General features: G+C 35.4%; 1 protein-coding gene across 1 annotated transcript; it reads left to right on the forward strand.

Moving 5' to 3' along the window:
• The first annotated feature begins 7591 nt into the window (after positions 1-7591).
• LOC134856508 (uncharacterized) lies at positions 7592-28068 on the forward strand. The gene is made up of 4 exons (XM_063872777.1): positions 7592-7703; positions 10427-10507; positions 11477-11779; positions 26367-28068. Exon 4 carries the CDS (start codon positions 26602-26604, stop codon positions 28066-28068), a length of 1467 nt encoding a protein of 488 aa, XP_063728847.1. The 5' UTR covers positions 7592-7703; positions 10427-10507; positions 11477-11779; positions 26367-26601.
• The last annotated feature ends 44021 nt before the right edge of the window (positions 28069-72089 follow it).

Raw genomic sequence — 72089 nt, forward strand, 5'->3', positions numbered from 1 at the left:
GCAGACCTGCTAATAATTTAATTTTAGAAAAAAAACAACTCAAAACGAAATGATAATAGAATTAGCTTAGTTCCACGTCTCAATCAGTCTAATCAAGCCGAGTCAAAAGTAAACACAAAATTCAAAAAAAATAAAACACTATGAACCATAACTCTGCATCGCAAAGCGAAAAAGCAGACAACGACAGCAACAAAACGTATTCGTGCGGCAAATAATCTTAACCACTATATGAGCTGCATGAAGTACAGCCATAAATTTTGTTTAATAAGAGATATGTTTTGAATAATATACAACTACCTGTACTATAACTAAACAAAAATAGTCCACAAGAAAATTTTATCTGTCTGAATCTTCAAGTCTGCGGTAGCTTTTCTTAGAAAAAGTTTGTTTAAATTTTATAAGTTTATTAATATAAAAAAAACAAAAAAAAAGCAAAATAAAAATTAAGTCTTTAGTTTCGTGAATAATCTTTGCTCTAGAGGGCTACAATTGTTTTGTTTTTCTAAACCTATAAAAATTCGAGCTTCAGTTTTTATATTGATAAAAATCACGATCCTTAATAACTTTCTTGAATCTTTAACCATCTAAAAAGCTTTAATTATATTTTTATTTTGCTTAAATCATCTAAAATACTTTAATTTTATTTTAAAAAAACGTTATCTTATCATCAAGGTTTCTCTATAATATTACGTTTCAATCCCTAAGTTCAATTACGTAAATGAAATCATCAAGACTTCTCCGTGGATCCTTAATCTCTACTCTTTTTTCTTAAGTCTGATACTTATTTTTTTAAAACGTGTTTCATCAAAACTTTCCTTGGATCTAATGAAGTTTGCCTTCAAATTCAAGTCATCCCTCAAAACTAAATGTCTACGACCTAAAACGTTGATTGAACTTCGAACTCTTCGAAACGACCCGGGACTAACTGATTATTTTTCTCAAAAAACTTACAATTTTAATTAAGCTAAACAGGGAAGAACTTCGGTTATTCATCCTTCACTTGAATTCCACTTTTTATATGACCCAGGCTTGTAAAAACTCTCAGAACTAGTAAGCTCTATAATAGTTTCTGAAGATCTACGTGTGTTCTAATCAAACCTGAATTTTATGGGTTGGATTTCTATTGTGCAACCCTTGATCTCATATCGACCCCTATTTAGGTGAGATTAAATTTAAATACCCATTTAACTACTCAAATATAGAAAACGCCACATACGTTAGAGAGTCGTGGAAATCAATATATCGAGTTGATCTACTCTCTCCCCAATCCATCTTGCCATTACCAATTGACCCGATCAATTGAATAACGTTCACAAAAAGAGTAAGAGCTAACAGTTCGGGAAAAGGACAATCAACACCTGGATTTTGCATGAATAATTTTAACACTTAAGTCAAAGTCTTTTTAGCAAACGAACAAACAAAACCTCTACACATTTGTTCAATTCAACAGTCGTTACGATGTCAACAAAAAAATGCAATAAAAAAGATGAGCATAATATCCCTCATCCATCCGTGAACCCCATATTGATTTTAGAAAAGTTGTAGACAAATTGGAACAAGCAGAAATTACCCTAAAACTAGAAGAAACAGAGAGAAAAATTGAAAGTACCAAATTTTTCAAACATCCAAACAACCACCTCAAAACAAACAATATACAAGATTCAAAAGGTGAATAAGCAAAAAAAACCTTCAAACACTACACATATACAAGAAAATCCCAGGTTTTAAACAAAAACACTCAATCGAAAAATTGTTAAAACGATTCGGAAACAGCATTACCGATTGTAGCCGACAAAAACAATTAGATAAATGAAACCAACAACAAAGCACAAAGTTCCAGATAAGACTTTTTACTAATGCAGGAAAAATAACCAAAACTTACCAATCAGTTTCATACGAAGTAACAAAGCTTCAGCAAAATTGGTTTTATCCATTTATAATTACAAAAGATTACAATCTCGATAGAAATAATTTTCCAGGAAATTCTTCTGGTGAAAGAAATTCATATTTTTATACAGAAAAAAATATAGCCATTCTAATAGCCGCAAAGCTAAAAATTAGAAACAATTTTTCAAGATCAAAATCAAACAACGGTAATTGTTCTAGATACAGAATTAATCGATCATACTCAAATAATCGAAACAGAAACTGCTCTATTGACCGTTACTGAAATGAATCAAAGAAATGCAAGAGAAATTACTCAAATGACTATTCGAAAAAACTCAAATAGTAATTAAAATATCAAAAGTTATAATTCAGGATCACCAGAAAAATCCGATAATTAAGGAATAAAAAATATTGCTATCAAAATAGATTATCAACGAACTTTTCAAAATCACCATATTAGAATATTTTTCAAAAACCAAGCAGAAAAATTCGAAATTAAAGACTTCTTAGACCAAAACCTCAACAACAAATCAATCACGTACAAACTACAACCGAAACAACTCCTAGCCCACCAGGAATTGAAAGTACTAAACCATATATAAGGTGATAGCACAGATGATGAAAATGAAACCCAAAGCACGCAAACGATCAAAATTTTAAAAATTAAACACGATTATTAGAACCCCGTTCACTCAGACCATTGTCAAGTTGACAATTTCGAAAATAGTCGTGATGAAATAAAAAAAAATTAAATTACAGAAATAAAACATATTCCAGAACATGTTGAAAAACCAAATCTGCCAAAATGCATCTTACAAATTTCTTCTACAAAAAGAAAGAAATGAGACAATACCATTTCTTTTAAAAAGTCCTAGAAACAGCTCAGACTTTTAACCACCAGATCTAAAAACAGATTTCTTAAGCAAATCAAGCGCAGAATTAAACATCATAAATATATACATGGAAAGAAATTCATATTTTTATACAGAAAAAAATATAGCCATTCTAATAGCCGCAAAGCTAAAAATTAGAAACAATTTTTCAAGATCAAACTCAAACAACGGTAATTGTTCTAGATACAGAATTAATCGATCATACTCAAATAATCGAAACAGAAACTGCTCTATTGACCGTTACTGAAATGAATCAAAGAAATGCAAGAGAAATTACTCAAATGACTATTCGAAAAAACTCAAATAGTAATTAAAATATCAAAAGTTATAATTCAGGATCACCAGAAAAATCCGATAATTAAGGAATAAAAAATATTGCTATCAAAATAGATTATCAACGAACTTTTCAAAATCACCATATTAGAATATTTTTCAAAAACCAAGCAGAAAAAGTCGAAATTAAAGACTTCTTAGACCAAAACCTCAACAACAAATCAATCACGTACAAACTACAACCGAAACAACTCCTAGCCCACCAGGAATTGAAAGTACTAAACCATATATAAGGTGATAGCACAGATGATGAAAATGAAACCCAAAGCACGCAAACGATCAAAATTTTAAAAATTAAACACGATTATTAGAACCCCGTTCACTCAGACCATTGTCAAGTTGACAATTTCGAAAATAGTCGTGATGAAATAAAAAAAAATTAAATTACAGAAATAAAACATATTCCAGAACATGTTGAAAAACCAAATCTGCCAAAATGCATCTTACAAATTTCTTCCACAAAAAGAAAGAAATGAGACAATACCATTTCTTTTAAAAAGTCCTAGAAACAGCTCAGACTTTTAACCACCAGATCTAAAAACAGATTTCTTAAGCAAATCAAGCGCAGAATTAAACATCATAAATATATACATGGAAAGAAATTCATATTTTTATACAGAAAAAAATATAGCCATTCTAATAGCCGCAAAGCTAAAAATTAGAAACAATTTTTCAAGATCAAACTCAAACAACGGTAATTGTTCTAGATACAGAATTAATCGATCATACTCAAATAATCGAAACAGAAACTGCTCTATTGACCGTTACTGAAATGAATCAAAGAAATGCAAGAGAAATTACTCAAATGACTATTCGAAAAAACTCAAATAGTAATTAAAATATCAAAAGTTATAATTCAGGATCACCAGAAAAATCCGATAATTAAGGAATAAAAAATATTGCTATCAAAATAGATTATCAACGAACTTTTCAAAATCACCATATTAGAATATTTTTCAAAAACCAAGCAGAAAAAGTCGAAATTAAAGACTTCTTAGACCAAAACCTCAACAACAAATCAATCACGTACAAACTACAACCGAAACAACTCCTAGCCCACCAGGAATTGAAAGTACTAAACCATATATAAGGTGATAGCACAGATGATGAAAATGAAACCCAAAGCACGCAAACGATCAAAATTTTAAAAATTAAACACGATTATTAGAACCCCGTTCACTCAGACCATTGTCAAGTTGACAATTTCGAAAATAGTCGTGATGAAATAAAAAAAAATTAAATTACAGAAATAAAACATATTCCAGAACATGTTGAAAAACCAAATCTGCCAAAATGCATCTTACAAATTTCTTCCACAAAAAGAAAGAAATGAGACAATACCATTTCTTTTAAAAAGTCCTAGAAACAGCTCAGACTTTTAACCACCAGATCTAAAAACAGATTTCTTAAGCAAATCAAGCGCAGAATTAAACATCATAAATATATACATGGAAAGAAATTCATATTTTTATACAGAAAAAAATATAGCCATTCTAATAGCCGCAAAGCTAAAAATTAGAAACAATTTTTCAAGATCAAACTCAAACAACGGTAATTGTTCTAGATACAGAATTAATCGATCATACTCAAATAATCGAAACAGAAACTGCTCTATTGACCGTTACTGAAATGAATCAAAGAAATGCAAGAGAAATTACTCAAATGACTATTCGAAAAAACTCAAATAGTAATTAAAATATCAAAAGTTATAATTCAGGATCACCAGAAAAATCCGATAATTAAGGAATAAAAAATATTGCTATCAAAATAGATTATCAACGAACTTTTCAAAATCACCATATTAGAATATTTTTCAAAAACCAAGCAGAAAAAGTCGAAATTAAAGACTTCTTAGACCAAAACCTCAACAACAAATCAATCACGTACAAACTACAACCGAAACAACTCCTAGCCCACCAGGAATTGAAAGTACTAAACCATATATAAGGTGATAGCACAGATGATGAAAATGAAACCCAAAGCACGCAAACGATCAAAATTTTAAAAATTAAACACGATTATTAGAACCCCGTTCACTCAGACCATTGTCAAGTTGACAATTTCGAAAATAGTCGTGATGAAATAAAAAAAAATTAAATTACAGAAATAAAACATATTCCAGAACATGTTGAAAAACCAAATCTGCCAAAATGCATCTTACAAATTTCTTCTACAAAAAGAAAGAAATGAGACAATACCATTTCTTTTAAAAAGTCCTAGAAACAGCTCAGACTTTTAACCACCAGATCTAAAAACAGATTTCTTAAGCAAATCAAGCGCAGAATTAAACATCATAAATATATACATGGAAAGAAATTCTTTCATCCCACTCGAACATGAAACTTCAAGGTACATCAACTATTTTAGCTACAGCGCAAGAAACAATTTTAAAAATAATGGTAAAATTTAACTAAACGATTGAAAGCATGGAACCAAAAAATTTCTTATAAATCCATTCGAAGATATCTATATTTTTTCAGATATCAAACATAATCTAGTAGGAATACGACTTACTACTAAAAATAATTATTCAACAATTACCAACAATTATTCTATTAGATAGCAAGTTACAAATCAAAGATAAATATAAACAAAAACAAAATGGTTCACTTATAAAGATTACACAAACAACCTTCAGTTTTTTCGAAGTTTCATCACATAAATAACAAACAATCATGTCATGGCAAAAATCTAAGTTTCAACTGATCAAATATTGTTGACTTGTTATGATTCTGGAATGATTGAACAATTACTCAAATTCGACACATCTGGACATCTAAAAGCGCTGAAAAGCTTGTTGCAATAATCAATTTTTAGTTTTAATGACAGTGTTTAGTGACATGATATACTTTTTTGCAAATTTTTCAATCAAAATTACACTCTTGTAAAGCGTCAGCTAAATTCATTCAAAATGAAGGTCAAAAACTGGATCAGTTTAGTTTGTCATACATCAAACAAATTTTTCCTGTCCTTTCTTTTGAATCAAAAATTGACCAGATTTTAAAGTTTAATTTTGGTTTGAAATAATGCATTGTACCTTGTTCCGTAAAAAAGCCGGTAAAACAATAATTTTTTTCGTTGTTTGCTATAAGTAAAAGGAACTTAAATAAAATCATGTTACACATTTTTCTTTGACAATTTTATCCTGTTATCCTAAATTACTACGGTAATAGTTGGTTCAGCAGAAAATAAACAGTGAAAATTCTATAACGTGCAAAAACATGCGTGAACAAAAAAAATCCACTTAACTGATGTTTTTCATCAGAATTCGGGATGTTTTTGCTGCTATTCGGTTGAAGATAAAATTGAGTAGTGGGTTATTAGTGGGACAATGCTTGATTTTGAGGCAGTTTGTAAAGGTTAACAGTTCTTTTTTTTTGAAAAAAAATAATTGTTGTCTGAATTACTGAGAATAACTTTTCTTGAAAATTAATGAATAAAAAAATGCCTCAACATGGTTGAAAAAATAAGGTCATTATTTTAAGAAATTTATTTAGGTCAAAAATGCCCGAAGATTTTGGTAACTAGCAGTTGGTTTTTGTTTCAGAACCTGACGAAAAATTGTTTAACAGATTGTAGAATCCTAACCACAACAAATTTATTAAACTTTTGGCACATTTAATACATGACGGGACGCTTACTGAAAGTTTTAAAAAATAATATTTGTGGTCTGTCAATCTGAGTTTTATTTGAGATAAGTTCTAAAATCTTTACCGAATTTTTACCTCGTTCCATTTGAATTTTGAGATTTTAGTAGAATACTTCGGCTAATCACATTTTTTTACTTTTTAAAAATTCTCAATGATAAAAACTAGAAAAAAATTGTAGCTTAGAATTAAAATGGTACTATGTTTTTTTTTCTTTTTCTCATCTGTGCACATCCAAGAGCTTAGTTGGTTGCGCAAAATTTGCTTTTAATCTTGTTTAAAACTGTAAAATCAAACATAATTAACTGCAAATCTGCAAACTGCACCCTGAAGATTTTCTTCGTGATTGGAACTGCAAATCTGCAAGCGGCAATTCTGGTGGCAAATTAGTCGTTTGTGTTTTTTAAGTTGTGTCATTTTTTTCTGTTCAATTTTCTGTTGTTTCAACTGCTACTTGCCCACACACACAAAACAAGCCGATAAGTTCATGTTATGTAGCAGTAAAAGCTGTTGATTGACTAATTCTATAACAGCAAATGTTGTATTATGTTGTAAGTTTTGACTTATGTACGTACGTATTGTTACTGCATTTTTAGTCCCGTTGTTTTTGAAAGACCAGAAAAAGAATTATAAAAAAACAAGAGAAATGAGAGTTGCTGAGGGTTTCTTACGTAGTCTACTTTTTAAAATCACTCTTCTAGTTTCTGCTGGTATAGAATAGCTGCTTTTTGCTCAAAAATACAACAAAGCTAAGAATCAGAAAAAAATTCATATACTGTTACTTTTATTTAATTCATTTTTCGTTTACGTGATTTTTTACAGAAAACATCTATCAACTACTGCATTGTTAAAATTCTCTGTTTTGCGCGTTGATTATTTGAATTATCGTCATTTGGACTACTTCTAGAATAGTAAATATCGATCGATTCGACAACATTCAGAGGTAAACATTAGTGTTTTTGTTTCAACTCAACGTTATTTTCTATACAGGATTCTCTCTATTCTTTTCTTCCTACTTTTTTGCATTTATAAATATTATGATTGCTTTGCTCTCTCTCCTTTTTTACACAAAACAAAACTCAAGCTACTTCAAGCTCACTTATTACAAAACAAAAATTTCAAAAACCCTTGATTAACAAAAAAAAACAAAAAAGACGTTTTTAGGAACTTTTTGGAAAACTTCTACTAAAAAATCTCGTTTTTTTTTCGATGAGCTTTTCCCCCTCAAAACTAATATAGACTGATGCCCATGGTGCTTTTAGAAAAACTCCGAGCTCGGTCAGCCAACAATGGACATCTCAAAATAGTATAAAGGGGGACTCTTTGGGTCGGCAGGGGGTCGAACTCCTGAGGAAGAGGACAGCGTCCGCCCCCCCCCCCCCGTTATATCTTCTACTGGTTTAACTAATCGAAAAAAATTATGACAAATTAATACGCTACGAGCACAGTAGACGCCAAAAATGAAAGAAAAAAAAGATGAAAAAAAAACAACTCCTGTAAAGACATCGGTAAGAATTGAAAAAACCATCACCTAGTTTCTTACGATATATAAAGTTTCATTTTCTGGAACTTTATTTGACTTTTCTATGCTCTAAGAAAACATTCTATACTTTTTACTTTTAACTTTTGAAAATTTTGATTATCTATTCTAGATTGCTCTCTCCAGTTAAAACATTTTTAAAACTTAAATCATACAACTTTTCTTACTTCCATATTGATTCGATGTTTTTTTTACCAAACAAGGAATGATTAACACTAGAACTTAAAAAAGTTACAGTTCTTGTTTAAACAACTCATGAGATCTTAAGCACTCCGATAAATCGTCAAAAAATTTTTTACAATAGCACTGCTCACATCATTCATAGTGTTGACTGACTAATCTTAACAATAAGATATTTCAATTTTTAATAGTTAATCATCTTTTTGAAGATCTTCAGTTTTCAATTAAGTTTTCTGATTTCTTGAGATAGTCACTACGAAATGTTATTTTTGAAATTGTATGCGCAAAATACCTTATTCTGATCAAACGATTGAAAAACTGGTAAAAAAGCTGTATCTTTGAAAACTCAATTCTGAATGCTTGACGTCAACCAGAAAACAATATGTCCGTTTTGATTTTTCTTCACCTGAAAAACAATCACCCACGACTTTTTATCACTACTTTAAACTTTTTTCAATCAACTTTTGGCATATTTCAAGGTGTGTGGAAATATTTCACTAAAAATTTGCGTTTTTCAAACCTCCAAGTCTTAAAGTTTATTTTTGTTTATTGGATTTTTTTTCTTAAATTTAGTTTTATTTTATTGAGATTCGGTAACCAAATAGACACAAAAAAAGTTGCTCGCTTGTAGTGTAGCAGATGTTAACGAAGTTAAATTGCATCAGAAGATCGCAGAAATTATTTTTGAAGTCTCCTTTTTGCTACTTCTAAAAGTATAGAAGAAAAAACTGAAATTTTTATCATTTAAAACATTCCAACCCTTTCTTTTTCTTTTGTGGAGAAATTTTTTACAGTAAACAAGGCTGTCAAACTTATGCTGAGCAACTTCTAACCAAAACTGAACTGCATTCGCTTCAATATAAGGTAAATTCAAAAAAATACGAACAAAAATAGATCAAAGCAACGGCAAAAGTAGCAGTCTTGATAAGTTTTGAAGCAGAAAACAACAAAGAAGGAGAACAGAAAACAACAATAAAGAACACACACATTTTTGTAATTGAATCTACAAGAAGAAATTTTTTTAGCCAGGTTCTGTTGAAAACCATAATTAACAATTGTAGTAATCAAACCAAAACTAAAGCTTGTTGCTGCTGTCTTCGGCAAAATGGTCCAAGGTGCATACAGAGAGTAATTTTCCCTCAAATCAGGCCCTAACAGCAGTAGCGTGGTTAACCCGTGAGCAAAAAAGGCATTGAAATAAATTTCTACTAATGTTTCCGTTTCTGATGATAAAGAAAATGGAGCTTAAAGACGTCATGATTTTTGACAATCGGATAAACCCAAATTGAAACTTTTTTAATTCATAAGAGACAACCTGCAACAGTTGGCTGCGGGTCGGATTCGATCTGCACCCTGGAGATGAGTCTCACGCAATAACCACTCAGCCACGGACGCGTAGAGAACAATTTTTATAAAATTTTCTGTGCTACAGATTGTGATTATAGCAAAAAAATTAAAAATTTTGTCGATCGAACATTTTTATTTGCAGGTCGATTTAGAAAAAACAGGTTCGTACAAGAAAGAACACTACGCTTTGCAAGCTCATCAAGCAAAAACTGATTTACTTAGAACAAAATGTGTTCCTTCACAGCAAATTTCGAAATTTCACCTGAAATTCAAGGGGGTAACCAATGGAAGTTCCGGCTCAAACCAAACTAAAATAAAGTTAGTTTTTACGGTTTAAGTTCAAATACAAGGTTTAATCAAAAACAACGCAGAGTTACTGGTATTGGCAGGTGCAATATATCCCAACGAGTAACCTATAGGTGCGTTCCAAAAAAAATAACGCAGAGGGCTATTTATTAGGGCTTATGTCAACAATCGTTAGTTGTATATCGCTGAATAGGTTTAGTTTACACTTTTTATAATGATCACTACGTTACTTGCTTTCTTAATTTTTAACATGGTCATAGAATTATCAACAAAAGTAATTACTTGTTTTTTAGTTCATAATGACGTCAGACAAAAAGACAGTGGGAGAAGTGAATGCAGAAATGAAAAAAATCTTGAAGCCCGACGACTTAAAAGTAAGTTTTTAAAATATTCACTAAGCAGACCCAAAAATAAAAAACTGGGTTTTAAATTTTTTAAATGAAAAAAAGAACTGCAACAAAAAGATCATACTTATTAATAATTCTGGAATTCATAAACCCGATTGGAAATTTTAAGCTTAAGTGGTACAGGAAATTGATTTTTTCCATGGCCCTGATCAAACTACTAGGAAGCATGGTACTTTAGAATTTTACAATTTCATGCAAAGATTGATGCAAAAAAAAGATGGACACGGCACTCAAATGCGTTTTAGTAGTTTCAAAAAATTGATGAATGTCTGAATGCAGTTAATTGCCGTAAATTGTTATAAATTTTTTAAGTTATTTTTAAATTGTTATATATTTGTAAAAAATAATCTTTTTCTGTTTTAAAGCTTGACGAAAAAGGTTTTTTGACTATGATTATGTTGATTTTTTTACATTATTGCAGCGAAAACAGGACATCAACCTAGTCAGTTTTTGAAATAACAAACTCATGAAAAACCCTTCAAAAACCTTAGAAAAATTCAAAAACCTAAATATCAGAAAAAGCCAGTTGCAATAACACGTTTAGAGTTACAAATCAGTGCTGTTTTTGTCAAAACTGGTTTAGCTGAAGAACAAAAAAAAACTTTTTTTCGCGTTTAACTGTTCAAATCAAAAGCTTTGAAAATGATTGAAACTTATTTAAAGTTTGGTATTTTTTATCATTGTGTTTTTTTTAATTTATCATTTTTCACAGTTTTAAAGGATTTTTTTTTCACTTTCGTTTTTGAGTAAATAGCTATCTGTCACTTCAATTCAGATAGATTTTACTATCTGTGTCAATCACTATCTGGGTCTCCAATTCTTTATCATGTTTTTGTTTTTGAGTATCAGGTTTTTGTTTTTGTTTTAGAGGTTATGATGGTAGCTAACAATTAAATTGATACTAAAGAGTATTATCACTTACTTGCTTCAATTTAGGGTGACATGGAGATTATGCTGTCCTCTAATTATGACTGGGCGGCCATGTTGACTCCCGTCCCACTCTCTGTCTTTCTGTTTGGCCAGTTGGTTTTGGTCAGCCTAGATCGAGGCTTTTCCCTGGTGACAGATGATACGGGCAGGTCGCAATTCAAGGTCACAAGTAATCCCCAGTCACTGCAGGAGTCGATGATGCACTTAGCAAATGAAGGCTGGGAGAGTTTCAATTGTGCGAGCAAGAACATGAATGCTATCCGTTTGTTGTCAAAACAAGTGCCAATCTACATAAGGGACACTGTCAAGGTATGCTTTATTATTGCTAATTTGTAAAGTTTCAAGAAAAAGTAATTTCTTGTCCTTCATAAAACTGGTAACAGACAATCCTAATAAAAAACATCGAAAGTTATCAAAAAGGAACCCAAAAAGTATACTCGGACGGAAAAAGATGCAACAATACAGTTTGAAAATTCTAGAAGCAGATGTGAAATACCCACACAAATAAATTTTCCGACTTTCGACGTTTTTCTTTTTCCATTTCCATCTTGATCTTGACATTGATCGTGCTAGTTGGAAAATTTAAAACAATTTGACCAAGTATGATTCTGTATATAACCCTACATGAACCCAAACTGACCTTTCATGACCGTCGCAACTTGCTTTTGTTTTAGTTTTACCACTTTATTTCAAATAATTATGTTCGCATAAATAACTTGTTTCACTTTTGGTTTAGTTCGCATGAATAAAGCGCGATTCCAGTCATTGGTTTAATGAGTAAGCAGCTATTCAAAAAAGCTCATAGAAACTAGAATCAGATATAAACTATATTTATTATTGGTTATAAATTGGATATTTTATCTCTATAAAATATTTAATGTTAACCAATCACGATCCATATGACTAGCAACCTACTTTTTGTAAGTGCTGAAATTACTTGTAATTTCAGCACCAGAGAGATTTGAATTTAACTTAGAAATTAGTTACCTCTCCAAGAGAACTTTAGCAATCGCAACAAGCCAGTATACTCTAGATCTATTGAGCCTAGCAGAGACTAGTTAAACACCCTGAGACTAGTAGATATAAGAGTAAGATTAGGATCGGTATTAGACTAAGAAGTTGCACGAATCTATCCGGCCGAAAATAAGATAGCGTGACGAGCAGACGGTGTACCCTATCCGAAATTACTCTATGAGTTACACCTCGAACCTAACTCATGTGGTGCGACCATGAGTCTCGATCAAGACCTTAAAAACAAATTAGCTTAGAACTAACAGATAGATTAGAATTAGACAAAAACATTTTCGAAAATGTTACATGATAATAATCTAATTGAAATGTCTCTACGACTCAAGAGATCAGAACCGCTATTCCGCACAATACTAGAACTACCAGGCATTGGAAGAAGGCCTCGGACAAAAGACGATCTACGACTACGAAAAAACTTACCATTAAGTTTCATGGTCGTACGGCAAAAGCCAGACCAAACTTTTATATTTAGAATTTTACGAGCCAGAAATTTAGATTTTCATTTGCAAACATAGAAACCTTGAAGAAAAATCGTCACTGATTAATACAGGCGCTAAATCCCATTTACTATTGTACAATAACGATTTAAAAAAACAACTCAAATCGTTTCCTCTAAATCTTCAGTAAAATTTGAAAAGGATATCTTAAAAATTTATTTATTGAAAATAAAAAATATAAAATTGTTGACATGATCATAAATTGTTAGTATATATAAATCATCCTGGCATCCTTAGCTTCATCACCTAAACATAACAGCAATCATTAAACCACTAATATCATCAAAAACTAAATTTTTCTATCAGTTAAATTTAAAGGCTCATCCAAATTTTTACCTCTATTTCATTTCAAATTGTTTAATTTCAAACTAGATCATCAAACTTTCCTTGAATCTCCTTTAAAAAATTAAATTAGGTGCATTTTATACCATAAAAAATTATAACCTGATCATCAAGGCCTATCCTTGGATCAAATAGAACAATTTTGTTCTCCCCCACCCAATAAATAAAGTGTCTAACGACCTCAAACGTCGATTCACTACCCAACCCTTTCAAAGACCCATGACTAATAGAAATTTTTCAATCACACTAACCAATCAAATTAAGCTAGGCAGTGATGAACTTCGGTTAGTTCATCCTTCACATAATCCCCCCTCTTACCTGACCCAGGCTAAATCTTAAATCTTAGTAAGTATTAAAATAGTATCTGACGAACTACCTGTGTTCTAATTATAGCTGAACCTTGTGGATCGCTTTACTATTCTCCAACCCTTGAACACAATAACTAACCCTAAGTAAGATTAAGTAAGTTAACATCTTAACTTAGAATACCCACGAGAAAGTAACAATCTTTCTTCGGAATCGATACATACTGTTCTCTCCAACATTTTATAAAAGACCCAAGTTGGGCTAACCAAAAAATCGTAAGGACTAACAGTCTAAGATATTAAAATCACTAATTACAATCTTGCACCCTTCATCCTAAACCTTATGTCACTGAAAAATTTAGGAAAAAACCAAACAATCGTACTACACAATTGTGAAATAAATAACGAAGCATACGATCTTGTAATTACACCGCACAAACAAACAATCGGATATATTCGCCCAAAACGTCAAATAATAAAAAGAAAAATTTTAAGTAAACAAAGACAAATCATACGAAAAAGACTTTCAAAGCGTAGAATCGCAGTCTCTGAATCAGAAGTCAGCAATTTAGATGCACTCTACAAACTAAAAGAAACAGTAATTAAAAACTACCCAGTTCACGACCAATTTTATTTTTCCGATTCAGAAGCCACATCACACTCATCAAAATAAGGAAAAAGAAGAATAAAAAAGATATACAAAAATAAACCAGTACGTTTATACAATTGGAATCAACCAATCAGACACATCGAGCATTACGCACTGACGGTTATAAAACGAAAAAATGAGCCAAAGTCCAAGTGATGACAGTCCAGACGAAAACTCTGTTTCTCCTTTTATTATAAGTTCACTCACTGAAGATGGAGGACAAAGACAATTTTGTACTAATATAATTGCAAATGTATTCGAACAAGGAGTTAGCCCATGTAAAGCAGAATTCCCAGAAGTGTAAAAATCAAAAGACAAATTATCGATCATTATTTGAAAGGAATATGTAACCTAACACAACCATATGGAATCTACACCATAGAACTCAGCACAGAAAGTAGATATCATAGCAAACACGTTATTCAAACAGATCATGTCGACATAGAATTTTCAAAAGTATTCACAGAATACATTAAAAATATACAGCACCAAAATTCACAACGAGCAAACTCAGTATTCAACAATGATGTTTTTCACTAATATATAGTTATGTATCTATACTAGAAAATATAGGAACTGAAAGCACATCACCGGTTCAAACATCAAGACACACAAATGTCAGAAATGAAATTGCCGCATTCTCAGCATTTTTAAACACAATTCGTGAAAACTTTTCGGGCAATGAAATTTCACCAAATGTCAAACATGATTTACAAAAAATCTTAGCATGGTTCATTATTGATTATTTTGCACAAAAAGTTGATTTAATTGCACAAGCAAGAAAAAATTTCAGACCTCAAAGTTTCAATGAATACACTGTCATTGCAGAACAATCAGACTATATTTTGGTCCCCGAATGGTCTCATCCATTATTTCTGAACATACCAATAGACATCTCAAGTCAAGCAATCAGTACAATTTCTATTCACAAAGACTATGTAAAGGTATTTCCACTTACAATAGATGCAACACCTTTAAACTATAATTCATTTTTACCTGATAGAAGACGAAGAAATAGTTTAAATTCAACTCTTGTACAACAAAAAAACTTAAATGGAACTAGAAATTTTACACAACAAGATTTTCAAACACCATCACATTTTATAAATGAAGAAATAGTTGAAACAATTGTAACAACTACACAGCAAAGTATTTCACCAATACATCCAAACCTTACAACGCCAAAACCAAAGATTTCAATATTACCTCAAGTAACATTGCAATCTACGGTTAAACCCTCGGTTGCTCCAAAATATTCACATATGGATTACCAAACATTTCGACCAATGACGAAACTACCACAAAAACAAAGAATATTCACCAGAATTAATTTTGCAGAACACAATTATAACTACGTAAATAGATCAGAAACATCTTAACCTCCTCGTACAAACCCGCATAATCGTTCATTTTCAGAACGACAAAATTTCCAACAACAAACATCAATTTTCGTAAATTTTAATAATAACCCAAGAAATCCAACAGACCCAAATGAAAACTACCCATTTTTTCAACAGAATAAAAATACTAAAAAGCCATACCAAAACAAACAAAAAACACCTTACTATACACCTAATTGTCTATCATCAGATGATGACGATTTTTATGACCAAAACCATCAACAAAATTTTCAAAACCAAAGACTCCACTATTATTACGTAGATCAACCAGATATTTTTGAACCATATACACGAGAACAACATATGCGACAACCTAGACCAAATCATGCATCTCAAAATAATAATTTTTACCCACAAAACCCAGAAAATACTGATTATTATCAACCAACACAAATGCAAAATGAAATACCACTACCATATTATTTGCAACAACATGAAATAACAACAAATCAACTGACAATTTTTTTTCACAAAAGCCAAATGCCGCAGAATCACTACAGATGACTATGAATCCATACCTCCTGGGTGGATCATCAAAAACATCAAATAAACCACTGATGGTATTCACAGGCACAGACCCAAAATTGGATACATAGACGCACAGCGTTAATCCAAACAACACTTGATGGCGCAGCTCAGAAATGGTTTTCAGTTTTATCAATAGACATAAAAACAGATTAGAAAAGATTTACACAAGAATTTTCAAAAATGTTTGATTCTGAAAGAAATAAACAACATCAAAGAGTTTTATGTAACGAAATTCGTAGACTACCAAATTAAACAATCAAAAAATTGGCAGTTAGAATCGAACAATAGTTCGAAAAGCATATTCATTGAATACTCATGATTATAAAAACACGGAAATGACAGAAATTTTAATGATGACTCTGACACCCCAATTAAGAAAAATAGCTATTAAAAAGGAAGCATCACATCCCTCATCAATTCGAAAACCGGATTTAGATTTCAGAAAACTAGTTGACAATTTAGAACAAGCAGAAATCACAATGAAACTTGAAGAAACAGAAAATCTCAAACTACAAAACTTTAATAGAATCGAAACAAATACTACACATGTAAACAACATACTAGATTCAGACGTAGACCTAACTGAAAAAGTTACTGAAATTTTGAACATATATGAGAAAAATTCCAATTTCAAAGGTAAACCATCTTTCAAGAAATGGTGTAATTATTGCCGAAGATACGGACGCAGCATTGCCGATTGTAGACAAAAACAACAGGACAATCAAAATAAACCGCAAAAGTACAAAGACCCAAATAAATCATTCTACCAATACATGAAAAAGGATCAAAATTTACCAAAGAAAAATATACATAGTAATAACAGCTCTGGTAAACCACTCCCAAATAATTCAAATTGCTCAAGAAACCAATCACCCTATAACTCTAGTTATAGACGTAGACCACCAGAACAACAAAATTCTCGAAATTTCTCACAAAAAAGATATAGTCGATCAAATAGCCAAAATAACCAGTATAGAAACAAGTATTCACGATCAAATTCAAACAGAACAGAATTTTTTGATACCAATTCCCATTCCAATTCTAAGAATAGACACTATTGAAACGATAGATTACGTAATTTATTATACAATAGAAATAGAAACTACTCGAATAATAGAAATAGAAGTTATTCAAACAATAGAAATCAACGTCACCAAATCAATAGATCAAGAAACAACTCCTACACAAGATCTAATTATCAAGGAAACGATAACAATTACTATAATAGGTCACGAAACAACTCACAAAATAGGAATCCTAATTATAACAATCGAAGAAATTATTCTCAATCCCCTTATAAAAACAACAATCGTTACCCTGATTCCCAACACAAATATAGAAGCAACACACCGAAACATCAGCGACAAATTAATCAGGTACAAGCAACTGAAGAAACAACTTCAGATCCACTTCAGATCCCCTGGTATTGACAACAAAGAAAGTACCGAACTACAATTAAACCACTTTAATTAAGAATCAACAGACAGCGAAAATGATACAAATAACACTATCTCAGTTAATATGATCACAGTCGAAAACGACTACGAACACATTGTATACGAACAACCCTTTAGTTCACACATATACGAAAATCAATCGTAACTTCTTCAAGACTACTATAGTAGACCCATTAGAAACGATGTACCAGTTGAACAAAATGTGAATGAAATCAACACAGTAGTAAATAATGAAAAACAAGGCTTAAGTACAAATCACATTTACCAAAATATACAAAAAGAACAGTCAAAAGATAAGTTTGGACAATCCCATTTCTCTTAGAAAGACCAAAAAGTAAAGTACATCAACCACCCGATCTCGAAATAGATTTTTTAATTGATTCAGGAGCAAAATCAAATATTATTAACATCCCTAATTGGAATGAAATCAAATCGTTACATCCAATCCTAACACCTATAAAGACAGCCAGTAAATTAGCAACAGCACAAGGCTCAACATTAAAAAACTATGAAAAAATCCAACTTTTCCTTGTTCCCACTAGAACAATGGAACAAAATAAAGTACTAAATAAACCATTTAAACAAACATTTCACATTACAGACATAAAACACAACATCATTGGCATACCATTTATAACTAAGTATATTCCCACAAAAAAAAACACTTTAAATAGCAAACTTCATATGAAAGATAAATACACAAGAACAAAAAACACATCTTTAACATTCTTTCAAAGATTAAACAAACAACCACCATTTTTCTCCAAATTTTATCCTATTTACAATCAGGAACGAAAATACTTGAAACCACTATCAGGAAATGTAAATGACTTTTCAACCAAACAAGTCCACCAGTACAAAAAAGACCAAAACAAACAACATCTCTTTATGTCAGACCTTGAACTTAAACCCATCCATAAATTTTTCCGAATCACAATTTCATCAATAAAATATATGAAACATTCAAACTCAGATATTATTTCATTACACGTATATAACAATTCACCATACCAGATAACACTACCCGTAGGACTCCTAGGACACTGTGAAACAAAAGCTACAACTTCACCCACAAATGAAGTAGCATATCGAGTCAATAATATACTACAATTACTAGATATATGTCAATCCACAATTCTTGATGAAGACTTATCAAAAAACAACATAATAAGCAACAAAAAAAGAAACACTGACTACTTCACAAAAACACCATATTTTAAATCAACGTTTAAAATATCACATTATACGGAAGAACAACAAAAGTTTCCAACAATGTTTCATTTTGAACATTCTCAAATAACACAAAAAGAAATCGACAAATTAGCCGAACTATTATTAAAATTTCCAACAGTTTATGCAACATCAAAATTCGATGTTGAAAAATTTAGTTCACCACTACATTTACCTTTAAAACCTGACGCAGTTTTCAAAAAGCAAAGAGCAAGTAAAGTACCGATACATTTACAAGATAAAGTAAACAGCCTACTCGACATTTTAGAACAATATGAAATTATATCACCAGTAAACAAAGAAGAACAAGCAAAAGGTACCACCTTTATCAACCCAGTTATCGTCTAAGCTAAAGGAGAACCATTAAAAATCATTCTAGATGCTAGATACCTCAATTCACTTATTATCAAATCTAAATGTAATTGGCCCATTGAACCTATTCAAGTAATTCTAACAAAAATAAATGGTAAATGTTTCACAACCGCAGATATGAATAGTGCATACAATCAAATGCCACTAGATGAACAATCACGACGATTAACAAAATTCGTTATTGGAAATCAACAAAACGAATTCAATAAATTATTCTACGGAGTTTCCGTAGGACTAGCAGCTTTTTCAGCTTTTATGAGTAAAATTTTTAAAACACTTAATTAAAAAAAATGCAATCATTTACTTAGATGATGTTTTCATACAGTCACAAACGAAAGACGAAATGTTTATAATTTTAGAACAATATCATAAAATACTCAAAAATGAAAACATGAAAGCAGCCCCAGACAAATCACATTTTTTCCTAACACGCGTAAAATTTCTTGGCCACATTATCGAAGAAACACTATAACTCCATTGAAATCACGGATACATGCAATTCATAAACTTCAACCACCCACAAATAAAAAGAAAATATAAGAATTCCTTGGAATGTTAAATTTCTTAAGTAAATATGTATACAAAATGCAATTATAGTTAAGACCTTTCTATAACAACCTAAGACCGCAAAATAACTTCGAATGGACTACCGAACATCAAACAAGATTCGAAGAAATTAAAAAATTGTTTACAGAACAAATATCAAATACAACCCCAGATCCAAATTAATCATTTTACGCAATGTGTGATGCTTCAAATTTTGGCATCGGCGCAGCATTGCTATAATCAAACAGTAGAACAAACAAAAAGAATCTTATATCAGCAAATTCTTGCTTATTTACACAAACTGAACTACGACTCTCTACTCTCATGAGAGAATGCACTGCTATAATATACACACTTACCGAATATGAATTTCTAATACTTGGATCAAAACATCCAACAGTTCTATTTACAGATCGCAAACCTATAATATTTCTTTTCACACAGAAATCAAACCCAAACCAGAGAGTTTACAGATTTCAATTAATTTTAATAAAATTCTCAAACTTACGTATATTTTGGACGGCAGGAAAAAATCTTGCACTACTAGATACATTAAGTAGAAATACACCACCTGAACTACTTACACGAAAAACTACAGTTGAAATACCACAAAATATTAAACTCTATCTTGCAAAAAATGAAACATCACCAAGATTAGAATGCAAATACGCAGTACAAAGTGAAATAAATCAGTCACAAATAAATAACTTACAACTTTTTCCACTCTATTTAGATAGTCAAAATAACCACTATGAAGTAGATCTATTAGTAACATCCACATTCAAAACAATTCTTTATTCACATTGGATAAAAAATAATACTCAACAAAAAACAATCAAACAACAACCACACAAAAAAGACACCTTTCCATTGATAGAAAAATAAAATTTAAATGATAAAATAAATTTATCAGGACCACCAATAGATGATTCAAAATACACATTAAAAAAAAGTTTTTGATCTCCATGACCCACTCGACACAATTCCATTATCAAAACTAGAAGTTGAAAATGTTTTTCTATCACCAACAGAAAAAATTACACTACAGTTATTACAAAAATATCAAAAACCTTGATCGCGTAATTCGACAACTCAAATCATGGATAAATATAAAACGAAACGAACAAAAGCTGATACAACAATATTAGGAAATAAAACACTCCTCAGATACTTTAGAAAATATACTAATACAACTTTTAATGAAATTACAGATCTTTTAGATTATCAAACAACCAATTTTAAAGTACCCTGTCTCCCCCTCAGCATGATGCTGATAGCATTTAACATATCCCATACACAACATACAAAAGGACACTCAGTATCAGAGAAGACATATTCAAATTTTACACAAAATTTTTTCTTCCCAAATGCACCAATTTGGATTAAAGTATTATGCAACGATTGCGTAATATGTCAATTAAATAAACCTTATCCAAATCAAAAATAAATAGCAACAAAACAAGATTTTAAAGGACAAAGACTATATTTCAATCATAGAATTTCATTCGACACAAAAGGACCATTTTCACCATCCTTCGAAGGAAATTCGTATATTATGGTAATGGTTGATGCATTTACACACTACGTAGCACTCAACCCAGTACCACATTGTAATGCTCATAAAAATGCACAAGGTTATTGTCAACCAAACAAAGATTAAATTTGTTATAACTTACCCTTACACACAGATGATGAAGACCACTTTCATCATCCACAAATTTCGAAATAAGCTTCCGGTACACATACCGTATGGATTTTAAAAAGAGATAAAAAACACAATGAAATCTACCGAAAAGTAAAAAAAAATTAACAAAGACAAAATATAAATTGCCAAATTAATTCACGCCTCATGCCAGCCACAGACTTAAAAATTGGATTTTTTGTTTTAATACCTAATTTTAATACACAACAAGGAATCTCCAAAAAATTACAAATACTTCGAAAAGGACCCTACCAAATAATTGATAAACCAACTGAAGTAACATACAAACTTACTGATTTAAATAAAAAAGAAGTAGCACAACACCGTAACAACTTATTACCTTATTACCCAAAAGAATACGCACTCCGCGAATTAACTCAATTATATTCTTTCACAGGTTTAGACATTGTTCAAAATAACCCCACAAATACAACAAAATCAAAACGTTAATACCACAAAAAATATAAAAACAATTCAACAGCAAAATGTAGACCCTCAAAGATCAAACACACCAGAACCAAAAATGCCTCAAAAAGAAAGAAAAATAGAAAACTAACAGAAAAAATTTTTATCACAGGATCAACAACAAAAATCCGAGCATAGAGAATCATCACATCTTAGAAGTCAACCACCGAAAAACTATAACACATTCATCCCACAGTCTAAAATATTAACGAAAGTTGAACTTCAGAAACAACTTTAGTTTAGATTACCGCAATCATTCTTTTTAATTACTTCAAACCTTCAAATTTCTGTAAAAACATGCTGAAAATAACCTCGATCATTTCTTTAAATTCAGCTAACAGGAATCGTTCAAATTGTCACCTTTATATCTCTAACACAAATTTATTTAGCCGATAAAAATTAATCTCCAGGCATATCTATAACTATAAATTTACATCCTCCAGGTCAAAAATAAATAACTTACTAAAATTTGACATTTAAAAAAAACACTGGATTTGTTAGTAACACACTATGATTGTGAAGAAAACGAACAAAAAACACAACACAAATACGTTTTAAATCAAGTCACACAATGCGGATCCGAACCACAAGCCATAGAAACAACAAATATAGTAGCCACACTATACTCAAAAGCCCGATCAACAACATTAACAGGATACAATATTACAGCAACATTTTCCGAAAAGAAAGTACATTGCTCGCAAGTATCAAACGGAAATAAAAACCGACTAGACCACGAATCTTTCTATCAAAGTAATATAGAAAGATTACTACATCTTAGCCCTCAAGACTGTAAGAATGAACTTAGACGATTAAACTTAACACAAAATGACGGAATGAATAGAAAACTTGTAAAGTTTTCCCAGACTTAGCACATCAGGCAGAACTTGAAAAACACCAAGGTCCCATTAGACTAGACAAAAATTTCCGCTTTCATGGAACACACGGAAGATTGACATACGATCTACATGATAAACACTGGATACCACATATAGGTATCAATGATCCCTCAAAATGCAAAGCAGATACAAAATATAAAGGATATCAAGAAATAATGTTTTTTGACTGGAAAATACAACTTGAAAAAGTACAAGTAACACGAGATTTAAAAGACGACACAATTCTTTACCAAGGCATTCGACTTTCTTGCAAAAATGACCAAGGATATTGCGATCCTACAACACGCACACAAGCAACCATTGTATGGTTTCCTGAAGAAAAATGCACAGTTTTTCAAGTCGCAAAAATACACGCTAGAATGATTAAATTTCATCAAAACTATTTTATTGAATCAATCTCATTTGAAGAAGTCAATCCCGATTAAATCAGAAATAATAACAACAAATTTAGAAACCTCCACAATATAGAAAATAAACTAACACGATTTCAAACATACCCGGAAACAGAACTAGCATGTAAATATAAAAAACCAATTTACAAAACACAATACTCAGAACTCCTTGTTGAATACAAACATGGTTTCGACATGAATACAGGACATCTTATTGTAGACCCTATGGCCACATCTTATTCACTTATCGACGGAAACCCTTATGTCTCAGTAAAATTTCAGAAAAACATAGGAAGAATAGGTGGAAAATTAAAACCACAAGACGCCGATAGTATAGTACACGGTTACAAGAACTATCACTCATGAACCGCACATATCTTGGTGCAATTCACTTTGATATACATTTAGACATGAAACTAGATTACATAATAAGCAAAATTTTTCAAGAAATGTCACGCTCAGAAATAGAAACACTACACCAATTATGTGAACTTGAAAGAACACAAACTCTACAGTCACTAGCACTAGCAGTTTTCAAAATACCAAATGCACAATAATTGTTATCCGGAAAAAGATCAAATTTCATTGATTATGAATGAAATATTTTATGTTATTACACTTGTACCAAAAAAGTATCACCTTTATAAGTTTTTGAAGATAAAATATGCTACAAAAGAATCCCCATATTCTACAAAAATAAAGTATATTTTGTTGATACACTCTCAAGACGAACATTTTTTTGGGACACAGCAGTACCATGTGGATCAGAAGGCAGCCACAACGTTTTACAATTAAATCCCGACGAAGATAAATACTATCTACTAACACCATACCCAACATTAATGCCACCATTAAAAAAGTTTTTACCTGAAAGCATTCGAGCTATAGCCCGCAATCCAAATATCGATTTAAAATTGATAGATATATATTCTTAATCCGATATACAGCATCACATTAGAACACAACAGTTTCAAAACTACTAAGACAAATGGACACTATACAACGACAATCAATAGACCAAAATTTACGAAAATTTGTAGAAACAGCAGGATTTTCAGACATTTACGCACAAGATTACAGCGGATATTTTAAAGAAATTAAATAATACATATTTTTAAACGGTGAAAAATATCGACCACAAGATTTATCACCGATCAATAATTTTAGTTTTGTAAATCTCAAAAACGAAGTTTAAGTTTTTCTAAAATGGCCATATTACATCTTAGAAAGATTGATTATCTTTACGCAATGTTTAATTTTATTGGATTTCTTTTCTCATTACTAAAAGGAATCTATAACACATGCGCAATACATACACAAGTAAACCAACAAGCCAGCGTAGCACGCATATTATTTGCAGGATTTTTTGGAATATTTTCATCATCAATAAATAAAATCCTCCTAGATGCACAAATTAAAGAATATAATACAAAACTATCAACAAATCCCAACACATACGATGACTCAAATAATATTACAAACGCATTACCTACGGCACCCCATTTGCCAAATCTACATCATAATCATCCATTATTATTAGTCTCACGAAATTTTCGAAACTTAGCAATCACAAACCCCCCAAACTTAAGACCCAGCTACATACAAAGCCCCATCCAACATATAGTGACACAACGCCCACCAATTGACGACACATACAAACAAATCATTGAACAGCCCCATACCACCACTTTTCAGTCTCAAAATAATCATTTTTCAGCCAACGATGAGCAGACAAGTTGGATCACTCCACCGATTAAGCTCCCACCCAGCCAACCTCCAAAATCCACTCCCTATTATCCCACTTTTTGCTTTTCCGCCACCTGATTCACCACAAGCTAATACATCATCAGGCATGAATTCTGACACTTACTCAGATATCACAATTGAATAATTCTGATATCGAAACCCCCGATGAGTTCGCAGATTCCGAATCATCCCCTTCTACTCATACCCCGACCAGCTCAACAACCTTCTCAAAACCCCCTTTCCGACCTCTCAAAACCCAAAGCCATTATACATCTCCCCACACTCCTTCTCAAGTAACCCCAAGACCAACAAAAAAAAAGTTCAGTACAATAAGTTTTCTTGCTATGCTGAAACGAAAAGAGAAAAAACGGTTTCGAAAATTTTTTTTTTCAAAGATTTCGGCCGTCTGAGCTATGTTAAACTGAGTCTACTGTCATAGTCAAAAAGTTGGATCCTTTTTTGTGATTTAATTTTCTGTTGCATACAATAATTTTTAATGCTTTTTATCGAAAATTTAATGTTGAGCTGAAATCATTGAAAAGCAAAAAGATTCTGAGAAAAAGAAACTTTTAGAAGAACTCGGCAATCTAAGATAATGAAGACTTAATATAAGTTCTTGAACAAATTTGTATGAGAAAAAAGTTTTAGGTCAAATCAGTTTTTCTGAGCATTAGGGAGAAATGTGTAAAGGACAAAAAACAAATTCGCAAATTGGGTAGTCTGAAACAATTTTTGAAAACCTCAGCTTAAAATCTTTTAAAGGAAACTGCAACTAAGTCAATTAAAAAAGTACTCGAAGACTAATCAGTCCAAGAAAAAAATATTGTTGATAATAGCTAGCGAGACTGGTAGGAGAAAAAAGACCAATTCTCAACAAAAATTTATCAGATTTCAGAAAAACGATATCGTTGAGCTCCACTTGAGCAGTTGATTCCTAAATGCGTTTTTAAACATTTTTGAACAAAAGTTTGATTACGAAAAAAATGTTTATCATTACATATTCATAGAAAAGAAATCGTATGATTAACATTTTTTGTCAAAAAAAAATGAAAATTTCCCACTTGATTTAAAATATTCAAAAAACGAATCAAGCTCATTTGAACTTACCAAAAAAAACTTTTAAAAATTTTATTGAAAAAAGTTTCTGGAAAAAAATGCTTATCATCGAAATTTCATAATTGAAAATCCTATGATAAGCATTTTTTCCTTAGAACCCATGCATGGAATTGTACGATAACCTTTTTTTGTATGGAGTTTTATGATTATCATTTTTTTGTTGGAGGTCAACTCGGGTGATCAACGTTTCTAGATCTAGTAAAATATCAGCTCTTTTGTAGGTTATCGTGGAAGGAACACCGGAAGATATTGAAGAATTAGTTCCCGATTACCTTTCTGAAGTGTTAACAATTGCAGAAAGATGTAGTGACAAAGCAAGTAAAGTTGAAAAACAGTTCGAACGAGTCATGTTACTCATTGGCGGGCTAAAGGAAGAATGCACAGTTGCTAAGGGGAGCTGCGAGGGAAAAAAAACTAACTCAAGCACAGGCTGAAAAAGAAAAAAAAGAGAGGCGCATGAGAAAAGAAGAATTTAATAAGGAACAATTGCAGGAGGATTATGATCAGATGAAATGGAATTTGAACAAAGCAGTTGAAGTTTACACAACGGCAATGGAGTCAGAAAAGTCTTTGGGAATGACAGTGGGTTCACAAATGATTCAGGGAGTGATTAACGCTGTAACTGCTCCATTAAATATGTTAAACCAGCGAAATATTTGTAGTTCTTTTGAATTGAAACGGCATAAGGAGAGAAAATTGGGCGGAATCTACTTTTGGATTGGAGTTCTTTTGGAAAGAGCTAGAAATGCTGTTGATGATGAGGCGAGTTCTAAAACTGTACAAAAAGAACTTCATTCATTGAAAAATTTGACTGCCAGCTTTCGCAATATTTGCAGCTTTCAGGATAATGGGCATCACGATGGAAGAGTGAAGATACTAAAGGAGAACTCAGAGAAAGTTTTGCTTATCTTAGAAGAATCACAGAATAGTTTGAACGAGGACAATAATGCAAAGAACAAACAACGGGAAGAAGTCGAACAGCTTACAGAAGAATTGGAATGTGCCTTGAAAGCAATCAATGCTTATTTTTCGAATATGAGCTCAACAATGCCAATTGAAAATCCATCGCCAAGACTGGACAAAATGATGACTAGCTGCAGCGACGCTATTCAACCTCATGATCAAACTATTAAAATGAAACTAGAAATAGCCCAAACTGGACTGCAGGCTGCCAAAGATGATTTCACAGAATCAAGCAAGAAAATGATTGAGGCCAGCGGGCAGTATTGTAATTCCATCGAGGAGCTGGGCAAAATTAACTTGGATAACGTCAGTCTTGTTGACATAAGAAAACTGCTGGTGAAAAACTTGAAGGCACTTGGACTAGTGAAGACGGAATGGGAGAAGTTGGTCAGGTTCTTCCAGACGATTGCCAATATCATTAAATTTGCCATCGAGGAAAATGTGAAAAAATTCAAGAGTCATGTCTACAAGATTCAACGAAGAGCCATTGAGTACACACTATCCGACATGCATCGCGACATCTTGTACCAAAATGCTAACAATGTCAACAAACTGGCGTTTGTGGTCTCAAATCTGTCTGCCATGTACTGTGACGTTTCGGAAAATCACATCATAAATCAGGTTGCTTCGCTGGGTCAACTCCTTGCTCTTGACCCAGACCAGGAGCGAAAAGCCATACAAGATAAGCAATACGAGTTGAAACAACAGGCGAAAAAAGCCTGTTCGAGTATCAAGGATATTGTAACAAAGCGTATGACTGACTTCGAAAAGAGAGTTAATCAGCGGATGACGGCGATTGAGAATCAGATGAAGGTTGTGATGCCAGTGGTCGAAGAAAATCCAAGAGTGAGAGCGGCTATAAACGAGGCGATTGCGGAGTCCAACCAGATAAAAGCTGACGTTCGAAAAAAGGATAAGGAAGATTATTTCAAACATCTCGACGCTGATGAGTGGTGCTGAAGAAATGAGAATCGAAGTACCTTTTAAAATATTCCGACGTTCATTCTAGTGTGAGATGGGTTTTAGTTTGCGTTCAGTTTTAGTTCACTTCAATAAGGCAGTCACAGCATCTTAGATTCAATCACTAAAAGAAAACTAAGATTAGTCTCTGCATGGCCAGAAATAAAAAAAATCTAGCCTCAAAATTTGTTATAAAAAATTCTTCTCTCTCACAATAGTTTGAATCGTCGATGATAAATTTAAAAGTAAATCATAATCCTTCTAGATCAATTTGAGGAAGTTTTTCAAATGTTCATCAAATTTTATATACTAATCTTCAATTCAGTTTCTTAAAGCAGCAGAGTTGAAAACGTCACTGAGAATTATAAAAAGACTGCTATTGGCGCTAAGTAGTCGCAAAAAGTATAGGGAAAAAAGTCAAGATCGAAATCGTTTTCCGATTAGAACTCGAAACACTTATGTCTAGTCGAGAGAACAACATCACGCACTCTTGTCAGAATAGAAACATAGAACTCGAAATCTCAGTATTCACAGAACAATACATGTTGAATTGAGAGGAATCGAAAGGGACATATCACCTTTTCGAGGACCAAAAACTGAAGAAACTAGGATCGTACCAAACAGCAAAAATGTCTTCAAAGAAATTTTGGCCGATGAAGCAAAAAAGAGAAGCTCTTATTACGAAAAGGGTAAAAATTAGGGTTTAGATTGTTTTTGAGCCGGTTTTGGGTTGTGATTCGTACCCTCGTGTTGATGATCTTGTATTATGGGTTAACCACTGGCAGTCTTTATGAAAGTTTCAGCATTAAACAGTTTTGAGAAAAAAAGTCGGCTACTAAAACTCGTCGCTAACAAAATAGTTTTTTAGTATCATTTAATTTCAAAAATAAAAGAAAAGTATAATTTTTTTGGAAAAATGTTGTCAGTAACACAGTGTTATATGCGACGGACCAGCACTCACCCGGGTTGACCTCCATAGACCAAAAATATAAATCATACAAATTTCACACAAACTTACTTGATTAAAAGTTTGATGCTTTCAGTATATGGTCTTCAGTATTTTTGCGACTACTTTGACCTCCATAGACCACAAATACAAATCATACAAATTTCACACAAACTTACCTGATTAAAAGTTTGATGCTTTCAGTATATGGTTTGTGTAAGAAAAGTCTGATACCTTTCAGGTCGTTTCCTATACAAGGTAAATGCGAGACGATCGAACTTTGATGATTCTAGTGTCTTGAGAACTTAAATTGAAATCTTTTTTTTTGGTTAATGGAAAAATGATAGTCATACATTTTCCATATATGAAATCGTTAATCATGGATTTTTCATGCTATTTTCTGTATGTTTGGAGTTGCATGAAAAGTGTATGGCTAGCATTTTTCCATATATAAAAAGTGTATGACTAGCCTTTTTGGTCAACACGGGCATTGATGGAAAAGTAAAAGTCACTTTTTGAAACTTGGCAGCGAATGCGAGTAGCACATTCAGATCTTTAAACGTGGGAAATTACATAATTGGACTTACATTGTTAGTAATTAGTGTTGATCAATTTGATCATTGCATCATTTCCTTTATTGGTTCTACTATAAGAAGATTCCTTAGACTGATAAGTTGTTTCGTTATGAGTTTTTTTTAGTTTCCTCAGTGCTCCTGAGATGTTTCGGCACTGCTTGTTGGTTTTCATTTTCTGGTTCAAATTCATCCGCCTCTTGCAGTTATAGCTCGCTTCTCTTTGAAAGCTTAGGCAAAAATTTCAACCAACCATACATCAGACAATTTTGTATCTGGAACGTTTGATGTTTTCGAAAACTGACTCATCAAATTACTCAGAATTGAAGATTCCACGAACCAATCGAATTGCCATCAACCGGACAAACGAAGAGATTAGAAGTTTTGATTTTTGGGCTTGACTCAAAATCAACATGTGTATCTGTTGCAGAGATAATGATCTCGGTTACTGTTTTTCTGCTAAATCAAATCCAAACTGCAATTTATATGGACAAAAGTAAAAAAAAGTTTATTTCGATCAAAAATTTACAAATGACCAAAGACAAAAAAATTCCTAAACATAAAAGAAAAAATACCCCTAATTTTAAAAATCGAGCAATCCTTGTCATGTTAATACTCGTACTATATTGATATTTAATCAGCGTCATCCATCAATTGCTTCTGTTTAAATCTTCAGGAATTCCACAATCTGATTAAACATTGCAACCCGAGCAAAAATATAGAGGTAAGATTAATTGATAGCTTTGAGGGTCCAAAAATAACAGCAGGTTTCAAACAGTACTTTAGAAAGAAGACAGCTCAACGCTCATTCATTATAAAGCGTTCACTGTTACGAGAGAGATGACAGAGGACGCTTCACAGAAGTGCGACGTTCGACGTTCGCTACCAAATTTTTGGACATTCGCTAGCAGTTTAAAAGGAGAACTAATTATCAACGAAGTGCTTTGCCCAGCAGAAACAATCAGATTACCAATTATGCATGGAGTGCGCAAGGGATGGGTTGCCCAATTTTTGAAGGATTGCCCCGAAGTCTGCAAATGAGATTGAAACATTTTCTTCTTTGAAGTGAGTAAGAAAATCGCTGAGCTTGGACAGTGAGCTGCAGGAAAATGGCTGATCGTTAGACAGTAGCTTGGAATTGTTTTTCACACCAAACATGGTTTTTAATTGTTATTTTAAATTGAAATTAAATGGGCTTCTAGTTCTATTGAAATGGAATTAAATGGACAAAGGCTAAAAAAAAATTTTTTTTCGATCAAAAACTTTGATCCACTTGAATACCATTTAAAAGATTGATTCGAATTTTTCTTATTTTTATGACCAAAGACCAATGAATATTAAAACAATAACAAACACCTAAACAAGAAAAGATAAATAATTACCTAATAAAATCGCAAAACTGAGCAATCCTTGGTATGGTATCACTCTTCTATTTATCGTAATCAGTCATCGTCATCAAGTTATTATTCATCAATTGCTTCTATCTAAAATTCCAGCAATCCCTCAATCAAACAATGCAACCCGAGAAAAAGACAGAACAAGCTTTCTTGGACAGTTCTGTGGGCCAAAAACAACAAAAAGTGTTCAAAAGCAGCTCGATTATTCATTATAGACGCGTTCATTGCTATGAGAAAGTTGACAGATAACACTTAACAGCAATTAGGACTATTCTAATTCCAAGGGACTGACTCAACGGCATCCTTGGGATGGTACACATTTTGCGACAATCGTTATCAAATAAAAAAATAACTATTTATCAACGAAGTAATTCTTCCAGCAGGGTCAATAAGATGACCATTTATGCTTGGCATGCACAAAGGATATGAATGTTTTTCCAAAATAGCAAAAGATTGCCCTCGAAGTCTGAAAATTAGAAAATGATGTTAATTAAAATATATATTTCCTTTTTCAAAACCAACGCTGCATCAACACCACAAGTGTGCCAGTGACCAATCATCCTAAGCAACAAAACCACATAACCACAACAACCACCAATGATCTCTATAACATTCAAATAATTAAACACATGCATCTGCACTAACCACGGCAAATATCACTACCATCGCTGATGAGCAACGCACATGCAATTTTTCGAGAATTACCCATTTTAAAATTTAAATTGAGCTGAATATCAACAGTTTTTAAATTTGATCTTTAGACTGATTTAATTCCAACATATAATTCAAGTTTAACTTCAATTAACTTTTCAGTATTCAAAAAAGAATTATTTTAAGAAAAGAAAAGCCGCACACTTGTGAGTAACTAACTTAGTCAGTATTTCACTGACTCAGTGTCGGTTGAAATATTTTTTGCAGTAGCCTTGAGTAAGACACTTTTCAGGGCCCTTTAAAATTAACTCAACTGAAAGGTCTTCCTTTAACCCGATTCATTGATCAAAGTTCCAATTTTTTATTCTATTTGGTGGTTCGATTTTCAATCCATTTTGTTGTTCGAACTTCAAGTTTTTTTTTTCATAGTCCTAAATTTGTAATTTTTTTGGTTGATATTTTTTATTCCAAGTTTTATTTTCTGAACTTTTTGAGCGCCGTTTTTTTTTTACTTTGATCCGACTTGATGAGAAAAGTCGAAGTGGCTGAATAATTACTTTTTTTATAAGCAAAAGCTTAAAATGTATCAAACGAAAACATCAATTTTTAGTCCGATTTCGCTCTCTAGTTTGAATGAAAATTACTTGGAGTCATTTTTGGAGCGAAGTTAAAACTATATTTTTATAACAGTTTTTTTGAAATATAGACAGAGATCGTAATCAGCAGCTGCACTGTCACCAACTCCAATGTCCGCAATGCCATCAGCGTCAGAAATAATGGTATCAATGGTGTTCTTCAATTCGGTACTTATCAAATAGACCTTGAGTTACCTACTCCTAAAACTGGCTCCAAGTGTCGCTGGCCAGACTGCAATTCCTCTATTTTTTAGTTTACATAGCCTCAAAAAATATACTGCGGTTTAGCTGTATACTGCTGCGTGGCATGAAAGTTATTTGTTTTGCTCTAAGAGCCACCACGTCTATAGAAAAAAAAGTTTCCCACCACGTTCATAGGGTTTTCCCACCACATTCATAGAAAAAAGTTTCTTTCTACATATGTTAGTGTAATTTTTTGTGATGAGAAAATTTCACAAACTTGTATAAAAACATTGAGGAAATTGAAATCATTTTCTTCGAAAAATATACAAAAAAACTTGGAAAAAACAGAATAACAATTTCAAGTTTTTTTCTAATTGTTTCATACATTAGTTTCTGTTTATCTAGAATCTTTTTTGCCAAGGAAGCGCCAACATTAGTTTCCAGCTTAATAAAATGTTTTCTCAATATGTGAAGATAGGTTCTTAATTCGAAGTGAGAAAATTTTATTAAACCTCCATTACTCTTTTCGATCGCTCTACTCGCTGGATAACCCTGGAATTTTTGAAGTAGTTTTTCACGACACTGGGAAAAGTTTTTGAAGCTTTATTGATGTCATTTGAATCAAGAATGAAACCATTAAATATGTTATAGCACTCAACACAGTCCGATGATTGTTTGTAGGGCTTGAGTTTGCATGGAAAACAGAGAAATGAAAAAAACACAACCTCAAATTTTGAAAAATAGTTAATACTTTTTGAAAATTAATTCATCAAAATTCTATATAAAACTTGGATGAAAAGTTTGAATGATTATATATTCAGCACATTTTTTTCCAGAAGCTGCTCATTGTCCCCTCAGAGATAATAAATGAATTGCCTGCCGCTGGGCAAAAGATTGATCTTTCTCCAGGAAAAGTAACATATCTATCAGGTTAGACATTACGAGGACAAACTGTGCACTGGGTAGGAGCACAATTTTGTGTCTGTATGTTCGTGGATTCCAGAGACAAGTACTTAAACATGTGAAAATTTTGTTGGAACGATCAAAAGAAAGTAAAGAACAAAAGAAGAACAAAGGGAGCGTCCTTGTTGCGGAATCCGCTTACAATGCACAAAATGCGCAGTTTTGCCTCGTAATGGATGGTGTTAGGCAAAGACTTTAAATGCCAGCCAATGTTGTGTTTTTTTTTTGCTGCTGTGTGAACTCTACAGTATCTATGTTCAGCCCATTTCAGCGTCTGAAAAATCTTTTATTTCTTTGTAGATTAGCTACGAGGTTTCCTAACTATATAGAAACACGTTGCACGTAGTCAACAGTTGCACATCAGCGGAACGTGTAGTCACAGCAAGAACCGACGATGTTTGCTTAAAAGTGATCATATTTTTCTGGAAAAAAACTCAAGAAAAAAAGGATTTCATCCTTACTGAAAGTTGGCTTCAGTTTTAGCTGATTTTGCCAAGAAAATTGGCATTATTTGAGACGTTTTTTGAGATGAAATCAGCTTGTGTTTAAACATGCAGACCAGCGAGTTGTATTCAATGTCTCCCTATATTAGTTAACACGCCTGTCTGACGAGGCCATCAAATTTTTTTCTGTGACTGTTAGAGTTTCAATTTTTGCAGCGTCAATTGTTCTTCGTATTGCATGTTGTTCAGTTTATTGCTTTCACTTCTCATAAAACCAGTGTCAGACTGCATGCCAGAGAAACTTCCTTTTGATGATAGCTTGGTTTTAGATAAATTCCTCCATACAGCTTCCAGAACGCTTTTTATGTCCAAGTTTCGAGAGATATCAAACCAACCCCTAGTATACGCAAAGTTAGAAATTAAATCAAGTGTTCAGCCCTTACTGCCGACAAAATGTCATTTTTTTTATTTAGTTTCAACACAAGGTAATCCGGCACTGAAGTTTCGTGGATATTAATTGATTATACTGGATTTTCCTTGTAAGTCTCTCTAAAACAAATCGATTATAATCGAGTGAAAAAAGGTATAATGATAAATTTCTTAAGCAATGAAAATCCCATAGAATCGATTATAATCGACTATAATCTATTTAATTAAATATTTTTGTGGGTTTTTTTAATTTTTTCATATTTTTGTTAAACTTAAGTTAGTTATTTTGTTCTCTCGCTGAACTAAATCTTGGTAGATTAGCTAAGAGGTTTCCTAACTATATAGGTACACATTGCACGTAGTCAACAGTTGCAGATCAGCGGAACGTATAGTCACAGCAAAAACAGACGATGTTTGCTTGAAAGTTATCAATTTTTTTGGAAAAAAAACTAAAAAAAAGGATTTCTTCCTTACTGAAAAATGGCATCAGTTCTAAATTTGCCAAGAAGTTTGGCATAATTTGAGACGTTGTTTCTGAAGAAATCACCTTGAGTTTAAACATGCAGATCAGCGAGTTGTACTCAATGTCTCCCTATTTAAGTTACCGCGCCTGTCTGACGGGGCCATCAATTTTTTTTTCTGTGACTGTTAGAGTTTTAATTTTTGCAGCGTCAATTGTTCCTCGTTTTGCATGCTGTTCAGTGCATTGCTCAAAAATCACAACTCAAAAATCGAAAATTAAACTCAAAAATCACCTTGAGTTTAATTTAACTCAAAAATCACCTTGAGTTTAAACATGCAGATCAGTGAGATGTACTCAATGTCTCCCTATTTTAGTTACCACGCCTGTCTGACGGGGCCATCAATTTTTTTCTGTGACTGTTAGAGTTTCAATTTTTGCAGCCTCAATTGTTCTTCGTATTGCATGTTGTTCAGTGCATTGCTTTCAATTCTCACAGAACCAATGTCAGACTGCATGCAGTGAAACATCGTTTAGATGATAGCTTGGTTTTAGATAAATTCCTCCATACAGTTTCCAGAACGCTTTTTGTGTCCAAGTTTCGAGAGATATCAAACCAACCCCTAGTATACGCAAAGTTAGAAATTAAATCAAGTGTTAAGCCCATACTGCCGACAAAATGTCTTTTTTTATTTAGTCCCAACACAAGGTAATCCGGCAGTGAGGTTTCGTGGATATTAATTAATCATACTGGATTTTCCTTGTAAGTCTCTCTAAAATAAATCGATAATAATTGAGTGAAAAAAATTATAATGATAAACTTTTAAAGCAATAAAATTCCCTTAGAATTGATTATAATCGACTATAATCTATTTAATTAAATATTTGTGTGGGTTTTTTCATTTTTTCCTATTTTTGATAAACTTAAGTTAGTTATTTTGTTCTCTCGCTGAACTAGTTCTTTGTAGATAAGCTAAGAGGTTTCCTAACTATATAGGTACACATTGCACGTAGTCGACAGTTGCAGATCAGCGGAACGTGTAGTCACAGCAAGAACAAACGATGTTTGCTTGAAAGTTATCATGTTCTTTTGGAAAAAAACTAAAAAAAAGGATTTCTTCCTTACTAAAAAGTGGCATCAGTTCTAAATTTGCCAAGAAATTTGGCATTATTTGAGACATTGTTTCTAAAGAAATCACCTAAAATTTAATCATGCAGATCAGCGAGTTGTACTCAATGTCTCCCTATTTAAGTTACCACCTCTGTCTGACGGGGCCATCAAATTTTTTCTGTGACTGTTAGAGTTTTAATTTTTAATTTTGCAGCGTCAATTGTTCTTCGTATTGCATGTTTTTCAGTGCATTGATTTCACTTCTCACAAAACCAGTGTCAGACTGCATGCCAGAGAAACTTCGTTTTGATGATAGCTTAGTTTTAGATAAATTCCTCCATACAGTTTCCAGAACGCTTTTTGTGTCCAAGTTTCGAGAGATATCAAACCTACCCCTAGTATACGCAAAGTTAGAAATTATATCAAGTGTTAAGCCCATACTGCCGACAAATTGTCTTTTTTGTATTTAGTCCCAACACAAGGTAATCCGGCAGTGAGGTTTCGTGGATATTAATTGATTATACTGGATTTTCCTTGTAAGTCTCTCTAAAACAAATCGATAATAATCTAGTGAAAAAAGATTATAATTATAAATTTTTAAAGCAAAAAAATTTCCATAGAATCGATTATAATCGACTATAATCTATTTAATAAATTTTTGTGTGGGTTTTTTCATTTTTTCCTATTTTTGATAAACTTAAGTTAGTTATTTTGTTCTCTCGCTGAACTAGTTCTTTGTAGATTAGCTAAGAGGTTTCCTAACTATATAGGTACACATTGCACGTAGTCGACATTTGCAGATCAGCGGAACTTGTAGTCACAGCAAGAACAAACGATGTTTGCTTGAAAGTTATCATGTTTTTTTGGAAAAAAACTAAAAAAAAAAGGATTTCTTCCTTACTAAAAATTGGCATCAGTTCTAAATTTGCCAAGAAATTTGGCATAATTTGAGACCTTGTTTCTAAAGAAATCACCTTGAATTAAATCATGCAGATCAGCGAGTTGTACTCAATGTCTCCCTATTTAAGTTACCACCTCTGTCTGACGGGGCCATCAAATTTTTTCTGTGACTGTTAGAGTTTTAGTTTTTAATTTTTGCAGCGTCAATTGTTCTTCGTATTGCATGTTGTTCAGTGCATTGCTTTCACTTCTCACAAAACCAGTGTCAGACTGCATGCCAGAGAAACTTCGTTTTGATGATAGCTTAGTTTTAGATAAATTCCTCCATACAGTTTCCAGAACGCTTTTTGTGTCCAAGTTTCGAGAGATATCAAACCTACCCCTAGTATACGCAAAGTTAGAAATTATATCAAGTGTTAAGCCCATACTGCCGACAAATTGTCTTTTTTGTATTTAGTCCCAACACAAGGTAATCCGGCAGTGAGGTTTCGTGGATATTAATTGATTATACTGGATTTTCCTTGTAAGTCTCTCTAAAACAAATCGATAATAATCTAGTGAAAAAAGATTATAATTATAAATTTTTAAAGCAAAAAAATTTCCATAGAATCGATTATAATCGAATATAATCTATTTAATAAATTTTTGTGTGGGTTTTTTCATTTTTTCCTATTTTTGATAAACTTAAGTTAGTTATTTTGTTCTCTCGCTGAACTAGTTCTTTGTAGATTAGCTAAGAGGTTTCCTAACTATATAGGTACACATTGCACGTAGTCGACATTTGCAGATCAGCGGAACTTGTAGTCACAGCAAGAACAAACGATGTTTGCTTGAAAGTTATCATGTTTTTTTGGAAAAAAACTAAAAAAAAAAGGATTTCTTCCTTACTAAAAATTGGCATCAGTTCTAAATTTGCCAAGAAATTTGGCATAATTTGAGACCTTGTTTCTAAAGAAATCACCTTGAATTAAATCATGCAGATCAGCGAGTTGTACTCAATGTCTCCCTATTTAAGTTACCACCTCTGTCTGACGGGGCCATCAAATTTTTTCTGTGACTGTTAGAGTTTTAATTTTTATTTTTGCAGCGTCAATTGTTCTTCGTATTGCATGTTTTTCAGTGCATTGATTTCACTTCTCACAAAACCAGTGTCAGACTGCATGCCAGAGAAACTTCGTTTTGATGATAGCTTAGTTTTAGATAAATTCCTCCATACAGTTTCCAGAACGCTTTTTGTGTCCAAGTTTCGAGAGATATCAAACCTACCCCTAGTATACGCAAAGTTAGAAATTATATCAAGTGTTAAGCCCATACTGCCGACAAATTGTCTTTTTTGTATTTAGTCCCAACACAAGGTAATCCGGCAGTGAGGTTTCGTGGATATTAATTGATTATACTGGATTTTCCTTGTAAGTCTCTCTAAAACAAATCGATAATAATCTAGTGAAAAAAGATTATAATTATAAATTTTTAAAGCAAAAAAATTTCCATAGAATCGATTATAATCGACTATAATCTATTTAATAAATTTTTGTGTGGGTTTTTTCATTTTTTCCTATTTTTGATAAACTTAAGTTAGTTATTTTGTTCTCTCGCTGAACTAGTTCTTTGTAGATTAGCTAAGAGGTTTCCTAACTATATAGGTACACATTGCACGTAGTCGACATTTGCAGATCAGCGGAACTTGTAGTCACAGCAAGAACAAACGATGTTTGCTTGAAAGTTATCATGTTTTTTTGGAAAAAAACTAAAAAAAAAAGGATTTCTTCCTTACTAAAAATTGGCATCAGTTCTAAATTTGCCAAGAAATTTGGCATAATTTGAGACCTTGTTTCTAAAGAAATCACCTTGAATTTAATCATGCAGATCAGCGAGTTGTACTCAATGTCTCCCTATTTAAGTTACCACCTCTGTCTGACGGGGCCATCAAATTTTTTCTGTGACTGTTAGAGTTTTAGTTTTTAATTTTTGCAGCGTCAATTGTTCTTCGTATTGCATGTTGTTCAGTGCATTGCTTTCACTTCTCACAAAACCAGTGTCAGACTGCATGCCAGAGAAAATTCGTTTTGATGTTAGCTTAGTTTTAGATAAATTCCTCCATACAGTTTCCAGAACGCTTTTTATGTCCAAGTTTCGAGAGATATCAAACCTACCCCTAGTATACGCAAAGTTAGAAATTATATCAAGTGTTAAGCCCATACTGCCGACAAAATGTCTTTTTGTATTTAGTCCCAACACAAGGTAATCCGTCAGTGAGGTTTCGTGGATATTAATTGATTATACTGGATTTTCCTTGTAAGTCTCTCTAAAATAAATCGATAATAATCAAGTGAAAAAAGATTATAATGATAAATTTTTAAAGCAATAAAATTCCCATAGAATGGATTATAATCGACTATAATCTAATTAATTAAATATTTGTGTGAATTTTTTCTTTTTTTAATATTTTTGTTAAACTTAAGTTAGTTAATTTGTTCTCTCGCTGAACTAATTTTTTGTAGATTAGCTAAGAGGTTTCCTAACTATATAGGTACACATTGCACGTAGTCGACAGTTGCAGATCAGCGGAACGTGTAGTCACAGCAAAAACAAATGATGTTTGCTTGAAAGTTATCATGTTTTTTTGGAAAAAAACTAAAAAAAAAAGGATTTATTCCTTACTAAAAATTGGCATCAGTTCTAAATTTGCCAAGAAATTTGGCATTATTTGAGACATTGTTTCTAAAGAGATCACCTTGAATTTAATCATGCAGATCAGTGAGATGTACTCAATGTCTCCCTATTTTAGTTACCACGCCTGTCTGACGGGGCCATCAAATTTTTTTCTGTGACTGTTAGAGTTTAAATTTTTGCAGCATCAATTGTTCTTCGTATTGCATGTTGTTCAGTGCATTGCTTTCACTTCTCACAAAACCAGTGTCAGACTGCATGCCAGAGAAACTTCGTTTTGATGATAGCTTGATTTTTTTGATAAATTCCTCCATACAGTTTCCAGAACGCTTTTTGTGTCCAAGTTTCGAGAGATATCAAACCAACCCCTAGTATACGCAAAGTTAGAAATTAAATCAAGTGTTTAGCCCATACTGCCGACAAAATGTCTTTTTTTTATTTAGTCCCAACACAAGGTAATCCGGCACTGCAGTTTCGTGGATATTAATTGATTATACTGGATTTTCCTTGTGAGTCTCTCTAAAATAAGGAAAGTAATCGATTTTAATCGGTTGAAATAAGATTATAATAATAAATTTTTTGAGCAAAAAAAGTCCAATAGAATCGATTATAATCGACTATAGTCTATTTAATCAAATACTTTGTGGGTTTTTTCATTTTTTCATATTTTTGTTAAACTTAAGTTATTTATTTTATTCTCTCGCTAAACTAATTCTTTGTAGATTATCTACGAGATTTCCTAACTATATAGGAACACGTTGCACGTAGTCAACAGTTGCAGATCAGCGGAACGTGTAGTCACAGCAAGAACAGACGATGTTTGCTTAAAAGTAATCATATTTTTCAGGAAAAAAACTCAAAAAAAAGGATTTCGTCCTTACTGAAAATTGGCATCAGTTCTAAATTTGCCACGAAGTTTGGCATTATTTGAGACGTTGTTTCTAAGCAAATCATCTTGAGTTTAAACATGCAGACCAGCAAGTTGTATTCAATGTCTCCCTATTTTAGTTACCACGCCTGTCTGACGGGGCCACCAATTTTGTTTCTGTGACTGTGAGAGTTTTAATTTTTGCAGCGTCAATGGTTATTCGTATTGCATGCTGTTCAGTGTTTGCTTTCACTTCTCACAAAATCAGTGTCAGGCTGCATGCCAGAGAAACTTCCACTTGATGATAGCTTGGGTTTAGATAAATTCCTCCATACAGTTTCCAGAACGCTTTTTGTGTCCAAGTTTCGAGAGATATCAAACCAGCCACTAGTATACACAAAAATAGAAATTAAATCAAGTGTTAAGCCCATACTAACGACAAAATGTATTTTTTTTTTCATTTAGTCTCAACACAAGGTAACACGGCACTGAAGTTTCGTGGAGATTAATTGATTATACTGGAGTTTCTTTGTAAGTCTCTCTAAAATAATGAAAATAATCGATTATAATCGATTGAAATAAGATTAGAATGATAAATTTTTCTGTGCGATAAAGTTCCAATAGAATCGATTATAATCCACTATAATCTTTTTAATTAAATACTTTTGTTAGTTTTTTCATTTTTTCATGTTTTTGTTAAACTTAAGTTAGTTTTTTTGTTCTCTCGCTGAACTAATTCTTTGTAGATTAGCTACGAGGTTTCCTAACTATATAGGTACACGTTGCACGTAGTCAACAGTTGCACATCAGCGGAACGTGTAGTCACAGCAAGAACCGACGATGTTTGCTTAAAAGTGATCATATTTTTCTGGAAAAAAACTCAAAGAAAAAGGATTTCGTCCTTACTGAAAATTGGTGTCAGTTTTAGCTGATTTTGTCAAGGAATTTGGCATTATTTGAGACGTTGTTTGTGATGAAATCAGCTTGTGTTTAAACATGCAGACCAGCGAGTTGTATTCAATGTCTCCCTATTTTGGTTACCACGCCTGTCTGACGGGGCCATCAATTTTATTTCTGTGACTGTTAGAGTTTTAATTTTTGCAGCGTCAATTGTTCTTCGTATTGCATGCTGTTCAGTGCATTGCTTTCACTTCTCACAAAACCAGTGTCAGACTGCATGCCAGAGGAACTTCCACTTGATGATAGCTTGGGTTTAGATAAATTCCTCCATACAGTTTCCAGAACGCTTTTTGTGTCCAAGTTTCGAGAGATATCAAACCAACACCTAGTATACGCAAAATTAGAAATTAAATCAAGTGTTAAGCCCATACTGCCGACAAATTGTATTTTTTTTATTTAGTCCCAACACAAGGTAATCCAGCACTGAAGTTTCGTGGATATTAATTGATTATCCTGGATTTTCCTTGTAAGTCTCTCTAAAATAATGAAAATAATCGGTTGAAGTAAGATTATAATGATAAATGTTTTCAAGCAAAAAAATTCCAATAGAATCGGTTATAATCGACTATAGTCTACTTAATTAAATACTTTGTGGCTTTTTTCATTTTTTTTTATATTTTTGTTAAACTTAAGTTAGTTATTTTATTCTCTCGCTAAACTAATTCTTTGTAGATTAGCTACGAGGTTTCCTAACGATATAGGCACACGTTGCACGTAGTCAACAGTTGCAGATCAGCGGAACGTGTAGTCACAGCAAGAACAGACGATGTTTGCTTAAAAGTGATCATATTTTTCTGGAAAAAAAACTAAAAAAAAAAGAATTTCGTCCTTACTGAAAATTGGCATCAGTTCTAAATTTGCCAAGAAGTTTGGCATTATTTGAGACGTTGTTTCTAAGGAAATCAGCTTGAGTTTAACATGCAGGACAGCGACTTGTATTCAATGTCTCCCTATTTTAGTTACCACGCCTGGCTGACGGGGCCATCAATTTTTTTTCTGTAACTGTTAGAGTTTTAATTTTCGCAGCGTCAATTGTTCTTCGTATTGCATGCTGTTCAGTGTATTGCTTTCACTTCTCACAAAACCAGTGTCCGACTGCATGCCAGAGAAACTTCCACTTCATGATAGCTCGGGTTTAGATAAATTACTCCATACATTTTCCAGAACGCTTTTTGTGTCCAAGTTTCGAGAGATATCAAACCAGTCCCTAGTATAAACAAAATTAGAAATTAAATCAAGTGTTAAGCCCATACTGCCGACAAAATGTATTTTTTTTTATTTAGTCCCAACACAAGATAACCCGGCACTGAAGTTTCGCGGATATTAATTGATTATACTGGAGTTTTGTTGTAAGTCTCTCTAAAATAATGAAAATAATCGATTATAATCTATTTAATTAAATACTTTTGTTGGTTTTTTCATTTTTTTCATGTTTTTGTTATACTTAAATTAGTTATTTTGTTTTCTCGCTGAACTAATTCTTTGTAGATTAGCTACGAGGTTTCCTAACTATATAGGTACACGTTGCACGTAGTCAACAGTTGCACATCAGCAGAACGTGTAGTCACAGCAAGAACCGACGATGTTTGCTTAAAAGTGATCATATTTTTCTGGAAAAAAACTCAAGAAAAAAAGGATTTCGTCCTTACTGAAAGTTGGCTTCAGTTTTAGCTGATTTTGCCAAGAAAATTGGCATTATTTGAGACCATGTTTCTGAAGAATTCACCTTGAGTTTCAACATGCAGATCAGTGAGATGTACTCAATGTCTCCCTATTTTAGTTACCACGCCTGTCTGACGGGGCCATCAAATTTTTTCCTGTGACTGTTAGAGTTTTAATTTTCGCAGCGTCAATTGTTCTTCGTATTGCATGCTGTTCAGTGCATTGCTTTCACTTCTCACAAAACCAGTGTCAGACTGCATGCCAGATGAACTTCCACTTGATGATAGCTTGGGTTTAGATTAATTCCCCCATAGAGTTTCCAGAACGCTTTTTGTTCCAAGTTTCGAGAGATATCAAACCAACCCCTAGCATACGTAAAGTTAGAATTTAAATCAAGTTTTAAGCCCATACTGCCGACAAAACGTAATTTTTTTTAGTCCGAACACAAGGTAATCCGGCACTGAAGTTTCGTGGATATGTATTGATTGTACTGGATTTTCCTGGTAAGTCTCTCTAAAATAATGAAAACAATCGATTATAATCGATTGAAATAACCTTATAATGATAACTTTTTCAAGCAATAAAATTCCAATACAATCGATTAATTAAATACTTTTGTGGGTTTTTTCTTTTTTTCATATTTATGTTAAACTTAAGTTGGTTATTTTGTTCTCTCTCTGAACTAATTCTTTGTAGATTAGCTACGAGGTTTCCTAACTATATAGGTACACATTGCACGTAGTCGACTGTTGCAGATCAGCGGAACTTGTAGTCACAGCAAGAACCGACAATGTTTGCTTAAAAGTGATCATATTTTTCTGGAAAAAAAAACTCAAAAAAAAAGAGGTTTTCGTCCTTTCTGAAAGTTGGCATCAGTTCTAGCTGATTTTGCCAAGAAATTTGGCATTCTTTGAGACGTGTTTTTTGAAGAAATCACTTTGAGTTTAAACATGCAGATCAGTGAGATGTAGTCAATATCTTCCTATTTTAGTTAACACGCCTGTCTGACGGGGCCATCAAATTATTTTTCTGTGACGGTTAGAGTTTTAATTTTTTCTGCGTCAATTGTTCTTCGTGTTGCATGCTGTTCAGTGCATTGCTTTTACTTCTCACAAAACCAGTGTCAGACTGCATGCCGGAGAAACTTCTACTTGATGATAGCTTGGGTTTAGAAAAATTCCCCCATACAGCTTTCAGAACGCTTTTTGTGTCCAAGTTTCGAGAGATATCAAACCAACCACTAGTTTACGCAAAGTTTGAAATTAAGTCAAAAGTTCAGCCCTGACTGCCGACAAAAATGTAATTAATTTTTTTACACCCAACACAAGGTAACCCCGCACTGAAATTTCGTGGATATTCATTGATTATACTGGATTATCCTTGTAATTCTCTCTAAAACAATAAAAACAATCGATTATAATCGGTTGAAATTAGATTATAATGATAATAGTTTTAAGCAATAAAATTCCCAAATAAGCAATTATAATCAATTATAATCGACTATAATCTATATAATTAATTTTTTTGGGGTTTTCTTTTCGTTTTTCATATTTTTGTTAAATTTAATTTAGATATTTTGTTCTCTCGCTGAATTTCATTTTTTTTCTATATTCAATCAAGTTTATGAAAAAATACAAAAAATTACATATAGTTACTATAGTTACCTAGTTACTATTTCCGACCTATGAGTGTAGCTGACTATTTTTCTCAAAATCATTGGGTCAAAAGTCATTAGCTTGGTTTTTGACGGTAAAAGTGAAAGCCAGCCCGAAAACTATAGTTTTTGTTTTAAAAAAAACCAGCCCGAAAACTAACCTTTTTAAAAAAAGGTTGGTGTCTGCTAATCTTGGCATTAGGGCTAGTTTTTTGCATGAGGAGTAATAATAGCAAGCAATTGGGTATCCGAACGCGAGCGAGTTTTCGATTTTTGATTAAAGTGGAGTTCAAAATTTGTGGTAGATAATGGGTGTTGCCGAAGTCTTGGATTGTCAAACTTTTAAACATGTTCAAAAATGTAAGTGGATTCCACTAACAAAACTGTTCTCGTTGCCACTGTTTAGTTAACATCATTGGGCAGTTCGACGTAATTCTTGTAGTGTAAACTACTTTATTTGGTTCACAACTCAAATTTTTACAAACTGATAATACAAAAAAAAATAAAAAACACATTTAAAAATTACAGAAAAACTTCGCGTTTACTGAGTTCAAACATAGGCATCTTGGTAGTTTCAAACTGTTTCCTACCTATTAGTATAGCTGGCTATTTTCCCCGAATCATTGGGTCAAAAGTTATTAGCTCGGTTTTTGACGGTAAAAGTGAAAACCAGCCCGAAAACTATAGCTTTTTTTATTGGCATCCTGTAATTGCAAATTAAGCTTATATTGCAATCAAATTAAACCGACCTCCCGAGTTCATTTCTTTTTTTATGTTTCTTTTAAGTACGTAAGTCATCTAGTGCTTCTCTGATTTGCATGAAGTGTCGCTTAAATACCACGTACTTGTATACATTTTTACTTCACTAGAAAAACATTTGTTGTTACACTGTAATTTTTTTTCCAAAGCTAAAAAAAACAAAATCCAAATATATCAGCCTTTAATTGTCAAGGTCAAGAAATAAATCAATCATCTTCGCCAGTTGAGTGCTTTTTTAAAACAAATTCGAGAAAGAAATCACCAGTCAAATCTTCATTCATGAATGGTGGCACTATTGTATTTCTGTTGTAGAAGTTCTGTAGGAAAATACAAAATACGTCCATTTTCATGTTCGCATAATTGTAAATTGACTCGAAGCTCCAGGGTGCCACTGGTCAGGTCTTTTTAAATCACTAGACTGTTTTGGTATCAATCTTGAGTTTTAGTTTCTTTTATTGACAGTTGGCATCGGTCTTGAGCTAACTAGCCCGTTTTTTGGTAAAATTTGATGAAAAAAAAATCTCTTCTTTTTTTTTGTTTTCATTATTTAACGTTGGTATCAATCTCGATTCAAAACTATCAACTTCTGATTAGGTTGCACTTATTTTAAATTTGTCGGTAAAGTTTTGTCTTTTATCTTTTATTGCTGAACTGAGTAGAAAGTAAAGTCGTTTTTTGACTAGAAATTTCTAATCTGCTAATTTTTTCACTGCTAATTGAGATACTGAGTAGCGAAATGTACTCGATTATTTTACGTGAGTACACATCCACTATTAATTAAGGCCATTTTTTTACCACGGCGATTACACCTATTTAAATTAGTTTGTGAATCAAGTTTTTCTCAGAATTTTGCATTTTTTTGTTCCAAAACACAAATACGAGTCGAAATTTTTTTTAAACCAGCATGATGCAACAACAGTCAGCATAGAAAACAGCAATATAAGGATTAGTAACGTGATCAAAACTTCAGAGCAAGCTCCGAAAGACTGCTTTTTTACTCTTCGATGTTTCATAAAAAATGTTCCGCTTTCCGATTTTTTATGCATCAAGTTCTTACTCTCGCTCTTTTTATCTCACCGTCGGTGGGGAATAGTTCTGCTTTCTATTCACACTCTGCTCAACTCAAACTGCTACTGGTAGTGATCTTTTGGAGCTGACTTCTTTGCAAACAAACAATTACACAGTATGGGGTTAGATTACTCAGTACTTTTTTCTTCTAGCTAGGTCAGTTGCCGTGGCATCACTTCGTTGATAATTTTTTTTCCTTGTTAATAAATTAAAACATGTGAAAATTTTGTCGGAACGATCAAAAGAGAGTAAAGAACAAAAGAAGAACAAAGGGAGCGTCCTTGTTGCGGAATCCTCTTACAATGCACAAAATGCACAGTTTTGCCTCGTAATGGATGGTGGTATGCAAGGGTTTAAATTGCCAGCCAATGTTTTTTTTGCTGCTGTGTAAACTCTACAGTGTCTATGTTCAGCCCATTTTAGCGTCTAAAAAACGAATCTTTTCTTTCTTTGTAGATTAGCTACGAGGTTTCCTAACTTTAAAGGTACACGTTGCACGTAGTCAACAGTTGCAGATCAGCGGAACGTGTAGTCACAGCAAGAACAGACAATGTTTGCCTATAAGTGATCACATTGTTCTGTAAAAAAATTTAAAAAAAAGATTTCGTCCTCTCTGAAAGTTGGCATCAGTTCTAGCTAAATTTGCCAAGACTTTTGGCATTATTTGAGACGTTGTTTCTAAAGAAATCACCTTGAGTTTAAACATGCAGATCAGCGAGTTGTGATCAATGTCTCCCTATTTTGGTTACCACGCCTGTATGACGGGGCTTTCAATTTTTTCTGTGACTTATAGAGTTTTATTTTTTGCAGCGTCAATTGTTTTTCGTATTGCATGCTGTTCGGTGGAGTTCGAAAGTTGTGGTAGATAATGGGTGTTGCCGAAGTCTTGGATTGTTAAACTTTTAAACATGTTCAAAAATGTAAGTGGATTCCACTAACAAAACTGTTCTCGTTGTCACTGTTTAGTTAACATCATTGGGCAGTTTGACGTATTTCTTTTACTGTAAATTTTTTTATTTGGTTCACAACTCAAATTTTTACAAACTGATAATACAAAAAAAATTAAAAAACACATTTAAAAATTACAGAAAAACTTCGCGTTTACTGAGTTCAAACATAGGCATCTTGGTAATTTCAAACTGTTTCCTACCTATCAGTATAGCTGGCTATCTTCCCCCGAATCATTGGGTCAAAAGTTATTAGCTCGGTTTTTGACGGTAAAATTGAAAACCAGCCCGAAAACTATAGCTTTTTTATTGGCATCCTGTAATTGCAAATTAAGCTTATATTGCAATCATATTAAACCGACCTCCCGAGTTCATTTCTTTTTTTTATGTTTCTTTTAAGTACGTAAGTCATCTAGTGCTTCTTTGATTTGCATGAAGTGTCGCTTAAATACCATGTACTTGTATATATTTTCATTTCACTAGAAAAACATTTGTTGTTACACTGTAAATATTTGTTTTTTTCCAAAGCTAAAAAAACAAAATCCAATTATATCAGCCTTTAATTGTCAAGGTCAAGAAATAAATCAATTATCTTCGAGAGTTGAGTGCTTTTTTAAAACAAATTCGAGAAAGAAATCACCGGTCAAATCTTCATTCATGGATGGTGGCACTAGTGTATTTCTGTTGTAGAAGTTCTGTAGGAAAATACAAAATACGTACATTTTCCTGTTCGCATAATTGTAAATTGACTCGAAGCTCCAGTGTGCCACAGGTCAGGACCTTTTAAATCACTAGATTGATTTGGTATCAATCTTGAGTTTTAGTTTCTTTTTTTGACAGTTGGCATCAGTCTTGAGCTAACTAGCCCGTTTTTTTTTGTTGGTAAAACTTGATGAAAAAAAATTATCTTCTTTTTTTGTTTTCATTATTTAACGTTGGTATCCTTCTCGATTCAAAACTATCAACTTCTGATTAGGTTGCACTTTTTTAATTTTGTCGGTAAAATTTTGTCTTTTATCTTTTATTGCTGAACTGAGTAGAAAGTAAAGTCGTTTTTTGACTAGAAATTTCCAATCTGCTAATTTTTTCACTGCTAATTGAGATACTGAGTAGCGAAATGTACTCGATTATTTTACTTGAGTACACATCCACTATTATTTAAGGCCATTTTTTCCCACGGCGATTACACCTATTTAAATTAGTTTGTGAATCAAGATTTTCTCAGAATTTTGCATTTTTTTGTTCCAAAACACAAATACGAGTCGAAATTTTTTTAAACCAGTATGATGCAACAACAGTCAGCATAGAAAACAGCAATATAAGGATTAGTAACGTGATCAAAACTTCAGAGCAAGCTCCAAAAGACTGCTTTTTTACTCTTCGATGTTTCATAAAAAATATTCCGCTTTCCGATTTTTTATGCATCAAGTTCTCACTCTCGCTCTTTTTATCTCACAACCGGTGGTGAATAGTTCTGTTTTCTATTCACACTCTGCTCAACTCAAACTGCTACTGGTAGTGATCTTTTGGACCTGACTTCTTTGCAAACAAACAATTACACAGTATGGGGTTAGATTACTCAGTACTTTTTTCTTCTAGCTAAGTCAGTTGCCGTGGCATCACTTTGTTGATAATTATTTTTCCTTGTGAATCATTTAAAACATGTGAAAATTTTGTCGGAACGATCAAAAGAGAGTAAAGAACAAAAGAAGAACAAAGGGAGCGTCCGTGTTGCGGAATCCGCTTATAATGCACAAAATGCACAGTTTTGCCTCGTAATGGATGGTGTTAAGCAAGGGTTTAAATTGCCAGCCAATGTTTTTTTTGCTGCTGTTTGAACTCTACAGTATCTATGTTCAGCCCATTTTAGCGTCTAAAAAACGAATCTTTTCTTTCTTTGTGGATTGGCTACGAGGTTTCCTAACTATATAGGTACACGTTGCACGTAGTCAACAGTTGCAGATCAACGGAACGTGTAGTCACAGCAAGAACAGACGATGTTTGCCTAAAAGTGATCAAATTGTTCTGTAAAAACTCAAAAAAAAGGATTTCGTCTTCTCTGAAAGTTGGCATCAGTTCTAGCTGAATTTGCCAAGACTTTTGGCATTATTTGAGACGTTGTTTCTAAAGAAATCACCTTGAGTTTAAACATGCAGATTAGCGAGTTGTGATCAATGTTTCCCTGTTTTGGTTACCACGCCTGTCTGACGGGGCTTTCATGTTTTTTCTGTGACTTATAGAGTTTTATTTTTTGCAGCGTCAATTGTTCTTCGTATTGCATGCTGTTCGGTGGAGTTCGAAAGTTGTGGTAGATAATGGGTGTTGCCGAAGTCTTGGATTGTCAATCTTTTAAACATGTTCAAAAATGTAAGTGGATTCCAATAACAAAACTGTCCTCATTTCCACTGTTTAGTTAACATCATTGGGTAGTTCGACGTGTTTCTTGTACTGTATATTACTTTATTTGGTTCACAACTTAATTTTTTAATAACTGATATATTAAAATTTTTTTCAAAACTTATATGAAAATTACAGAAAAAATTCGCATTTATTGAGTTCAAAACTAGGTTTCTTGGTAATTTCAAACTGTTTCCGACCTATGAGTATAGATGGCTCTTTTTCTCAGAATCATTGGGTCAAAAGTTTTTAGATTGGTTTTTGACGGTAAAAGTGAAAGCCAGCCCGTAAGCACGTTAGTTTTAAGCACGTAAGTCTTCTAGTGCAACTTTGATTTGCATGAACTGTCGCTTAAGTACCACGAACTTTTATATATTTTTACGTCACTAATAAAGTATTTGTTGTTACACTGTAAATATTTGTTTTTTTTTCCAAAGCTACAAAAAAAATCCAAATCTTGCAGCCTTTAATTGTCAAGGTCTCAAAATAAATTCAATTATGTTTACTAGTGGAGTGCTTTTTAAAAAAAATTTCGTGCAAGAAATGACCAGTCAAAACATCATTTATGAATAGGGTCACTAGTGCATTTCTGTTCTAGAAGTTTTGTAGGAAAATACAAAATACGTACATTTTCATGTTCACATAATTGTAATTTGACTCGAAGAAGCTCCAGTGTGCCACAGGTCAGGACTTACTAAATCACTAGATTGATTTGGTATCAGTCTTGAGTTTTAGTTTCTTTCATTGACAGTTGGCATTGGTCTTAAGCTAACTAGCCCGTTTTTTGGTAAAATTTGATGAAAAAAATTCTCTTCTATTTTTTTTTCATCATTTAACGTTGGTATCATTCTCGATTCAACACTATCAACTTCTGATTGGTTTACACTTATTTTAAATATGTTGGTAAAATTATGTTTTTTATCTTTTACTGCTGAACTGAGTAGAAAGTAAAGTCGTTTTTTGACTAGAAATTGCTAATCTGCTAAACTTTTCACTGCTTATCGATATACTGAGTAGCGAAATGTACTCGAATAATTTACTTGATTTCAATTCATGGTACACACCCACTATTATTTAAGGCCATTTTTTTTCACGGCGATTACGCCTATTTAAATTATTTTGTGAATCAACATTTTCTCAGAATTTTGCATTTTGCATTCACGTTGTCAACAGTTGCAGACCAGCGAAACGTGTAGTCACAACAAGAACCGACGATTTTTGCTTAAAAGTGATCATACTTTTCTGGAAAAAAACTCAAAAAAAAAGAGCATTTCGTCCTTTCTGAAAGTCGGCGTCAGTTCTAGCTGATTTTGCCAAGAAATTTGGCATTATTTGAGACGTTGTTTCTGAAGAAATCACCTTGAGTTTAAACATGCAGATCAGTGAGTTGTACTCAATGTCTCCCTATTTTAGTTACCACGCCTGTCTGACGGTGCCATCAAATTTTTTTCTGTGATGGTTAGAGTTTTATTTTTTGCAGCGTCAATTGTTCTTCGTATTGCATGCTGATCAGCGCATTGCTTTCACTTCTCACAAAACCAGTGTCAGACTGCATGCCAGAGGAACTTCCACTTGATGATAGCTTGGGTTTAGATAAATTCCCCCATAAAGTTTCCAGAACGCTTTTTGTGTCCAAGTTTCGAGAGATATCAAACCAACCCCTAGTATACGTAAAGTTAGAAATTAAATCAAGTGTTCAGCCCATACTGCCGACAAAATGTAATTTTTTTTAGTCTGAACACAAGGTAATCCGGCACTGAAGTTTCGTGGTTATTAATTGATTGTACTGGATTTTCCTTGTAAGTCTCTCTAAAATAATGAAAATAATCGATTATAATCAATTGAAATAACATTATAATGGTAAATTTTTTAAGCAAAAAAATTCCAATAGAATCGATTATAATCGACTATAATCTATTTAATTAAATACTTTTGTGGGTTTTTTCATTTTTTCTTATTTTTGTTAAACTTAAGTTAGTTATTTTGTTCTCTCGCTGAACTATTTCTTTGTAGGTTAGCTTCGAGGTTTCCTAACTATATCGGTACACGTTGCACGTAGTCAACAGTTGCATATCAACGGAACGTGTAGTCACAGCAAGAACAGACATTGTTTGCTTAACAATGATCATATTGTTTTTGAAAAAAAAAATTAAAAAAAAGGATGGCGTCCTTACTGAAAATTGGCATCAGTTCTAAATTTGCCAAGAAATTCGGCATTACTTGAGACGTTGTTTCTAAAGAAATCACCTTAAGTTTAAACATGCAGATCAGCGAGTGGTATTTAATGTCTCCCTATTTTAGATAAATTCCCCCATACAGTTTTCAGAACGCTTTTCATGTCCAAGTTTCGAGAGATATCAAACCAACCCCTAGTATACGCAAAGTTAGAAATTAAATCAAGTGTTAAGCCCATACTGCCGACAAAATGTAATTTTTTTAGTCCCAACACAAGGTAATCCGGCACTGAAATTTTGTGGATATGAATTGATTGTACTGGATTTTCCTTGTAAGTCCCTCTAAAATAATGAAAACAATCCATTATAATCGATTGAAATAACAATATAATGATAAATTTGTTAAGCAATAAAATTCCAATAGAATCGATTATAATCGACCATAGTTTACTTAATTAAATACTTTTGTGGGTTTTTTCATTTTTTCATATTTTTGTTAAACTTAAGTTGGTTATTTTGTTCTCTCGCTGAACTAATTCTTTGTAGATTAGCTACGAGGTTTCCTAACTATATAGGTAGACGTTGCACGTAGTCAACAGTTGCAGATCAACGGAACGTGTAGTCACAGCAAGAACAGACAATGTTTGCTTAAAATTGATCATATTTTTTTGGAAAAAAATAAAAAAAGGATGGCGTCCTTACTGAACATTGGCATCAGTTCTAAATTTGCCAAGAAATTCGGCATTACTTGAGACGTTGTTTCTAAAGAAATCACCTTGAGTTTAAACATGCAGATCAGCGAGTTGTATTCAATGTCTCCCTATTTTAGTTACCACGCCTCTCTGGCGGGGCCATCAAATTTTTTTTTCTGTGATTGTTAGAGATTTATTTTTTCCAGCGTCAATTGTTCTTCGTATTGCATGCTGTTCAGTGCATTGCTCTCACTTCTCACAAAACCAGTGTCAGACTGCATGCCGGAGAAACTTCCACTTGATGACAGCTTGGGTATAGAAAAATTTCTCCATACAGTTTCCAGAACGCTTTTTGTGTCCACGTTTTGAGAGATATCAAACCAACCACTAGTTTACGCAAAGTTAGAAATAAAATCAAAAGTTCAGCCCAGACTGCCGACAAAAATGTAATTGATTTTTTTTACACCCAACACAAGGTAGCCCCGCACTGATATTTCGTGGATATTTATTGATTATACTGGATTTTCCTTGTAAGTCTCTCTAAAATAATAAAAAAAATCGATTATAATCGGTTGAAACTAGATTATAATGATAATAGTTTTAAGCAATAAAATTCCCAAATAATCGATTATAATCGATTATAATCGACTATAATCTAATTAATTATTTTTTTGGGTTTTTTTTTCGTTTTTTCATATTTTTGTTAAACTTAATTCAGTTATTTTGTTCTCTCGCTGAATTTCATTTTTTTTCTATTTTCAACCAAGTTTATGAAAAATTACAAAAAATTACTAATAGTTACTATAGTTACCTAGTTACTATTTCCGACCTATGAGTATTGCTGACTATTTTTCTCAAAATCATTGGGTCAAAGGTCATTAGCTTGGTTTTTGACGGTAAAAGTGAAAGCCAGCCCGAAAACTATAGTTTTTGTTTTAAAAAAAAACCAGCCCGAAAACTAGACTTTTTTTAAAAAAAGTATGGTGTCTGCTAATCTTGGCATTAGGGCTAGTTTTTTGCATGAGGAGTAATAATAGCAAGCAATTGGGTATCCGAATGCGAGCGAGTTGTCGTTTTTCGATTAAAGTGGAGTTCAAAAGTTGTGGTAGATGATGGGTGTTGCCGAAGTCTTGGATTGTCAAACTTTTAAACATTTTCAAAAATGTAAGTGGATTCCACTAACAAAACTGTTCTCGTTGCCACTGTTCAGTTAACATCATTGGGTAGTTCGACGTGTTTCTTATACTGTAAATAACTTTATTTGGTCCGCAACTCAAGTTTTTACGAACTGATAACATAAAAAAATTAAAAAACACATTTAAAAAATACAGAAAAACTTCGCGTTCACTGAGTTCAAACATAGGCATCTTGGTAATTTCAAACTGTTTCGTACCTATTAGTATAGCTGGTTATTTTCCCCCGAATCATTGGGTCAAAAATTATTAGCTCGGTTTTTGACGGTTTAAGCTGAAAACCAGCCCGAAAACTATAGCTTTTTTTATTGGCATCGTGTAATTGCAAATTAAGCTTATATTGCAATCATATTAAACCGACCTCCCGAGTTCATTTCTTTTTTTTATGTTTCTTTTAAGCACGTAAGTCATCTAGTGCTTCTTTGATTTGCATGAAGTGTCGCCTAAATACTACGTACTTGTATATATTTTTACTTCACTAGAAAAACATTTGTTGTTACACTGTAAATATTTGTTTTTTTTTCCAAAACTAAAAAAAACAAAATCCAAATAAATCAGCATTTAATTGTCAAGGTCAAGAATTAAATCAGTTATCTTCGCCAGTTGAGGGTTTTTTTTAAAAAAAATCGAGAAAGAAATCACCAGTCAAAACTACAATCATGGATGGGGGCACTAGTGCATTTCTGTTGAAGAAGTTCTGTAGGAAAATACAAAATACGTACATTATCAAGTTCACAAATTTGTAATTTTGACTCGAAACTTCAGTGTGCCACAGTTCAGGATTCTTAAAATCACTAGATTGATTGGGTATCAGTCTTGAGTTTTAGTTTCTTTTATTGACAGTTGGCATCGGTCTTGAGCTAACTAGCCCGTTTTTTGGTAAAATTTGATTTAAAAAAATTCTCTTCTACTTTTTTGTTTCCACTATTAAAAGTCGATATCATTCTCGATTCAACACTATCAACTTTTGATTAGCTAACACTTATTTTAAATTTGTTGGTAAAATTATGTCTTTTATCTTTTATTGCTGAACTGAGTAGAAATTGAACTCATTTTTGATTAGAAATTGCCAATCTGCTAAACTTTTCACTGCTAATTGAGATACTGAGTAGCGAAATGTACTCGATTATTTTACTTGAGTTCAATTCATGGTACACATCCACTATTAATTATGGCCATTTTTTTTCCACGGCGATTACGCCTATTTAAATTAGTTTGTGAATCAAGTTTTTCTCAGAATTTTGCATTTTTTTGTTCCAAAACACAAATACGAGTCGAAATTTTTTTAAACCAGTATGATGCAACAACAGTCAGCATAGAAAACAGCAATATAAGGATTAGTAACGTGATCAAAACTTCAGAGCAAGCTCCAAAAGACTGCTTTTTTACTCTTCGATGATTCATAAAAAATATTCCGCTTTCCGATTTTTTATGCATCAAGTTCTCACTCTCGCTCTTTTTATCTCACAACCGGTGGTGAATAGTTCTGTTTTCTATTCACACTCTGCTCAACTCAAACTGCTACTGGTAGTGATCTTTTGGACCTGACTTCTTTGCAAACAAACAATTACACAGTATGGGGTTAGATTACTCAGTACTTTTTTCTTCTAGCTAAGTCAGTTGCCGTGGCATCACTTTGTTGATAATTATTTTTCCTTGTGAATCATTTAAAACATGTGAAAATTTTGTCGGAACGATCAAAAGAGAGTAAAGAACAAAAGAAGAACAAAGGGAGCGTCCGTGTTGCGGAATCCGCTTATAATGCACAAAATGCACAGTTTTGCCTCGTAATGGATGGTGTTATGCAAGGGTTTAAATTGCCAGCCAATGTTTTTTTTGCTGCTGTTTGAACTCTACAGTATCTATGTTCAGCCCATTTTAGCGTCTAAAAAACGAATCTTTTCTTTCTTTGTGGATTGGCTACGAGGTTTCCTAACTATATAGGTACACGTTGCACGTAGTCAACAGTTGCAGATCAACGGAACGTGTAGTCACAGCAAGAACATACGATGTTTGCCTAAAAGTGATCAAATTGTTCTGTAAAAACTCAAAAAAAAGGATTTCGTCTTCTCAGTACTTTTTTCTTCTAGCTAAGTCAGTTGCCGTGGCATCACTTCGTTGATAATTATTTTTCCTTGTGAATCAGTTGAAACAAGTGAAAATTTTTTCGGAACGATCAAAAGAGAGTAAAGAACAAAAGAAGAACAAAGGGAGCGTCCTTGTTGCGGAATCCGCTTATAATGCACAAAATGCACAGTTTTGCCTCGTAATGGATGGTGTTATGCAAGGACTTAAATTGCCAGCCAATGTTTTTTTTTGCTGCTGTTTGAACTCTACAGTATCTATGTTCAGCCCATTTTAGCGTCTAAAAACGAATCTTTTCTTTCATTGTGGATTGGCTACGAGGTTTCCTAACTATATAGGTACACGTTGCACGTAGTCAACAGTTGCAGATCAACGGAACGTGTAGTCACAGCAAGAACAGACGATGTTTGCCTAAAAGTAATCACATTGTTCTGGAAAAAACTCAAAAAAAGGATTTCGTCCTTTCTGAAAGTTGGCATCAGTTCTAGCTAAATTTGCCAAGACTTTTGGCATTATTTGAGTCGTTGTTTCTAAAGAAATCACCATGAGTTTAAACATGCAGATCAGCGAGTTGTGATTAATGTCTCCCTCTTTTGGTTACCACGCGTCATTTTTTTCTGTGACTGATAGAGTTTTATTTTTTTGCAGCGTCAATTGTTCTTCGTATTGCATGCTGTTCGGTGGAGTTCGAAAGTTGTGGTAGATAATGGGTGTTGCCGAATTCTTGGATTGTCAATTTTTAAACATGTTCAAAAATGTAAGTGGATTCCACTAACAAAACTGTTATCATTGCCACTGTTTAGTTAACATCATTGGGTAGTTCGACGTATTTCTTGTACTGTATATTACTTTATTTGGTTCACAACTTAAATTTTTAATAACTGATAAAATAAAAATTTTTCGAAACTTGAAAAAAATTTTAGAAAAAAATCGCGTTTACTGAGTTCAAAAAATGGTCTTCTTGGTAATTTCAAACTGTTTCCGACCTATGAGTATAGATGGCTATTTTTCTCAGAATCATTGGGTCAAAAGTTTTTAGATTGGTTTTGACGGTAAAAGTGAAAGCCAGCCCGTAAGCACGTTCGTTTTAAGCACGTAAGTCATCTAGTGCAACTTTGGTTTGCATGAACTGTCGCTTAAGTACCACGAACTTTTATATATTTTTACGTCACTAATAAAATATTTGTTGTTACACTGTAAATATTTGTTTTTTTTCCAAAGCTACAAAAAAAATCCAAATCTTGCAGCCTTTAATTGTCAAGGTCTCAAAATAAACTCAATTATGTTCACTAGTGGAGTGCTTTTTTTAAAAAAAATTTCGAGCAAGAAATCACCAGTCAAAACATCATTTATGGATGGGGTCACTAGTGCATTTCTGTCCTAGAAAGTCTGTAGGAAAATACAAAATACGTACATTTTCATGTTCACATAATTGTAATTTGACTCGAAAAAGCTCCAGTGTGCCACAGGTCAGGACTTACTAAATCACTAGATTGATTTGGTACCAGTCTTGAGTTTTAGTTTCTTTCATCGACAGTTGGCATTGGTCTTAAGCTAACTAGCCCGTTTTTTGGTAAAACTTGGTGAAAAAAAACCTCTTCTATTTTTTGTTTTCATCAATTAACGTTGGTATCATTCTCGATTCAACACTATCAACTTCTGATTGGTTTACATTTATTTTAAATATGTTGGTAAAATTATGTTTTTTATCTTTTATTGCTGAACTGAGTAGAAAGTAAAGTCGTTTTTTGACTAGAAATTGCTAATCTGCTAAACTTTTCACTGCTTATCGATATAGTGAGTAGCGAAATGTACTCGATTAATTTACATGAATTCAATTCATGGTGCTGTTCGGTGGAGTTCGAAAGTTGTGGTAGATAAAGGGTGTTGCCGAAGTCTTGGATTGTCAAACTTTTAAACATGTTCAAAAATGTAAGTGGATTCCACTAACAAAACTGTCCTCATTGCCACTGTTTAGTTAACATCATTGGGTAGTTCGTTGTATTTCTTGTACTGTATATTACTTTATTTGGTTCACAACTTAAGTTTTTAATAACTGATAAAATAAAATTTTTTCAAAACTTAAAAAAAAATTACAGAAAAAAATCGCGTTTACTGAGTTCAAAATAGGCTTCTTGGTAATTTCAAACTGTTTCCGACCTATGAGTATAGATGGCTATTTTTCTCAGAATCATTGGGTCAAAAGTTTTTAGATTGGTTTTGACGGTAAAAGTGAAAGCCAGCCCGTAAGCACGTTAGTTTTAAGCACGTAAGTCATCTAGTGCAACTTTGATTTGCATGAACTGTCGCTTAAGTACCACGAACTTTTATATATTTTTACGTCACTAATAAAATATTTGTTGTTACACTGTAAGTATTTGTTTTTTTTCCAAAGTGTAACATTCGCCCGGAAGATACATATCGACGGAAAATAAAACTAAGTCCTAAGACGACTGGCTAACTTCTAAACAGAGCTTTATATGCTTTTCACCGTCTCTACCAAGCCAGTACTTTCGGTGGTCTTTTCTAACATCGGGTCGACAAAAACGTTACTGCTTTCGGCTTCGGTCAAAACACTCAAACTAACTTAATTACATGCAGGAGTAGTGAGCTCATGGCTGGGTCTCAGTATCCCCAGACCACGAGGTCACTCCTAAAAACAGGGCTACTACTTATTGAATTATTATTGTTTTTGTTCAGTAGATAAAAATCATCATCTCCATCGAAGATGGATCAACCCTTTCCCCCAACTCCTAGCTTCTCATCCTTATCAAAATGAATTCAGCTGTTAATTAAATTCAATTCAGGACATGACAGGAAGCTAAAAGTTTATATAAAAGGATAAAAGTCTCAGTCCCGAAACCCTTCCGGAATCTTGAATCCACTGAATCAAGCTCGTTAATCTTGATTTCTTCGTAATCCGGAAGGCTGTCTTCCACCCTTCACCGTTGTCTGCAACGGCCTTGCAACTATTGTAGCGACACAATAGTTGCAACTCGGAACGTTCTCTGTCAGCTCCGTGATTTGTTGTCGTTTTTTATCACAATTTCCGTACTTCTCGCAATCGCAGCTAATGTTGTTCTGTTTTTCTTTGACTTCTTTACCAAAGTGGCCGTTTCTGACGTTTCTCAGAAATGTTACGTCATCACTTCGAAAATTTAAAATTTAGGAATTTCCGAATCCTTCAACCTTCACGTTTTTTCAATCGTTCGAATAACGTTCTTAATCCTTCAAAATCACTAACTCGTAAGGCTCGCTGCTAAAATACGCTGCAATGTTCGTAAAATAGATACAGTGTCATGGAACAGAATTTACAAAATGCACGAAATTACTTTTATCCACGTCACATCGACTCACTGCAGAATATAAATGGCATCATACTATATCACTATAGCCTTCAAATTCTTTCATTAATCTGCACATTGAGGATATGACCTAAGATAAAACATATTTTCTGACTTCCGATGTTTATGTCCCGATTAAAACTTTTTCTCTTAGATTTAAAAGGTGTTGGCTTGCAGGACAGTCCTGCCAACCAACAAGCTAAAATTATCCTACTATGCTTCTTCCCTTCGGAAATCTTGCTTGTTATTGTCCTGAATATTAAAATTAAGAAACTCTGTGGTTAGAAAGAACAATGAAACAATCTCCCTCTTCGAGAGATTACCCAAGCCTTCCATGTCACCACAAAGTGATCAGTTCTCCTAGCTGATTAAAAACAGTCATGTAGGCTGGAATATTTAAATATACTCCTTTTTTTAAGCCTTTCTAAATAAAAAGTAAGTGAGTGTCTCTAAAGCCACTCAACTAAAATAAAAATGCAAATTTATAAATGCAACAATTTCAAAACTCAACTAAATGTTTCAATTTTCAACTACAACTTGGTTGCTTGGTTTCTCACTTGAGTTTTTTCGCACACGTAAATCAATTCTGAGTTTTAACTTTCTCTTCATCACTTCTTTGTTTTCTTCTTTTTTCATCATTTAGAAGTTCTAAAACTTCTAAATTCTTCTAATTTCGTCTTTTTTTTTCATCTTGCTTTTCGGTCATTCGTCAATGCTCCATTTCTTCCTCCTGTGATACTGACTCTGCACTCTCAGTTTCCGTATCTTGCAACACGTCGTTAGCTATCCTGACGCTGCTGGAAGCCGTCCTCCAACACTTCTGCTCTTCTACCCTCTGTTTGCAGCAAGGTAGGGGATCCACGTTAGATTCTCTGTTCCTGCAGAAGCTGTTGTGGAGACACAACGTCACGTTTCTCTCCAAATCTTCTTTCAACATCTCTGCCTTCTCCTTCCCACTACGTTCACTCGTCCTGGAATTTTTTTTCACAGCGGTGGTCACTGCATTCCGATGAGTCACGAGAGCTCGCTTGAAAGCTCCTGCTCCAATGTCCAGCTGATATTCACTGTACACCCTGCCATGCTTCGACATATGCTTTTTCGTATACTCGTACAACCATGCAGTCATGTTAGCTCTGAACCATGGCATCAATCGTTTCCTTGCCCATATCTTCTTCACTTCCATCAGAATGTTTAGAATTTTGCACATTGTCTCAAAAAGATCTAAATCTTTTAGACAATCTAATTTTCGCAACTGTTCTCTCGTCGGTGCCTCCTGTCTATTATTTTCTCTCACATGAGCTTCCAGCCATCGTATCGCCATCATAACTCCCACTATCACTATTGTTATGGGCTGTGATGAATCTGGTAAAACCATGGAGAGCAGCTCTCCAGAGTCCCAGATCAACATCAGATTACTACGCTTGGGATACCACCAGGTCTGCAGCAAGCAGTGGCAAGGAAACTCGTCATGTGTCAACATGATGCTCCTCCAATTACGTTTTCCCGAAGCTTCCAGTAATGGTTCCACTTCCATCATCACTCGGTGGACTTCATCATTCTCATCTACTGCATTGTAATCTGTGACAGTTGATCCTCTCTGTTTCTGTCTCTCAAAGTCACTGAAGTTCCCGCTCACATATCCCATGAACTTCTTTCCTAGTATTGACTGCAATTCTTCCTTGGTTCTCTCTGGAACTGCTGAGAACATCTTATATAGCAACTCGTATGACTTCTCGGACATTATCGCCAGTCTCACACACTTCGGCACTGAGAAGGCTTGATCCACGATCGTTCTTGTACTCTTCACGTCCACAGCTACGAAATGTACAGGGTATCTGCTCTTGCACATTGGAGCCAACGTTGAACCCACCAACTATCGTGCTCCTGATGGTCTACAATAAGTCTCACTGTGCCTGATGTTCATTTCCGTCTCGATTGCTTCCCTCCATTTTACTATGTATTTCTGCTCAGTCTGCAGAACTCCTGGGAATACTTCTACACTGATGGCTGTGACCATCTCATGTTTCTGTTCTAGATCCAATAGTGACTCTAAAGAACCAAACATGCTGTAGGATCCTAGTGCAGTCACTAGATTCACATCGGTCCCTCCATGGCAATCTGCTAGCAGTTCCGTTTCTGTTCTTGCTTTCATCACTACGTTTCCAAACAATACCGTCAATTGCTTGTGTTGTCTCTCCAGGGTCTTCACACAGTCCAGACTTCCACAAACGTGACCCTCCAGTCCACAGACTTCCGCCAGACAGCTACCAGGTTTGACCCAGTCTTCCGGTCCCCAGTCAGGCAACTCCACTTTATCTTCTCCGTTGCTCTATCGAGTCAGCGTTGGGACTAGGACACCATGATGGCCTCATCAATTCCCACACTGCCATCAAGCTCGTCCTCAGTAATTCACCTGAGAATCCCAACCCAAACTCCACTCTTTTGTCGGATTTTGGTATGGAAGGTGCAGTCACCTCTTCTTCCAAGACCAGTCCCAATTTGGCCTGTGGATTGTTAACGCTTTTAATCGTTACAATTCTGGACGTCCAGAATCTTAGCAAAACCGCCTGCTCATAATCGAAGAAGCAATCGCGTATGTCTTCACTCAGGAAAGCATTGTACGCTATCCCTTTGATCCCGGATACGTAGCTATACGATTTCTTCTTGATCGGTCCACAGTATTCACTGGATTTCGGCATTGCCCCCATAGATTCTTTAGCGAGTCTCAGCTCCTTGTTTGAGAATCTCATGATTTCGTCTATCTTTCTCATGGGTTCTAATTCCTCGGGTTCTTTCATGTTCACCCTCATCGGTTTACTTTGCTGCATATCCAGCAGTGCTAGCAAGAATAATGCTTTCGTTCGCTCATCGCCTTCCCTCAACATTTTAACACAGGTGTTTAGTGCATGTACTGAAATCTGCTCTATCAGGAATCGAATGAAACAGAGAGCGTCTCTCCGCTTCGCACACGCTACTGCTGCTCCCTCCTGGACTATCAGATCCCTCAGGTTCGTCATAAGGAAAACCTTTTCTTCTTTCGACCTCTTCCTTTCTTCTGAATCATACTCTTCGCGAGTCAGTCCCATCATGCACCAGGCGAACCTGAGTTGTAACTCTGTTCTTACGTAAGGTACTGCCACGAGAGCATGTATTCTTGGCGTAGTCCTCATTTCTTCTTCGAAATACCTTAATACTACTGCTTTCCATGGAAGGTTCAGCAACTGCTCCATCGTTTCTGCCTGTATGTCAGACGACGCTAACGTCCCGTACGCCTTCTGCTTGAGGGTGGTGCCTTGCAACATCGTTTCCAGATAACCCTCCATGGCTTTCCCATCCTCCAGGGCCATCACATACCCTCTAGCCTAGTTTCGGTATTCTAACATCTCCATGTATCCAGCGGTGGGTTCATCTATCGACACAGTCTCCGACACTGTTAGTCGGTTATATTCCACTGGTATTAGTTGTCCTGCGACACTTCCCTTTCCGTGATTCATGGGAGATGGCTTGAAGTCTTTCATTGTGCTCTCTCCACATTGGCTGAGTATTTCCATTTCTAAGTTTGCTCCAGTCAGAGTGCGGTCACTCCTTTTGGATTTATAACCTGTTGACTTTATCCCCGCCATGAGAATGGGTGGCACCATCGCTATATCAGTTAACATTTTATCTGTGCCAGACAGTTGATAATCACCTTGCCCCAAATCCATGACCTCCTCAACTCGTTTCCTTTTCGCAGAGTTAATAGATTTCATCGATATATCTGAATCCACCTTCGTCTTTCCAACTCTCCTCGGCATCACTCTGCTGCCTAACTTCATTTTCATTGCATTGATTTTATCAATCACCAATTTTATCCTCTCCTTTATCGTCCTCTCCTTTATCGTCCTGCGGTGTCATCTTGATGGGAGAATTCGCTTCACTTTCATCAGTGGCCGAGTCGATCAACAACTCACTCAGTCTCCCTTCACAATCATCAAGCTTGTCAAAGACTTCTCTCATCAAGGGTTGGTTGAGACCCGTTTTCAGAATGGACTGGGTCCCATAGCTTTGAACCACGGTCCAGACTTCTTCCATAAACGCCACTCTGTTCAGTTTGCATCCCGTCCTACTCTCGTGGTCTCGGTTATGTACTTCCCATTCTTCTTCGGGCAGCGTTCCCAAGAAAGGTACTCCGGCTGAGGCCTCTATTCTTCTCCTCCGCGGTGATTCCATTAGGATTCTCTGGTCGTTATTTCTTGAATTGCCAGGAGAGCTGCTCTCCGGCAAATTCCGTTTCATTTCCATAAAGGCTGACGGAGGCTCCAGTGTCGAGATGCCTTCATCCGCTGACTCAGTCGTTTCCAACGTATCTGCATTATTCTCAAGATCACTGAAGATATTGAAATCCAGGCTGGATGTTCCTCCTGTCGATGCCCTGTCGTCTTCCCCACCAGCTTGATCTTGTTGCATGGGTTCTTCGGTTTGGCGGCTTCCACCCTGTCCGTCATCTCCTTCTGACTTATCCTTGTTCGAGCTCGATGGTCCTTTTTCATCATTGCCGGCTTCTTCCGGGAATCTCGGTATGAGCAATGTACCGGCCGATCTATCTTCCTCTTCTCCATGGACCACTTTGGTTTCTTCGCAGCCGAAGGGTGCTAGGAAGGTTCTCGTCTGCAGTATTCCTCCCACTTTCATCTCCTGTTTTACACTAGTCAGGATTAATGAGGCTTCAGGCAATTCGGTCCTGCCTCTCATTCTCATCGGAGCTAAGCCTAATCCCTTCCATTCCTCATCAAATCTTCCAGGCTTGGGAGTCGCGGCGTTGCTTATTCGCCTTCTCGTCGCTTGATCCGTATATGCAAATCGTTTGTATTGCAACACGGCGGCATTTCTCCCTACAAAGTATGGATCCATCGTTCCCACGAAATTCCTTACTCTCCTTTCGTTGGTTTCGAATGCTCTCAATCTAGGAGTTTGTACCACGAAGACTGCTCCGAGCAACATCCTTCTTATCAGAGGGAATTCAGGGATTGCCTCCGGCAGCTTCTTGTAATCGCCCCAGTCCTTCGTCTCTTCTCTCACTTTGTGATATGCTGCAGTGAGACGAGGCACTCTGGTTATTTCACCATTCGTTTTATCATAGGGTCTCAGATTCCAAAGCTTTGGAAACACCTCGATAAGTCCTCTTTCTACTTCTCCCATGCGATCACGGAAGTGATCGTCAAAATTGATGACCGTCATCTCTGGCTCCGATATTTTCGCAAATAACAGATCTGCACTCATGAGCTCCCGCAATGTGTGCTGCTCACACCAGTTCAGTGTACTACCGTCCACTGCCGATATGAGGTTCAGGTGCAGCACCGACCTCCTATATGCTTCCACTTTAACGTCAGGGAACGCAAACGTGACTGCTGGTCCATCGATCACTGTCACGAACTCCGTGACTCCTCTGATCAGCGCCAAGGGATCGGTTCTCATAGCCAAGCTCAGATCGGTTAACAGCGGCATGCCTCCAACATGTCGTCTAACATCTTCCTCTCTTTCGATCGTCTCGTCTTCTCCCGTTCCAAAGCGATTTTGTTGTAAGAGATACTGGATAAGAGTGTGTCTCAGGTCTCTTATCTTGTTCCACGAATCCGTGGATTTCTTCATATCCAAGTTCCTCACTCGCTCTCTCATCTGCTCTGGACAACGTGCCAGTTTCATCAGTCCTCCCAAGTTTCCGTGGGTAATTGCAATCAGTGTTAGAAGTCCATCTAGCCGCAGGTTCTGGATTCCGTCAGTGAGCAGTATCGCCAGTCATTTCACGAAACTCTCTGCTCCAAATGTCACGAACAAGGCTATTAGCTCCACTATCGATACTTCCACTACTGCTTGGAGGAATTCTTTTATCAAGTAATGCGAGACTTTCGGGTAAACTTTTGCCAAGAAGGACGCGGTCCATCCGGCTCCCAACCCTTCTAGCATGCTGTCTGTCCTTTCAAATCCCTCCTGTCCTTTCACTTCCTGGGTCCAGAAGGTTTCCAGAGTAATCTGACACATTCTGTTCACAAACTCAGCGGTCTCTTCTCCGGCATTTTCCGCCAGGTTCACCTCCTTCAACAAGTAGGCATGTATCTTCGTGATCATTACGGGGCCTTGCTGAAAAGCATCTGCACCCAATGCCGCTACTCTAGGGTTCAGGTGTAGCCACTGGTTGGCTTCCGGCTTGGTTCTCAGAACCATCGCCTCCAGATGAGCTCTCGTCTCTAGTGAATTCTTTCTTCTTGTGTCTTCACTTGCCACTTCCATTGCTCGGAACCATAAGTCGTTGGACATTGCCGTGATCACTCGATGGTCATCGTCTATTCCCGGTTTCAGTTTGAGTTTTCGACTGAAATTGGACAGTTCCAACCCCAGCACTTCGTCCAACACTAACATGTGTAGCGCGTGGTCCTTGAATCCTCTCATCGCGTTTGAGATATCTGACCATATTGCAGGCAGTTCAGCCTTAAGTGGCCTCAGGTTCTCCATTTCTATCATGCGATTCGGGGCCGATATGATCACATCATATTTTCCTTCCGAAAGTAAGGCTACCATTGCATACACAAACTTCAGTCCATCCGGGAGATGTGCATATCCCGGAGACAACGCAAATACTACTCTCAATGCCACTTTATTGAATGACCCCTCCTTCGTCGCATCCACCACTTCACCCATCGACTCCAGGATGTCTTTTATCGCTGGCCATACTGCGTTTTCTGCTGTTGCAGGATCTCTGAGCCTGCTCAGAAAACCTCTACTGTGTAGATGGTCATTGATGCCAGCAAACACAATCGTAATTGGGTTCATGTCTGTCTGCCTTTGTACCCCTATAGCCAAAGATACTGATTGCAATAGGTCTAGGTCAACCGGGGCCAACATTATGACGTCCGGCCAAAACAAAGACTTGGAGGTGTACACGAACTCTGAATTCGCTACTACCATAATCTTGGCCTTCCTCATTTCTGCTTTGTCATTGGCGGCGAAAATGGTCTCATCTTTCTTTATCGCTATCAATCCGCCATATCTTTGGGCATCACCATCTTGATTCACTAGTTTTGGGTATACTCTCTCCTTCACATGACCAGGAGGTGTCGCCAGCTGCCTGAATATCTTCACGTGTTGTCCAATCGGCGCTCTCGTCGTCAGGAATCTTCCTGGTCTCTCTTCACGATTCCCCTCATCATGATTCAGCCTCACATCTTGCAATGGTCTCGCATTCACTGGTCCCATCGTGTTGTTAGAGGGCAGTCCCTCCAAGTCAGCAAATCTCGAAATTTATGCTAGCGGCTATCAACCAGTCTACGCCAGTTATCGAGTACAATCTGCTGACGGATAGCGTCGCTCCATTCAGCATCCTCCTTGCATCTTCGATGAAGCTTACCCTCTGGAGATCCAGCTTCATTAGCTCGTCTTTGTATATATGCCAGAAAGACGGTATGGGTCTTGACCACATCAACGAGCCTCTGCTCCGACGTCTCTCCTCTCGACTGGTACTTGTCGTCTCCGATCTAGTGTCCGATCTAGTGTCCGATCTAGACGTGCCGGCTGTCTCTTCGATTGGGTTGACAGGTCCTATTCTTCTCCTAGGATGGATGGTCCTCCTCGTCGGTGCTTCTCCCAATCGATCCTGTACGTCTGTCCTTTGACCTGGTTCGCTGGAGCTTTGTTGTCTGTAGTTCGTGACGGCCGGGACCGTACCCAAGCGTGTTTCCAGGCTAGGAGGCACAAAGGTGGTAATCACCGCGTCACTCACTGTTCCTTCTTCCTTCAGCACTCCTGTGTCAAAGAGTTCTGCTTCCAGCTCGTCCAACCGCTCTTGGAAGACTCGATTCAACCAAGCTTGTCCTTCGATACTGTCGAAGTGGATGCCCTCCGTGGTCAGTCTGGCCTGATCCATAGCTCTCAACTCATGTTCGATGTCCATGAGGATCATTCTTCCGGCGTTTCGACCTGCGAGGTTCCTCGAGATGTTATTCCACCTGACGACTCCCTCGTTGTGCCTTCTTCCTGATGCTGTCAGGCTTTTCGCGTTCATTGGCACAGTGCAAACGGTCAGTGCCGCGCAATTGAATTTCTGCCAGAGGGTCGTAAGCAAACACACCATCATTGACTCCCATAGTGCTTCCTGCTCATCTGAACCTCTGGAGATGTCATTCGTCCCAACTAAGATCATCAAATTGGGGATCCTCCCTGAATTCATCAGTTCCACCATCCGATATAACTGGGCTATCGTCGCGCCTCCAAAGGCCATCACCGTGGTGACCCACGAGGTCCTCAAATTCGACAGCACTCTGACCAAGCTGTCTCCCAGTATCAGATGAGATGTCCCGAGTGGTGGTTGCTGCAGGTTTACAGCGGGGCTCCAAGTAGCTCGATTGAAGCAGGCCCTCGGATCTGTCTCCGGAACTCCCGTGAAATTACATTTCAATTGATTATTCTTTTGCACGTCTATTATGCGAGACACTTTCTTCGCTGGCATCTTCCGTACTATTCTCTCTGGGGCCCTCGAGCTCCCCATGAGTGGTGTCACATCACTTATCCCCTGTCTGATCACGGTCTGGGAGAGTCGTACTCTGCCCGTGTCGTCAATCGTTCCATAGGGTGCAGTCACCCCGGAACCTGGTGCATTCTTGTTGGCGACCAGTCGTCCAGCTGTCTCTATCAGCTTCCTCACTGTCTGTTCCACGATGGGGTCACCCAAGTTGTCACTAGGATCCGGGATTGTTACTCGATTTGTCTCTGCTGGGAGCCGTGTCTCCGTTGTTTGACTCATTTCTCGAGGCGTCAAGAGCTCCATCGGGGACTGCCCACGAGGAATATCCCTTGCAGGTATCACTTTCTCCACGGCCGTTGTCAACGCCATCTGTTCCGATTGCTCTTTGTAGTCCTGCCTCAAGCGCTCAATCTCTTGACCCTGCTTTTTGTTGCAGTCTTCAAACTATTTTCTCTACATGTCTCTATCTTCCTCCATCTGGAGCATACTTCTGGTCACCTCGTCCAGCTCCTTCTTCGTACTTTTCAGTTCATCGTTCATCTCATCCAGATCTTGCATGGTTTGGTTCGTCTGAACCTTTTGTCCTACTTTCGCCCTTTTTGGTGGCACAGCTGCTCTCAATGGTGAACCAGACGAGGTCGCCTCGCTGTTCATCTCCCGATGCATTCTCGTCAGCCCAGGTTTGGGCTTGGAGGGCATAGGCATCTCACCCGGTTGGTAGGTCCTAGAACTTCCCAGTTCAGGCTCATTCGCCAAGTCACTCCCTGAGAGAGCCCCGTTTCTCCACCTCATCACTCTCATGTTCGGGCGGTCTAGTACTCCTCTTTCTCCATATGCTGCCATCAACAGGACTTCCGTGGGGCGGTCCCCACGGTTGTCGTGCCCCAAGATGTTGATCAGGGCGGTCAGCAGCATGATTACCTCTGGGTCCTCCAGAGCTAAGTCTCGATCGATCAGCCGACGATAGATCGCATCTATCATCGGTCCTACATATGCCTCTGCCAGTTCCATCAATTCATCCAAGTTGAAGTTATCCATTCTATTCTTTCAAGTTCGATTCGGTTTTGATTCCAAGATTTTGACTCAAGTGAGTAATTAAAAGATCAATCAGGATCGAGAAAAGAAGTCACAAATATCACACTTGTCAGTTTCACCTTAACATATATCGTTAAAATTTGCTTAAAAACAGTTCACATAAAAAGATATTTATCCTAAAATTTATTAAAATCAATTGGTCTCTTAAATTTTGGAATTCGACCTGAGATTGGACAGTCCAAACTTTGGATCTAATCCTAAGATCGTCATTCAGTTGTTCATGGTCACTAACCCCTACTTACCCATGATCTTAATAACCTAACACATAACATAACACATATTACATACAACTTAGTCTTTGGCCTAACACCCTCTCGCACGTCACTCAGCCTATACTTAAGTAATATTTCTTATGTAGGTATACTTGTATATTCGTATCAGAGAATATCACGTGCACAAGCGCGTACAATTGCCGAGGATGCAGTCTATCTCTGTTTGGATCATACACTGGAAGCGAGAGCTCCTTGACGTCCATTTCCACGAGGAAGTCCCTCAGCCTCGTCAAGGACAAGAGTAGGTTCTCTGGGTCCACGTGCTGCTTCTCCGTCGCCCTCGTTACCAAGAAGCATAAGTATTTTCCCGGTATCTGCGACGCCGCCGGAGATAAGGCTGCTACGCCCCCTATCCCTGGTCTTTGCTTCCAAAGGAATTCCACGTTTTTGTATTCTCTCTTAAAATCTGCCGCTAACGCTGTCCTAAAACTCATGTCTGCTGTGATTGCTACCGCACATGTTCTACTTGTGAGTATGAAATCACTGTCTGTTAGTATTATGTTACTTGAATATTCATTTGGTAAGTTAAAATATGACTCAACTACCCTGCCTATGTCAGGTGCCTTAGGTTCTTCGCCTGTTTCTACTTCTGAGTCTCTTGTTTCTCTTGATATTCTTAATTTTTTTATTATCAAGTGTTCAGTGTGGGTAAGTCCTACCCCCACTCCCCGGACAAAAATATCCATCGACGTCCCCGTCGATCGCATATCGGGTATCAAGTCGAGGTTAGAAATTGGAATGAGTAGTCGTCCTTCCTGGGCAGCCCAGGAAGGATCATCTCGTTCGGTCTTGATGTATTTCATGCTTTCACGATCTACGTCTTGAATCGTGACGCTGGTCTCCTCAGGATCCGAGGTCGTTTCATTCAGCCACTCTAAGACACGCAGGTTCGTCAAGTCTTGTTCACATGACTGCTGTTGCTCGTCGTCAAATTCTTCCTCGGGTTTCGACCAGTCGTCAACCCACTCATCGTCGTGATCATCGACTATGTCAATGTCTTGTGACACAGTTATTTCCTCTAGACCCACTACTTCCTCCACTATCTTCTTCAGATCTATCCTATCCACTACGAAGTCGTCACCGTAAGGATTGTATTTCTTTCTTGGTCTCGTCCCGTCCTTCTGACAATATACTCTCAGCATCGACACTAACGTCCTATTCTGTCTTTCCACTAAGCCATTCGTCTGAGGGTGGTATGTCGTGGAGTGAGCCTGAGCGACCTGTGAGCGTCTCATAAGCTCTTTCGTAAAATCTCCTACGAAAGCTGTTCCATTATCCGATTGAAACGTCATCGGAAAACCATGTCTTGCTATCCACGTATTGATCAGGTGGTCGCATATCTCTTCCGCCGAGGCAGTTATGCAGGGCACGGCCTCTGCATACTTCGTAAAATGATCTATCATAACCAGCACCTGATTATAACCATTGTTTGTCATGCAAATCTTTTCGTGATCTATCTGGATCACCTCGTTGAATTCAGACGACTCGATCGACTGTAAAGGAAATCGCAACTTCCTTGGATCCTTGACCTGTTGGCATGACAGACATGCTGTTACCCACTTCTCGCATGCTTTTTTCATCCCAGGCCACTCAAAGCGCTTCAGGATCCTCTGATTTACTTTGTCGATCCCTTGATGGCCCATCTGATCATGTGACCTGAATAATAGTTCTGTCTGATAGAGTTGCGGTAACACTATCGCGTTATACTTGTATAGGACTCTGTCGTCCTCCCTTCTTTTGCAAGCCACAATCCCGTCCTTGTTCAAATATAACCTCCATTCCTTCTGCATGAAGTATTGTCTCAGGATGCGATAACTATCTTCCTCGAGGTCCCCTTTATCCGGAGAACCATTCTCGATCCACCTTTTCAGGTTGCTTGTCATGCGATCATTTCTCTGCGTCCTTAGAAGGTCCGAGAGTCTGTATCTCGCCTTTAGGTAGGTCTTCATGACCCTCATCTGACTATTCAGCTCGTTGGGCTGGTGTGTGTCTTCTTCCATCTTAACGCACCAAATCTTCGCCAACGGCTGTGTTTCTTGTCTGAACGGCAGAAGATCAGTCCTGACTACCTCTTTCTGCGGCAACAGGCTTATCGAACGTTTCGATACCGCTATTGTCTCCAAGTCATCCGCTGCGTTGTCACAGACTCCTTCGCTTTGTATAAGGTAGCGATCGCTGTCAGGATCCTGGTACACCTCTCTGTCCAGGTCCCTTGCCCGAGTTTCCACTAGTAGCGTGTGTATCGCTAGTTCTGACAGTTCTGATCCCGAGCTCGAGTTCCTGTCTGAATAGGTGTCCATTCCTGAGTTTCGGGAATCATCATCCGTCGAAGAGGTTGTGCTGGAGACTGCACGCTCCTCCAGTTCACGTCTGTGCCTTCTTCGCATCCATCTGAACTCCCCAGACAAAACCTTGTTCTCTAGGTCTTGTTTCTCATCAGGAATTTTCTCGTCTATCTCAGACTCCATGGACAAATTTTCTTGTCCCGGGTGTTGATCTTGTGATCGCTGGTTCTTCTCATCATTCGTCTCCCCGGACAAATAGTCTTGCAGCAGATTTTGTTCTAACTTTTCACCTTCCTTATCCTGGTCCACAAAGGTGACGGTTTTCTTTCGCTTGCTGCTCCCCTGTTCTTTCTGTCCGTAAGAAGTACTGGTTAAAATCTCGTGGGGTATTGAGGATACTAGTTGCTGAACTATTGTCCTACAATCCCTCTCGTTCTCTGCGTGCTGTCGTCTGGACGGCATGATCTTCACCTTCTCACTGACTGTTAGCGATGCCACTGCTGCTGTCCACTCGGGGTCATCTCTGGTCACTTCTCTTTCTAACAATCCACCCAGCATGCGCATCACTTGTGGTGTGACTTGCACCGTTCTATCCAATAATGAGAGGCTGTTTATGTTCATGCGAGAAAGTTCTTGCTGGACCAGATTCGAGCGCAGCAACAAATCCAAGGGGACCGGGTCCTCCCTGGATAGGATCTTTATCTCGGCTGCT

This window comes from Symsagittifera roscoffensis, unplaced genomic scaffold, assembly GCF_963678635.1.
Source record: "Symsagittifera roscoffensis unplaced genomic scaffold, txSymRosc1.1 SCAFFOLD_90, whole genome shotgun sequence".
Taxonomy (NCBI): Eukaryota; Metazoa; Xenacoelomorpha; order Acoela; family Convolutidae; genus Symsagittifera; species Symsagittifera roscoffensis.

What these genes read in the sequence shown, in the direction of transcription:
- LOC134856508 (XM_063872777.1), top strand. Translation starts at nt 26,602, where the DNA reads ATGAGAAAAGAAGAATTTAATAAGGAACAATTGCAGGAGGATTATGAT.